The sequence below is a fragment of the Carex rostrata genome, chromosome 4 (genome assembly GCF_964058835.1).
Source record: "Carex rostrata chromosome 4, lpCarRost1.2, whole genome shotgun sequence".
Taxonomy (NCBI): Eukaryota; Viridiplantae; Streptophyta; class Magnoliopsida; order Poales; family Cyperaceae; genus Carex; species Carex rostrata.
Window position 1 is genome coordinate 14,230,952 of NC_135921.1, and position 69,203 is coordinate 14,300,154.

At 34.5% G+C, this 69,203-nt stretch overlaps 9 protein-coding genes across 17 annotated transcripts in view; 2 read left to right on the forward strand and 7 right to left on the reverse strand.

Annotated features, from left to right (window-relative positions):
- Positions 1-6,616: 6,616 nt before the first annotated feature.
- Positions 6,617-10,783, reverse strand: DIN10 (Raffinose synthase family protein). Its single transcript, XM_078301763.1, has 8 exons — positions 10,621-10,783; positions 10,472-10,523; positions 10,110-10,372; positions 8,285-9,367; positions 7,984-8,193; positions 7,756-7,890; positions 7,346-7,655; positions 6,617-7,241 (listed from the first exon to the last, which is right to left on the reverse strand). The coding sequence occupies exons 1-8, from the start codon at positions 10,743-10,745 to the stop codon at positions 6,867-6,869; spliced, it is 2,553 nt and encodes an 850-aa protein (XP_078157889.1). The 5' UTR covers positions 10,746-10,783; the 3' UTR covers positions 6,617-6,866.
- A 7,370-nt stretch (positions 10,784-18,153) lies between these two features.
- Positions 18,154-22,283, reverse strand: LOC144553550 (vacuolar protein sorting-associated protein 2 homolog 1-like). Of its 3 annotated transcripts, none has more exons than XM_078301767.1 (5): positions 21,953-22,283; positions 21,499-21,660; positions 20,344-20,474; positions 18,937-19,041; positions 18,154-18,840 (listed from the first exon to the last, which is right to left on the reverse strand). In XM_078301767.1, the coding sequence occupies exons 2-5, from the start codon at positions 21,533-21,535 to the stop codon at positions 18,442-18,444; spliced, it is 672 nt and encodes a 223-aa protein (XP_078157893.1). In that variant the 5' UTR covers positions 21,536-21,660; positions 21,953-22,283; the 3' UTR covers positions 18,154-18,441. The 3 variants fall into 3 exon arrangements, with proteins under 3 accessions (XP_078157893.1, XP_078157890.1, XP_078157892.1); XM_078301764.1 differs by having other exon boundaries at positions 21,499-21,665; XM_078301766.1 differs by having other exon boundaries at positions 21,499-21,694.
- Positions 22,284-26,955: 4,672 nt separating this feature from the next.
- LOC144553551 (uncharacterized) lies at positions 26,956-30,575 on the forward strand. Of its 2 annotated transcripts, XM_078301769.1 has the most exons (11): positions 26,956-27,251; positions 27,328-27,395; positions 27,481-27,542; positions 27,633-27,782; positions 27,871-28,047; positions 28,122-28,337; positions 28,627-29,465; positions 29,568-29,633; positions 29,720-29,789; positions 29,904-29,960; positions 30,090-30,575. In XM_078301769.1, exons 1-11 carry the CDS (start codon positions 27,061-27,063, stop codon positions 30,450-30,452), a joined length of 2,259 nt encoding a protein of 752 aa, XP_078157895.1. In that variant the 5' UTR covers positions 26,956-27,060; the 3' UTR covers positions 30,453-30,575. The 2 variants fall into 2 exon arrangements, with proteins under 2 accessions (XP_078157895.1, XP_078157894.1); XM_078301768.1 differs by having other exon boundaries at positions 29,904-30,575.
- Positions 30,576-31,842: 1,267 nt separating this feature from the next.
- On the reverse strand, positions 31,843-34,418 carry LOC144553552 (vesicle-associated membrane protein 711-like). Its single transcript, XM_078301770.1, has 4 exons — positions 34,013-34,418; positions 32,889-33,079; positions 32,638-32,801; positions 31,843-32,215 (listed from the first exon to the last, which is right to left on the reverse strand). Exons 1-4 carry the CDS (start codon positions 34,239-34,241, stop codon positions 32,128-32,130), a joined length of 672 nt encoding a protein of 223 aa, XP_078157896.1. The 5' UTR covers positions 34,242-34,418; the 3' UTR covers positions 31,843-32,127.
- A 5,305-nt stretch (positions 34,419-39,723) lies between these two features.
- Positions 39,724-41,327, reverse strand: LOC144553553 (Ubiquitin carboxyl-terminal hydrolase family protein). Its single transcript, XM_078301771.1, has one exon. The coding sequence runs from the start codon at positions 41,223-41,225 to the stop codon at positions 40,053-40,055; it is 1,173 nt and encodes a 390-aa protein (XP_078157897.1). The 5' UTR covers positions 41,226-41,327; the 3' UTR covers positions 39,724-40,052.
- A 6,501-nt stretch (positions 41,328-47,828) lies between these two features.
- LOC144553554 (uncharacterized) lies at positions 47,829-49,726 on the reverse strand. The gene is made up of 3 exons (XM_078301772.1): positions 49,198-49,726; positions 48,674-48,861; positions 47,829-48,563 (listed from the first exon to the last, which is right to left on the reverse strand). The coding sequence occupies exons 1-3, from the start codon at positions 49,634-49,636 to the stop codon at positions 48,048-48,050; spliced, it is 1,143 nt and encodes a 380-aa protein (XP_078157898.1). The 5' UTR covers positions 49,637-49,726; the 3' UTR covers positions 47,829-48,047.
- Positions 49,727-51,529: 1,803 nt separating this feature from the next.
- LOC144553555 (ENTH/ANTH/VHS superfamily protein) lies at positions 51,530-56,861 on the reverse strand. Of its 3 annotated transcripts, none has more exons than XM_078301776.1 (16): positions 56,663-56,861; positions 55,982-56,092; positions 55,604-55,673; positions 55,389-55,486; positions 54,911-55,052; positions 54,702-54,802; positions 54,498-54,581; positions 54,356-54,406; positions 54,119-54,184; positions 53,962-54,027; positions 53,784-53,864; positions 53,614-53,679; positions 53,328-53,525; positions 52,953-53,028; positions 52,747-52,865; positions 51,530-52,219 (listed from the first exon to the last, which is right to left on the reverse strand). In XM_078301776.1, exons 2-16 carry the CDS (start codon positions 56,078-56,080, stop codon positions 51,866-51,868), a joined length of 1,671 nt encoding a protein of 556 aa, XP_078157902.1. In that variant the 5' UTR covers positions 56,081-56,092; positions 56,663-56,861; the 3' UTR covers positions 51,530-51,865. The 3 variants fall into 3 exon arrangements, with proteins under 3 accessions (XP_078157902.1, XP_078157901.1, XP_078157899.1); XM_078301775.1 differs by having other exon boundaries at positions 56,559-56,674; XM_078301773.1 differs by having other exon boundaries at positions 56,510-56,667.
- A 4,204-nt stretch (positions 56,862-61,065) lies between these two features.
- On the forward strand, positions 61,066-63,173 carry LOC144553556 (cyclin-dependent kinase-activating kinase assembly factor-related / CDK-activating kinase assembly factor-like protein). 2 transcript variants are annotated; one of them, XM_078301777.1, is made up of 5 exons: positions 61,066-61,242; positions 61,357-61,430; positions 61,555-61,658; positions 62,169-62,237; positions 62,568-63,173. In XM_078301777.1, exons 1-5 carry the CDS (start codon positions 61,172-61,174, stop codon positions 62,811-62,813), a joined length of 564 nt encoding a protein of 187 aa, XP_078157903.1. In that variant the 5' UTR covers positions 61,066-61,171; the 3' UTR covers positions 62,814-63,173. The 2 variants fall into 2 exon arrangements, with proteins under 2 accessions (XP_078157903.1, XP_078157904.1); XM_078301778.1 differs by having other exon boundaries at positions 62,571-63,173.
- A 2,555-nt stretch (positions 63,174-65,728) lies between these two features.
- Positions 65,729-69,203, reverse strand: part of MAK10 (MAK10 homolog) — a 7,738-nt gene continuing 4,263 nt past the window's right edge. The window contains exons 9-17 of one of the 3 annotated variants that reach the window (XM_078301780.1): positions 69,188-69,203; positions 68,996-69,094; positions 68,196-68,252; positions 67,913-68,117; positions 67,347-67,468; positions 67,180-67,248; positions 66,817-66,915; positions 65,963-66,217; positions 65,729-65,884 (exon numbers count right to left, since the gene is read on the reverse strand). The exon at positions 69,188-69,203 is cut by the window's right edge and continues 119 nt beyond it. In XM_078301780.1, coding sequence (XP_078157906.1) covers positions 65,978-66,217; positions 66,817-66,915; positions 67,180-67,248; positions 67,347-67,468; positions 67,913-68,117; positions 68,196-68,252; positions 68,996-69,094; positions 69,188-69,203 — 907 coding nt within the window. In that variant the 3' untranslated portion in view covers positions 65,729-65,884; positions 65,963-65,977. Of the gene's footprint in view, positions 66,218-66,816; positions 66,916-67,179; positions 67,249-67,346; positions 67,469-67,912; positions 68,118-68,195; positions 68,253-68,995; positions 69,095-69,187 lie in introns of all 3 variants that reach the window. The other 2 variants (XR_013511391.1, XM_078301779.1) reach the window with 2 other exon arrangements.

Consider the following 69,203-nt stretch of genomic DNA (forward strand, 5'->3'; position numbering starts at 1 on the left):
CAGTATATTTCCAAAAAGATACGGCATGGCACGGCACAAAATAGCGCGCACGCGGTAAACACAGCACAGACATGTGTGTCGACATGGCACAAGCACTCCGGAACACACTGGGGCGCATCACGCGAGGCACGGGCACAGGTAGGCACGTCTCTGGCATGGGCAGGCCATGTGGCAGCGTCTGATTGGCTGAGGGGTGAAGTCACGGATTGAGCTTTCTCCACTCAATCTGAGCTGTCGATACAGATCCGATGGCTTAGATTAATTTATCTGAAAAAAATAATGCAAATTCTAGAAATGATTGCCAGTTAATTTATCTGGAAAGGCCTTAAGGTAAATTTAAAATTTGAGCGGGATAGCTGAGTCTTTCTGACAACTAAATTTCAGTGCTTGAACTGTATGTATGGACCTTTAGAAAGAAATTAATGAGGAAAGTAAATTAATTTCTTTATTTGTCTGTAATTCTAAATTAAGATCATACTGACTTCACAAATGCAATACTCTTCGGTCTCCATTTAAACAACTAGGTTCATGCTTTGAAATTTCAGTGCTTGAACTGTATGTATGATTTTGATTTATTAGTCTGAATGGTTCCCACTTCACACTGATGACAATTAAACATCCTCCTACAATTTCAGACAGTGAACATCAGTAGATGCAGTCTCACACGTTAGTTGCGATATAATATATTAACAATGCAATGGAAATTCATTATCAACACTATATCAAATTTTATGAGAAACATCAAACATACTCTAATAAAAAAAAATTATCTCAAATGTTCAAAAGAGTTTGCAAGGACGAACAGCTGCAATTTATAAGACAAAACAAATATGATTTAAAAGATTAAAAAGAATTGCAAATTGGCATGCCTCTGTAATACATTCTAAAGCATCTTAGGTGTAAAGTTAGATGATGACAAACAAGGAAAATATATAGAAATTAGGCACCACAAAAATCGAGTTGGGAAGGCATCTTGGCCTATTGAAATTGAAAATAAACCACAATTCAAGAAGAGCCTATACATGCATTCCCACAGCTATCTTGAACTCACACTAGTATCCTTTTGCAGATACAAGGTACAGTTCAAGAAAGCTGTGGAAAGGGATGAAAAGGATCAGTCACCTATCAATTCAATCTCTCTCTTTGAGACGGTTGCTTCCTCGAGAGGAGCGAGTCTTCTCTTATAGTACTAGCTAGCTCTGTTTGTCTTTAGGATTTAATCAATTAATGTGGACATGCACTGTAATAAACTGTGAACCTATTTAGGGGGCAGAATATATGACCCTTTTAATGCAAACGGTACGTCAATTAGTAAAAATATTTATGTGCATGATGCCAATTTGAATAAAGACAACATATTAAAACTTCAAAGTCTGTAACAATTTGGAAGATAGTTCTGCATGACTTATCTACAGAAAATAGACCAATTAGATATGTACTTTTTTTTAAATTAACAAATTGCAAATCCACTGTTCAGCCATGTAGCTCTAGTATTTCTTTAATTCACTATTAGATCCAGAGATACAGTTTTAATTTCACCGTCTATATACAGTTCCATGATTACCTGATACCAAATTTCTGCCAGTACAACCTATTGCAAGGGCCCCAGCAGCAGTGCCACCAAAGAGAGGTGTATATATATAATTCACCTATGGTAGGCACTATATGCTATTAAAATGATAATGTACTGGGTTAGTTAAGATATACAGTTGAACCATATTAACTTCTACAATGCATGTGATTAGGTAAATTCACAGATATCAACTTCTGAGGGTCTTCACGTTCTTGTCAGGAAACAATCAACAAAAGATACCAATTCTAATAGTCTAATCTGTTATCCAAAAACTAGATTTACCTGTAATGCTAGCTAGCTATTAAAAAGGGCACGTCAGCCTGTCCCTGCACCTTTTTACCAGGATAAAATCAAATCATTTTGAGTTCGTTTAATTTTTGGTGTAAGAAAAACTTGGCAACATGAAAACAAAAAACAGGAGGAAAGAGGCACAAGGGGTTGGAAATTAAATTTGAATTGTGAATATAAAAGAGGGAGGTTATATGATAAATTTTCTTTTATTAAAAAGGAGTATGAGAGTTTAGTTTACAATTAGCTGGCTTTATATTATTACTTTCTCAGACACATCATGTACTCTACAATCTATTTTACCAGTGTATTTTATACTCGTGTAATATCGGTGAGTGAATTCTAGATATATTATACATAGAAAAAAATACAAAACATTGAATAGTAGTAGCTTCTAGTGAATTCCGTATTACCGATCTTGCTAATGTCGGTTTAGTAATTACTTGAATAATATAGAAGGAGAAAATGGGCTTAAACCTGTTGGTGCTGTTGATTTCGACTATGTCGATCAATTCTCTGTTGCGTACAAACTTTCTTTTTGGACAGTATTTTTGTGAAGATGGCAGCGAGTTGTTGGTCAGTTGGACAAAATCTCAATTTTCACTTCATGTTGCTCAACCGCTTCTCGAATGTAGTGGTACTTGATCACAATGTGTTTGATCCTTTCATGACTTATCGGGTTTTCAATGATAATTACTATCACAATAGGACGTTTGGTTAAAGAGAATCGTGAAAGACATTGGAGACAAGCATCAAGAGCTTATAAAGAGAATCGTGGAAGACATTGGAGACAAGCAACAAGAACTGATAACAATCTATTGGAAAGAAGTAACAGAGCCGATAAAAAGAACCGTGAAAGACATTGGCAGTGGCAGATGGTAATACAAGGAAAATGGTGCTAAACCAGCTCTATAAACTGAAATTTTGTAAATTTGTCTATTGAATTTCTTAATTTTGGTATGCATCAATACTGTTCAACCCATTTATAAAATGAAATTACACCTACATTTGATATTTTAGTCACCCCAATCTCAATTTTCCAATTCCGCCCCTGGACATTGGATCAGACAAGAAACAAGAGCCGATAAAAAGAGAACCATAAAAGACATCGAAGGCACGATTTGGTCATAATTCCATTTTTGACGCTCAACGTGAAGTTGCGGACACTCAATTTCCGACTGCAATTTCACATTGCGGTCGTGTCAAAATTAAATTCAGACCAAATTGTGGTTATTTGATTTAACTTTTTTTTAAGATGGTAAAAGTAAAAAATTTCAGTAGCAACAAGAGCCAATAACAATATATTGTGATAGCAAGTCGGCAATAGCAATCAGTGAAAACCCGGTAAGTCATGAAAAAAAAAACACATTGCGATCAAGTACCATTACATTCGAGAAACAATCAAGCAACGGGAAGTGAAATTGAAATTGATGGCAACTCGATGTATTAGCTTCACTTATTCGTGAGAATAGACTTTTTGCAACACCCCGTTGAATTAGAAACAGGGCCTTGAGATCCTTCATTTGATCTTCTTTTTGCTCCGACATCAATGCTCTCATAATTAGCACCGTAAAATCTTTGTCAACAATATCCCACAAACTTTTCGAAAATAGCATCGTCCACATTTTGATTTTCCACATGTCGTAGTTCTCTCTCGTAAAGGAACCATAGACTGCATGTGCCATAGTTATATATGCTTATACCTGAAGGCATCAACTTAAGACGCTTCTTATACTTTCACGAACACTCTTTACTATTTTGTTAACTTCATTTTCTAACCTGTGCTCTGATATCAAATGTTGAAAATTAATTTTGAATTGTGAATGTACAGAAGGGAAGAGTTATATGATAAACTTTCTTTTATCAGTATTGAGTAGAAGAGTTTGATTTACAAGAATCTGATATTATCTCTTTCTCACGCATGCACATTATACATGAGCTCTACAATCTCTCTCTATATATTTATACTAATAGAATGTCGGTGAGTGAATTTTGTAGATTATACATGGTAATTTTAAGTGCGAAACATTTGAAAAGTAGTCTCCAGTGGATTCCTTGTTACCAACCTTGCTTATGTCAGTATAGTAATTACTTGAATAGTTTAGGAGGAGAAACTGGACTTGGCCTTTTGGTGCTGTTGATTTCAACATAAGGTAAGGTACTGGGAGGAATACATACATTTGTATGGCACAGTTGTTTTCTTCCTCTTTCAAGGAGTACATTTAAATGGTTTGGAGTTTATTATGTCTACACAAGGTACATAGTAGGACAAAATGGTGCTATCTCGTCCCCCGCATTTAATGGCCACGCTAGAGCTTAAAGTGAAGCACATTGAGAGCAGGTACTTCATCCTGCAATCATGAAAACAGAGAGATGTATGGGATTTAATTAGGAGTGTTTGAATACCTAAGATGTAAATACCAAATAAAAATCACAAAGATAACATATATCAATATACTCCTGCCTTCTCCAACAAAACAATATCCTAATATATAGTATTGCTATACCCAGAATATACTGGTACGTACTTGTGCATGTTATACTACTTTCTTTATTTTTTTCTTTTTTTACTTGACCCAACTACTTGGCTCAAATTCTTTGGATAGAAACTTAGAACAACGCCCAATACCAGACTAGACTATGGATGTACCAAGGGAAATTTATTTATCTATCAAACCATGTGAATATATATAATTGCATGACCGAAATCATAGAGTTTTTTTTGTTGTTGTTAATTTGAACTTTGAAGTCATAATATGCATTTCAAATTCAATATGCAATTTAGTTTCAAAGATATCTGGTACTCCACAGTGAATATACTGATCTAGACTTAATGACCTACATGATTTAATGCAATACAAATATATTACTGTACTATACACATGTCAAAACATTATTTGCCAGAAAGTTGCTGGATCTATTATCTATACACCACAAAAGGAGCTTAGACCAAAATAATTGACCACCAGATCAGTGTAGGCCCAAATTAAGTGTGTCTAGCCAAATTTTAATCAGGCGTCCTTTACTGGCTCCACCTTCACATGAACTCTGTTCTGGCAACACACTATTCATCTTTAAAGAAATACACATGACATAGTTGTCTCAATTATAACTCTTTGTCACCGTTCCCTTTTTCTTTCTGCTCTCTCCTCATACAACCCGACGAGCAAATGAAATCAAACTTTTATTCATGTACTTATGTCAGGCATAAGTGATATATGTATCTTTCTATTTGTTGGCTCATCATTATCCTTTCCTTTGTTATATATAGCGATATCACAGTACTGGTTACTGTCATGAAAAGGCTTTCAGTACCGCTCCGATAGAACATGATGCGTGGATTATCTGTGTATTAAAGCAACTATATTTACTGCTCATCCTTGTTTCAATTGTAGTAGTATTTCATTGTATGTACATACAAGTCGAGAAGAACTGCATACTTTTCTCCGCGTTTACAAAATCATATTTTCTCATGGAAATAGTAACATATATTCTCGCGAAATTGAATACAACAAAAATAAAACAATAATGCATTATTTTATTGCTCCGCAAGTAAATACGCACTTTATAAAGAGTAACGTATTTATTTAACTCAAATAGCTAAACAAATTAACAGAAATTAATAGAAGATTGGATAAGGGTTAATTGCAAGGTTGAAAGAAGCAACTTTTTTATTGCACCAGTGAGTTTCTGGATAAGTGCATGCGGCAAGATATGGATAACATAATGAAAGAGATTATGTTATGCCAGGAATTTGTCGTCACAAGCAACCAAAATAATGCAAAATTTTGCTCTGACAAAAATGTAGATAACAAAATGATACAGCATTGGGAGGGCCAACGTTGGGGCCAATTATGTCAGATTATTAAAAAAAAAAATTCTCATTGCTCTTGTCTTGTAATTGTTATTATTGAACTCCGCTCCGTAGCTGTGCATATAATATAATACTGCTCGTTTTGTAAATGATGAATAGCCCATGAAACTCGTCTTGGAGTCCAAATAAGCCTTGTTTACCCATTTATTGGGCTTTCCTTCTGTTTTATGAGGTTTTCTCTTGTTTAGAAAGCAGCAGATAAGAAATGAAAGAAGAATCAGTTTGTAATGTCACTAGCTCTCACACCATATTGTGAAGTGCAATGCCCAAACAAAAGGAGACCAAGAACAATTGGAGGCCATGAACAAATATATTTGCACTTGCTCTTATATTACTTCATCTAACTTCAGTTACTTCTCCTCAAAAATTTTAGAAGGGGGAATTTCATATATACCCCATAAAAAAAAACTCAAAAATATGTACTTTTTTTCTTTCTAAAATTCATAATATTATATTTAGTCTTTCAAATACCACTATGTATGTGTCAGACTTGGAGAAATGAATCATTTCTCTTCACAAAATGGTCAATTAGATCTTTTACACCCGTTACATATTTTTGGCTTACTTTTATTAAAGGAGAAACAAGAACTTCATACATTTAAAACGAGTTTTAATAGAAAAGCAACAATTTGAAATTTAGAAGGGTAAATATGATATTATAGATTTTAGTTTGGGAAATATATAATTTTTTCAACGTTTTTGAGATGTATATATGAATTTTTTTCAAATTAGAATACGAAAATAGTGGATGCTTTCCAAGATAATATTCATACATTTCACTAAAACTAGTGGTTTATATTCTGCATAATATTCCATTCTTTTTTGAAGACAGGACGAAAATTAACAAATATATAATAAAAAAAATAGTGAGCACCAAGCACTGAAAATAACAATGCTGTCTTATTTTAATAATTAATACCACCAATTATTGCATCCAAGGACAACTTGAGACACAAAATTAGATGACATTCAATAACTCAATCTAATCTTGTGTTAAAATAATAATATAACCCAATAGAATGAACCCTAATTCCACCCAACCAATATCATGCCACTAACCCTAATTGGCACATACACCAACCACCCCTAATGAATGCAATTTCAAATCCACCCAAAGAATTAGAAAACAAGTTAAATCTCAATGACTATTTTGTGAACTCTTTCCTTTGGCATACTCTCCAATTGTATAACCAGCAACCCATTTGATGAATCATAAGTGAACTCAACCTCGCTTGAACCCACCAGGCACCTCCTCGGCTTAGCCGAGGAGTACGAGCCCAATCTACCACAACCCTTCACCTCCATACAAACCATGCCAACTGCTTCGCTTCCGGCATTTTCTGTCATAGCAAGTGAAGATCCATTTTCTCTTGTAACTGAACTTGAATCAAGTTCTATCAATTGAACTCCATCGAGACAATGGTATGTGAGAAATTCAACTGCTCCTCCGCCATTATACATGTCTAACAAACCTAGAGGGGCAAATCTATAACTAGGAGCAAAATCCTGCAAGACCACAGTCAAAAGATATACAGGAGTTCATTTTAGCTCACAAAAATTATATGTTTTGTAAAATAGTGTAATTCCAAGTCGAGTTGCTATCAACAAACCTTAATGGGGGCAACAGTAAAGGTCGCATGCTCCAACACCTTTAGAGAGATGGGAATAGCTGCCTTCTTTGAAAGAACAAACAAGTCGCCATTACTATACCGGTACACAACACAATCTCCCTTCCAATCAGCATCGGTCGAGGCCTCTGATATGAGATGGACATCACTGCACTTAATTTCACCACAGAGCGCCTCGGTTCCTGTCTGGTGAAACACATTCTTCTTCTCCACATGACTCCATGCAGCTCCTTGGCAGTTATATACTCCAATTACGCCAGTATATTTGTTCATGTTCCATATCTTCAGCAAACTACATTGTCATATTGATTGAACTGTTTAGTACCCTGTGGGGAGGGATCTATGAAGCTAATTAATTGAGTTAAGCCTAGCCTTTACAACTTCAAGCATACCTCACACCATCACGAGCCGGGTCAGTAAAGAGGCAGTCTTTGGTTGGTCTTCCGGGAAAACGGGCACGAAGGATGGATCCATCAGGTAGGACTATTTTCTTCAAGAGCTCAAAGTTGTGCTTCCCAGGGGCATCACTAAGAAGATACAATCAACAAATCAATGCCTAATTTTAAATAAAACTCAACTAAAATAACAAATATAGTTTAAGCGAGTATTTAGGCAACTACCTGACGTAGATGGGCCCACCACTGATGGCACGGGCAGAGCCATGGTATTCAGCTGCTGGATGGAGAGAGTGAAACATATCCCAATCTGGAAGCATGAACTCTCCAAGAAACACACTGTTATATGCCACTGAGGCTATATGGATTGTATGAGAAACCGGGTCCCGCGGATAGAAATCATCTGATGCCCTTACCACAGCCGTTTGTTTTGAACTATAATTAAGACGACTTAATATTAATATGCAAGTAAATGACATGCACAATTCTAACAGGGAGGTAGGATTAAGGGTAAAAGAATACGTACCAATAAAGGGCATCGGTATTGTGGCTCATGCAAGCAATGATCCCATTATCGGGAAAGTTCTTCGCAACTGAGGCATCTAACCCCTGGTGATACTGTCTGGTAAGCCGCACTCGACCTCCTAGACCAGCTCCAAGTGTTTCTAATATGCATTGCACATCCACCTTCACCCCATCCACACCCGATTTTGCCAAATACGCATGCAACTCATTGTAGAACTTGTACACACTCTTCGGGTTGACCAAGCCAAGACCTTGCAAGGTAAGAACGTCAGTTTTCATAGCCGTATCATTTTCAGATACACCCGGTGAGATTTTTGGGTACTGCATCCGGGACCCGTAAGATTCCATCTCCTCTACTCCAGGTCGCACACCACCCCAGTACCCAGTAATTGCATGCCATACATACACATACTTCAACCCGTATTTCTCCTTAGCCGTCTTTACAATGTTCTCTATACCAACCCCTTGATCACCTTTGATTTGAAATTTGTTGTTCTCTTTTATTCCAGTGAGTCGCTGTACTGGGGTCGTCTCCACCTGTGGGTCAGGTGCAGTCAATTGCCACCCATCATCTATTATGACAAACCGAGGCGGGGTCCCGCCATCAGATAGGGAACGTAACCCAGCCTCAACACCCTCTTGGGTCACATCTACATAGAATGCATCCCAAGTGCACCAACCAAAATAATCGACAATACCAGGCAGTTTCTTCTCTGATCGAGTGCGGAAGGTTCTAAGGTGTGATTTAACAGCTGCGACAGCACCTGAAATTGCCTCGAATGGGTCAGATTTTTTGGCTGTGCCTACAAACAAGGCATGAGAAAATGAGGTCGAAAGAGTATCAACATCTCCACTTTCGATGCATAGTTCAAGGTCGTCGTTTGTGTTGCCTTGGAGAGAGGCACGAAATGGGCCCTCTACTAGGGGTAGAAAGACAGTATACAGCTCGTCTTCTTGATCAGAGGTTGGTTTGGATTCGAGTAAAAGGAACTGGGTCTCATGTGGGATTTCACGCCCTTTCGAGCCCATTTTTTGTGTCATCCACCATAGCTTGAATCGGAAACAGGCAAGGAATCTCACATCCCTGTAAAAAGAGATTAGCAGTACAGGTTAAGAAAGTATTGTATACGCTCTTATTTATTTGAAATAGGTTGAATTTCCACTGGTTATCTAAAAAACCAAACAATCAATAATCCATCAATGTGAATTTCCACAACTCAGAGCTTCAATTCAAATAATACAATACTAGAATTCCTAAAGCAATTCTAAACAAATTGCTTAGATCGAGTTAAGACACTTTGGTCCCTGTGATGTTTGATTAAAATTTGTTAAATATAATAGATCGCTGATTCACGTGAAAAATCAAACACATGCTCAACGCAAGTTAATAAGAGACAACTGGACATCTCCACTTCATGTTAGAAATTGAGAGAATCTGCCTTATGTTTTATTCCTAATTCAGAGAGCAACGGAATTATTTCTTCTGTTATTTTACAGCTATTCAGCTTTTGGCTTCTGATACAGCTCATAGGAGAATACAATGTAATAAGCTGAGCCTATTTAAAGGCATGTAAATCATCTCTGTGGAATATACAAAAACACAATTCAAAATACAAATTAGACTTCTAAAATCAAAACAGCGCCTTCTGATTTTACAAGTCAAATTGATTCAGTTTCATACCTGAATTAATTTGAACAATGTATGGTTAAACCGAGGTCTCCGAACAATGTATGGTTAAACCAAGGTCAATTGCCAGGAATTCAACAAAAAAATGTAATCTAATTGTGAATGGGATATACAAAAATGAAAGAATTTGGGTTCTTACGTTAGGTTCCCCAGGGGGATGATGTGGCGGCAGCTGGGGTCGTTGAACTCTGCACCGAGGAAGACGCCATCAACTGGGCCCGAGGTCACGGCTGAGCTGGAGTACACAGAATTTGGCACACCGGAGAGCAGAGTGCGACCCTTGACTTGGAGCTTTCCATGAGATATCTTAATTGAACTGGTGATCGTCATCTCCTCTTCTTTCCCTTCTTTTCTTACTCTATCCTCTCTTCGTTCGTCTGGCTTTTCTAATACTCCAAACTTCTACAAGCGCATGCAGAGAAATTATTGAATTTGATTAGAAAAAACTTGAATATTTTTCTACATAAGATGGATGAAAATAGGACCTGAATTTATGGTTACCTTGCTTGAAGGAATGGGAAGGCCACGATTGATCCGAGACGGCCGAGGGAAGCTATGTCAAATGAGAATGAAGAAATAATTAATGAGGGGAATTGAACTCTTTATAGAAGTTGCCTAAGAGAAGGGGGGGAAGAAGAAAGGGATGATACCAGGATAAATATGTATTACTCTTAGAAAATGGTGTTAGTGAACATGGAAGGCGAGAAGATAAGAGGAATGAATGGGAGGACAAGAGAAGGGAGGAGGTATTTATACATCTAGCTGAGCAGCTCATGGCGGTACCGGTGTAGCGGTATCTCTTTCTCTCTCTCTCTCTTAGCGTATGCTTATGTGGATTTTGTCTTCTTGTCGTTATCTAATAATAAAGCACAGAAGCAGGCGAAGGGATTGGCTGGAAGAGCCGACCCGCCTCGGTAACTTATAATAATTCGGAAGAGAGAGAGAACTAGAGAAGAGTTAATACTTAATATGGATTGTTTGAGACGGGTGGCTGACAAGAAATTTCAGTTACATTATATAGTTCGGTGCTCGCCACAGAGGATTTCTTTAGCCACTTGTTTTGAGTTTTGACAGAGATTTTGGGGTAATTGGTCTAAGCCGGGGCAACACCAAGTTCAGGCGAGGAGAGCGACTGGCCGGATGAGACTGGCACGATAGATTGGCGTAATAGATGTAGTCCTTGTCAACAGTCAAGAGAAGTGGCGGCGTATGGGAAAGCACTTCCAATTATTACTTCCGCCCACAAAAAAAAAAAAAAAGAATGAGGTTATGGTAATATGGATATTACACGGCGGCCGCACTGTAAATTCATATTTTAATTTTTAAATATAAGTTTAAAAAGTTGATTTCAACTGCTTATTATAATTTTTATATAAAAATATATTTATAGACCAAATTTTATATTTTTTTTAGATTATTTTTATTATTTCTTCAAATAGATAAAAATTCACTTGATTTGTAAATTCTGGACTATTTAAAAATAACAGCTTTCTACCTATTTAAAGAATAATAAAAATATTTTTAAAAATATAAAATTTCATCTACAAGTACAATTTGATATGAAGATTATGTTTGACGGTTTGGATCGACTATTTGAACTTTACAAATAGAAATATAAATCTATAGTACAGGTCAATTCGTATTTATCGTAGCAACAAAACCTCACTAAAAAAGAATGCGTATCCTCTGTATTAACTCAAAAGATAATCTAAGATAATCTTTTGAGTTAATGAATCTCAACCGTCTGATTTTAAACAGAGTCAATCCGATTTCTATCTATAAGTCCTTTAATATTAATGCAAATCTAGTCTGCACGAATCTTAAAACAAATTAGACGGTTGAGATTCATTAACTCAAAAGATTCCCCTTTGAGTTAATGCAGAGGATATGAATTCACTAAAAAACCACATTTTAGTTAAAATCCATAGTAAGGATTTCTTTTTATTTCAGTCCAAAGCATTAAATTTAGACCTATAAATTGTGTACGATTTTGTAGATTAGTGTGCAGCTTAGTTAGAATTGGATCCAAGAGAATAGAGTCAATTAATCTTTAGTTATTTTAAAAAAAAAATAGACATATATATAATTATCTATATTTTTTTTGAAAGAAGTGACTTAGCCACCGATTTTCATACAATATCCACTTAGTACCAATCGGATAAGATCAATACATCAACAAAATAAAACAGCACATATAAACTTACTACAACTTAGCATAACCAAAACAAAGTAATCAACAAATTAGTAACAAGCTATAACAACACCACAAACATCAGAGGTATGCCAATGTATAATTATCTATATAATATAGAATAAATTGTCATAAATACAGTAAATTTGATCCATGAAAATTTATATGATTTATACAACACCGGTAGCAGCAATATATGACTGAGCTAGTGGTTAAAGAAAAAAGACAAGCTAGGACTGATGACGGAGAGCGATGTTGGATATATATATACTTGGATCCTCGTCAGCCACTCAGCCTGTGCATGTGAAAACAGATTTGGTTGGCAAAAGGAAACAAAAATAATTCTATCCACTTCGTCGTTAAGCTACATTATTCAATGTACGTAACTGGAAAAGTAGCTCTCATTCAAAACTATATATTTTTATCCGTCCGCATGAAACGGAGGAATTTATATCCTCTGAGGTAACAGAATATTTCTGTTTGGATCACCGCCGTCCAATCGGAATTCTTCTACTTCAAAAGTCGCGCCGATGATGATTGGACGGTTGGGATTCAAACGAAAATATATTCCGTTATCTTAGGTGATACAAATTCGGTGGAGTCCGGATCTGGATCGGATTGTGGTCCAATCCAGCAGATGCCGAGGTACATACGGTTCGAAATACAAAACAGTACCAGTTGGAAGTAGATATATATTTTTAGGAATAATACTCTTCACAAAAATTACAATATATGAAATTTTCAAATAACTAATTACAGTATTAGTCAGTTAGGATACATAATGTTACAACATTGGTTATTGTACAAACTAACAGAAAAAAAAAAAAAAAAAAAATCAAAGTACATTAAATTTGTGTTAAATTCCATAACTGTTGTGGTTGATGGACGAAGGGTTTAAATTTGGCAGTCCATGCCAAGTTGCCAACACCACAACACGCCGGCTACAGTAATCTACCATCTACGGGGCAGCGGGATAGAGACCATCACCATCCACAATATATTTTTGGTGCTGCTCTGAATGATTGATATGTCCATCTGAACTCCTCTATCAAATGCCTCCATGTTTTTGTGCCTCCATCATGCCTCCATCTCCCTCCATCATTTTCAAAGTTCAAAGAGTCGATCCGAACCGCTCAACCTAACCTCCATACTAAAATATGTTTGGAGACCAAATTTTATATTTTTAGGAATTTTTTTACTATTTTTTTAGATAGGTACAAAATCAGTAAATCTGAACCATCTAAAAACAGTATTTTTGTACCTATCTAAAAAAATAGTAAAAAAATTCCTAAAAATATAAAATTTGGTCTCCAAACATATTTTAGTATGGAGGTTAGGTTGAGCGGTTCGGATCGACTGTTTGAACTTTGAAAATGATGAAGAGAGATGGAGGCATGATGGAGGCACAAAAACATGGAGGCATTTGAACCCTCCTCATATATATATATATATATATATGTGAGTTGTTATCCTTGCTTCTCTCGTCTGTCAGCGATGTCAAACACAAATGGAGGCATTGGAATGCCGCACAAGAACGACACACCAGGCGTGTCAGGGCTCTGCTGTCAGCTAATTGGGTGGGACCCGCCAACTCGCATACATCTTGGGATGTGTTTTTCACGCCAGGGAAATAATTAATACGGTCTTTGATTTTTTTATTCAAGAACGGAAACGACGAATTCGTATCCTCTGAGCTGAGATAACTCAAAAGAATCTCATAAATATTAAATATTAATTAAAGAATCTCACAATGGATTTCTTTCTAATTTCTAATTCAATGTGACCTATTTCATTTTAATTGTTGGAACGTGTAAACGTTCTTTAATTAAGACGATAGCAAAAAAAAAAACATCAGTTGTGTCTTTAAAAGCCGTCTCTGATAAATATAAAATTGGTTGGTTGAAGAATAATTCCGAAAATGGAATGAAAACCGTCTTTAATAAATGCAGAGTTTGTTGATAAAGAAAGTGCATTAATAAATGCTGGTTATAAAGATGAGGATTAATAATTGAGCTTTTAAATTCGTACTTCTGTGTTATATAACATAGAGATCGACTAACTATCTCTCATTCATTCTCCAATGATGGAGACCATAGGTTAAGTGGTGGGAGTTATGGGTAAAGTGGCGGGGACCAGCACAAAAAGACAAAAAAGTTATGACAATTAAAAACTAAAATAATATTTATTCACAAACAAAAATAAAACTAAAATAATATTTATTCATTATAATACATACAACAATTAAAAACTTAAGTAATATTTATTCACAAACAAAAACATCAATAAAGCTATATGTCAATAACTACAAATCAACAAAACTTATCCAAATTATATAGTTATTATCTATTTGTCAAATATGTAGCATCCAAAACTACAACATCATGAAAATACCCCTTTTTTTTAATTGAGCACGGTAAAGGTAAATATAATAGAACATAAATAGTTCATAAATCATAAGAATACTAGTCATATGTATATTAAATATTTTTACAAAAAAAAATAAGAGTCATAAAATATCCATAAATATATGGCAAAACGAAAAGTGAAATCTATAAAGGTACTTTTAATTAAAATTCAATATAATTGTATTTTTAATGTGATCATTGATGTCGTCGTGTACAGTACACGATCACATTCCAGAGACATTTGGGGTTGCAAACGAGTCTTAAATGAATCAAATATACTGAGGTTGCAGTTTAAAGGTACTTTTAATTAAAATTCAATATAATTGTATTTTTAATGTGATCATTGATGTCATCGTGTACAGTACACGATCACATTTCAGAGACATTTGGGGTTGCAAACGAGTCTTAAATGAATCAAATATACTGAGGTTGCGGTTTCAAATATACTGAATTGACCTTCAACTTTTACTTAAAAATAAAATATGATCATTGTAAGAATTTTTACAAAAATATAGAATAATCATTATTTTAGTAGATAATCATCTTTTAGTCTAGTGACAAATGCAATGTACTATGTATAGATTATGCTATGATTCTTTGAGATCGCAAGACCTGCAATTCCACATCCGCCTTTTTATTTATTTTGAGATTCGTGCAAAGAAAATAATTGCTTTTAAGATTTGTATATTCCACAAAATAGATGGTGAGATTTGAAATTGCATGGTCCCTGATATCCCAAAGATTCGCAGCAGATTTATTTACGTATAGAAGACCGCAAGTTCAAAATCCTGATGCGAAAATTCATTATTTATGTGGATATTAAATAGTTGAAAGATTTGATCTAATTCAACAAAAAGAATCACTATTTAGTGAGTTTTTAAATCTAACAATTCAATTAAAATTAGGGTTAATTTTCTATTTACCCTTCAAAACTTGTTTGGTTTCCTATTTACCCCTACACTCTTTATTATATCTAATATGTATCTCAACTCTTGTTTATATTTCTTATTTACCCCTAGAGTTAATTATATGTAGTTAAGTATTGTCAGAATTTCTATTTTCCCATTTTACCCTTATTCTTTTTTCTTAAACTTTTTTATACGGACAAAGAAAGAGAAAAATAAAAACTGAACTGCGATAATTTAATTGAAATACACACTGTATGTCTCCTATTTCACCCTTCGTTTCTAATAGATTCGAAACACGAAAATAATTTGACGAGGTTTAATTCATATATGAACTATATGCTTATCTACAAGTGGGATTCATTAGATATTTCAATCATGTATCTTTGAACACCTCTACTGGGTTGTGATTCAGCTACTTTTGATTTAACTCATGAAAAATGACGTTATAAAAATAAATTTTAAAATTATCAGATTAAGTCAAGTTTGACCTGTATAATTTTTTTTTTAAAATTCCGGCAGCAGCTTCCTTGGTGGTTGCATTGAACATAAATTCCGGCAGCACCAATTTCTATGACAGGTTTCTCTTTGTCGTACAAGTAAAACTCTCCTTCATAACCAGAATATATTTCTTTGTCACCATTGCCACTGTCAAGGTGTTCTTCATCACTGGTACTGTACAAGCTATGGTAACTCTCCTCACTATGACAATAATCAGATCCTTCTTCGTAGCTTACAACATCCCCACCTTCTTTATCATTCTGAGTACCACAAAAAACATTCCCTGTAGTTACATAAATCACTTCTTTCTCCTCTACATACATTTGAAGCATCATATGGTAACCAGTATCATCCTTTAGTTGAACAAATGACTGAGAATGTGAGTTCTTGTCAACAAAGCACAATGAGGGTATGATATTCTCTTCTCTTCTCAGTGATATATTCTGTTGATTTCTTCCATCAGTTCACAAAATTTATAGTTTATCGGATCCAGATAAAGTGTCCTTTGTCTACCAAGGCAATATTTTTGCTTGGTCCCTTTATTGATAGTTTTAAAGTATCCATCATACTTCACTTTTAGCTTGTAACCTCCAGGAGATTCATCCATGCTGTATGAGAATTTGATAATAAAAATAAGTGACTAATCAAAATCAAATACCAACAGAATTGAAGAAAGGATTCATTGAACTTAGCAATTTGCAGATTACCACAAGTACATCAATTTGTTTGTATCATTTTACTAGTAAATGAGATAATGAAAGGAACAATACAAAATCTTCTAGGGATGATACCTTAAATAAGCATCAACAGGTCGCTTCCCCTTTCTTCTAGGCTCTAATTTCTTAGGGTTAGCGTGTGTTTCATGCAAAGCGTTCTTGATTTCATTGCTTGTCGAATGATTACCTCCATCTGGTCTTGCAAGAGAGGCATTCGTCGTGTGAGAGATAATTTCAGGTGGAGGATTAATCACATACGAGGCGAAAGGATCAATGTCATCTATTTCCATGATAAAAATCTCATATACACTGTTGTAATATAGAAAAAATTTGAAGTTAAAATTAACTAGGCTAGATTAAAAACATGGTAGAAATGCTCCAGTTGTTTTTCATCATTTGTTAAATAATCCCTACTTTGTTTAAAATTAAAAGTTATCACTGGCTCTTCTCTCTTAAAAATAATAATAGTGTATGAATGAATGACAACAGAACTTTGAAGAGAATCTAATTTATCGAAGATACTGATTAATCAGGAAATAGAATGCATGAAAATGCACTTTCATGATTTCTGCTTATAACCGTGGGTAGATATCTTTTTTCCATCATCAATTTCTGACAATTCAGTACAAAATTAATTAAAAAAGTTACAAAATTGGTCAAATTAGTATTTGTCCGTAGACCTAGATAACACTAACCAACGAAACAAAATTGGTCAAATTTAAAGCAAAACCAAACTGTAATCAAAATTGGTATCAAATACTAGATAGTTCATTGCAAAATCTGAAATTGATGATAGAGACAATATCGATCATTGCAACCCAAGTAACGAAAATGAGACAAAAGATGATTCAAATGCTATCAGCGTAAAAGAGACCCAATTTTAGTGGGAATGAAAACAAAAGTAACAAAAAACCTTACCGATGTGCAAGCGTATGAAGAAAAGAGAGAACGGAGGCGTATGAAGCAAGAGAGAACAAAGTAGCGAGAGAAAAAAAATAAGAAGGAAAAAAAATAGAAACGCAGGAAAAGACAGGCTTATGAAGCAAGAGAGAACGAAGCAGCGGGAGAAAAAATAAGAAGGAAAGAAAAATTAGAAATGCGGGAAAAGACCGATCGACTTCTTGAAGGATATTTTTGTCTTTTATTATTTTAACCAAAGATTTAACCATGGTTAATATTAAAGTTATTATGTAATGGGCAAAAAGGAAAGAGTTTGAAGAGTTTAGAGGTAAATTAGATATATTCAAGTGTTGAGGGGTAAAAAGGAAATCAAACAAGTTTTGAAGGGTAAATAGAAAATTAACCCTTAAAATTATTATTACGTCAATATTTACGATTTATTTATAGCTGTCAACTGCAGAGAGAAAAAAAAAGATTAGAATGTCAAAAGAATCTCATAAATATCAATTAAAGATCATGACTTTAGATTGTTTGATTTATCAAGATCATCAGTATAGCAGAAGGATTATGTTTTAAAATCACAATAAAAAAAACCGCTCTGGTACATTCTACTCAAATATAAAATCTCTATAAATTTTGTTGAGATAATTAGTTTGGATACGGTAAGACCACTATCCGATCCGTATCCGACCGTTTACACCCTATTGCAGAAGCATCATAAAATCTCCCCACATCAGTCAAAAGGATACCCATGGCATCCATATATTTACAAGAAAGAGAAGGATATATATATTCTCTCAAGTTGAAATGCTATTATAATTGTCATAAAATAATTCTACAGGTGCGTGTGACACTACATCTTTCTCAGGTTGTCCAGCCGTGACTGTAGGTCGGCGTCAATTCCACTATCTGCACCTGATGCGCCTTCGGGTTGAGCAACCTTGCTTGCGGCTGCTGGTGTGCTGACAGCTGAGGTGGGGGCCTTGACGAGCTCAGAGTTGATGTCAATGCCAATCTCGTCAAGGACCTGGCTGACGAGCTCCTCAGTCTCCTCCTCCTCCTCGTCACCCTCGAGGGCGTCGTCAATAGCATCACCCATCATCTCACTCGTCATCTCCATGCGCTCGTTCTGCCTCTCAAACTCCATCATTATGCGCTGCAGTGCTGGCAGGTTCATCTGTCGGTTCATCTGCGACATCGCCTTTGTCACCCCCTTCATCGCCTCCCCCATCGCTTGCGTTGATTTCAGTGTCTATTAAATTATATGTAAAAGAATTTCATTTCCTTCTTTCAATAAAAAAAAATCAAGCTAAAAGATAGAAGGTGGTGCATGGTGGTGTGTGTGTACCTGCATTCTCAGAGACACTCCTTGGAGCTGTGACTTGAGTGCATAGAACTTTGTGATTTGATGTCTTGTGCGAATCAAGTCCTTTGCCATTACCTTAACTGCCCCCTACAAGGCCATAAATCAACGGAGAAATTTACAAGATTAAGCCAACTTGCAAGATAGATAGTTTACCTTTTGCATGAGGTACCAATTTTAGTTTGGTTAGTTTAATTTTGTTAAAGACTTTGTTAGCCGAAAGTAGGGTTTAGTTGAATTTCTAAACATGTCAGCAAAAACTAAATTAAAAAAAAAAAAAAAAAAAAACACAGAAATTTAAAAAAAAAAAAATTGTGAATAAGCCAGATGGCTTGTTATATATCAGGGAAAGCCTGAACAGTACAACTACAGTAAAAAAATAAAAAATTAAGCTGATTTGATTAACTCAGAAGGAAGAAAGGCTTGCTAGGTCTATTTCCTAACGAGTAATTTGGTGAAAATGTTGTATCTAATGTTAGAATATGAACTAATAACTCTATCCTTACATCCTAAATAAATCAACAAATAATAAGCCGCCACATAGTTTGATTTGGAGGTTCTGAAACAAGCACGGTTAAAATACTCTAGTAAATTGGTTTTGTACAAGGTGTTTAAAATGGTCTTTTACCAACGGCTGAAACCAAACATGCCAAAATGTAAAGGAACTGCAAAAGTAGAGATAGGTTAGGTACCCAAACAACATGGAATATTTTTTTACAAACCATCCTAAAAAATAAAAAATAAATCGGAAACCAGGTTTGCCTACCTTTTTTACAAAAACCATCAATACTGAAATCATTTTCAGTACCCACTTTTGATTCCGAAATTCAATTTCAGTATCCAACCTCTCTACCCGGTTCTCCTCTATTCCTCTTTGCCTTGAATTTCGGTATGAGGCTTTGAATTATGTCTCACACTCTCTCTCTCCAGACTTTAATTAAATAAACTTGGATTTTTTTTTAAAAAAGACTTCAATGCAATACCCAAATTCAAGGCAATTGGAAACTTTAGTTAAAAAAAGACTTCAATGCAATGTCAAACTTTGTTTTCGGTATGGAAAATTCAAACCAAAAATGAATTTCAGTATTGGCTTGGAAGAGTTGGAACGGATTGTATTGTGTGGCCATTTGTGCAAAGTTGTATACCGAAAATCATTTTCCATGATTTTCAGTATGAAAATTGGATACCGAATTTCATTTTCGGAATTGATGATTTTTGTAAAAAGTAAGCAATCAATCCGGTTTCCGATTTTTTTATTTTTTTATGACGGTTTATAAAAAAATTCAACAGCATGGGTCATATACAGACTGATATGCGCACTAAAATCAGAGACTAATCAAGATAGCAATGACCAATTAGAAAAGATTCCAAACTCTTAAGGAAATAAAATACCATTTGGCCTTGTTTAGCAGTTTTCTTGATCTCTGTTATAAGCTTTTTCTCTTGGGTTTGTAGTCCTGACCTCTCCCTTTCTAGTTCCCTAATGGACCTGTCTAACATCCTCTTATTCTCTCTTAGTAACTCTGCAGTGCAGCCAAGAAACAGAAAATGTGCTAAGTTTGTTACAAATCAAACCAAAAATAAAAAAAGCAAAGAAAAAAGAAAAAAAAAAGCTGCTGATATGGCTCAATAATGATGTTTGAAAACTCATCCTTAAATCTGTTGTTAAAACCTGATATTTGGTTTAATCACCTACACCAATTGTCTTTTATATATATATTAACATCAGTGCATGTCAGCATAAATGAACATTACATACCAGGACTTGCAAATTTGTAATAACTAAGGCATGAATAAAGATATCCAGTTTTCCAAAATACCAAAACGAATTGATTCATTAACCTAAATAGAACAGGTAGTTAAATAATCTCACAATAAATATTAAATAAGAATCAATAGATCAATCAACAGTAGGAAGGATAATATGTGACATTTAGCATTATTTTATTTAATAAAACTTACACTATCCAGCAGCCTACAAACAAATTCACAATAGTACATAGAATACAGCAGTAAACATCACCTCTCATAAAATTTGACACTGTTCAGGAGTCAATCTACATACTTACAATTGATGAATTTACAATAACTGTTATCTTACGTACTTGATAAACAATTCAGATTTGCATTAATAAAAAGGGAAAAGGAAAGAAAAATGCTCATTGAAGCATGCCAGTTGAGGTAATACCAATTTACTTCTGAAACCAATCAGATGCTAGTTGAGTAATCAATGACACATTAACACCGACTGAAGTAGGACAAAGTTATACCATACTACAATTAATGTAATCAAACAACCAATCCGATCACACAAGGAAGCATCTTGAAGCCTAACAACTCAATTAAGTTCCAAGAGTTGCTTTTCGTATTTTCTTTGAAGATCAATTTGTATGGTCTTATATATTCTTTAAAGGAGACTCATTCTGCTTATAAAAACCAGCGCGATGAATTACAGTATCCAGTATAAAAATAAAATGTAAAGAGGAAAGGGATCGAAACAATCAATCGGACTAGTAATTGAAAGAGATGGGTAAATTAAAGCATTACCAGCAGGGGTTTTCTTCTTGCCGAAGAGAAAACTCATCTTGAAATCTTTTCGAAACCTTTAAATTTGCAAAAATTTAAGAGATTGAATGGAGGAATCAATCGGATTCAAGCTCTCTGCTCTCCTTCTATTGTCTATCTGCTTTCCGTTCTTTTTCTTTGCCCCTTTCCTTTCCCCAAAAATTAAATCTGATCAGAACTAAATTTTGACAAGAGTTTCAATATAAGAGAATTCAATAGAGTTAAATTTCAATTGAATTTTTATAATCAAAATGGATAAATACATCACAAGAATTCATTCACAAGTAATAAATAAGTTCCCTCAATTTTCTCCTTATTTACTTCAGATGCCACAAAACTCTAATTTAGGGTTTCCTTCGGAGTGATGGAGAAGACAATAGAACAAAAATTGATATTACATTTCGACAATAACAGTAAAAAGTAGTAGATAACATACTTGATAGGAGGTAATTGAAACCAGTCGTCGCACTTTTTCAGCCTATCTTTCAACTCGTAACTAAAGCGAAGAAGATGAGGGTTAAGTTGACTTTTCACCAGCGCCAAATCAATTCTCGTCAAATACCTACGCTCCGCACGCGATTTCGTTGGACGATTTCAACGCTCCAAATCGCGACAAATCTTCTCTTCTCTCGTTTGCTTCTTCGTTCCGATCAGCCGAAGCTACGTCAATTCTCTTTCTGATTCGCGTTTTCCACTCCAGAGGAGCTTTCCGATATGGCAGGAAGAAGCAGCTTGGCTTGGGTTGAGATTCTGTGTAACTATTACCTCTGTGCCGCTTCCTGTGCCTGTGCGCCTTCTCTTCTCTTCTCTTCTCTTCTCTTTTCTATTCTTAATACGGGCTACGAACTGAATTCGAATTCTCTGAGATATCTCAAACTTTTGCGTTACTTCATGGAAAATATCAACCGTTTAAATGCGTTGTGCACGAATCTCAAAGCACAAATAATACTGACCCCTACATCACCCCCGAATAGGCACTAGACACGTCGGTCATGCAAAAGTTGAGATATCTCAGAGGATACGCACTCCTAGGAACTACGGACTGGATATGTGTATTCCCAAGTAACCTCCAAAGTTTTTTATTTGTAGTCCAAAATTTGGTGGGTTAACCTGCTAAAAAAAAATAATTAACCTGGATTAGATCCAGGTTCGGACACAATATTCCTGGAGCTCGACTAGGGCTGGCAAAAAAATTTGATGTTCGTGATTTGATTCGGGTTTGATTCGAGTTTAATTCGATTCGAATTGAAACGAACCAAATCAGGTTCGGTTCGAAATTAATTCAAACCAAACCCAAACCTAGCCTGGTTCGATCGAAATGGGTTTGATCATTTTTATGGTTCGAATCTCATAATAACATCGGCCGTCTATTTACCTGATGAAATTAAAATCCAAGATAAAGAGTCATAATTTAACTTAGCCGACACTCGCTCGCTCTCAAATCTCAATAACCTAGTTCTCTCTCCACCTCTCCCTAACTCACTCTCCCTCTAGCTCTAAAATCTAGCTGACGCTCTCGGCGACTGGCTGTCTCTCCGGCTGTCACTCCTCTCTCCGGCCTAGATGACTGTCTCTCCTCTCTCTTCGGTCGTCTCTCATAGTTCATATCAGGAAAGCCGTCTCTGATGTATTTTTTCATGAACAATTTTTCAACTTAAAAACACTCATTTAGTTTATACCGGTAAAAGGAAGCCATGTGAATTGTCCCGCGAGAAAAAATTAATGTATAAACTACCGGTATAACTAGGACTGCTAAAAAATAATTTAGTTCGTGATTCGATTCGGGTTCGATTCGAAAAATGTGTAGTTCGAAATGGGTTCAGTTTGAAATTAATTCAAACCAAACTCAAACCTAAGGTAAGTTCGGTTCGGTTCTGTTCGTTGCCACCCCTAAGCTCGACAGTGGATTCCTATTTCAACTACACTTGGTAATTTTCATCACAGATCGAATAAAATAATTTTTGTCAGTATTTTATGTTTCATTAAAAAATAAATTTCATTAAAATAATTTGGAGAAAATAATAAAAGAATAGTAAAAATGTTTATTATTTTTGTTCTATTTACAAGAATTAGTAATCCTTTGCATGAAATTAGACGAAAATTACAAGAATTGCAATAATATTACCTGAATTTGTCTTTTTAATTTCATGCTAAAGATTACTAATTCTAGTAAATGGGAAAAAAAAATAGACGTTTTTACTAAAGTCTTATAATTTTCGCCAAATCATTTTTGCTTGCTTTTACTTGTAAAAAGAAAAACAAAAAAAATAGAAGAAACATGTTAGCCTAGTGGGATTCACTATAAGGCATGCACTTCAAATTCATATCACATAAGTAAAATAATACCTTTTTTTTTTTCTGATCTGGACTGTTGATCATAATTCACACGAATATTAAAAGAGTTTCGTGCATTCAGATGGTCTGAATCTAAACAAAAATACCATGGACTCATGGACTCCGATTTTTTATTAATAAAAAATAAAAATTATCGCGAAAGGGGATCGTTTTGGTGGAAAATCAAAATCTAGGAAAAACGAGATGGTTTATCCCGTCCAGCTACAGTGTCTGAACGGGATAAATCATCCCGTCCCATTAATCTTGACCCTAATTAGTGATTTAACTTAAAAAATATATATCTTAGACATAATAGATTATCCCGTCCAGTACCGTAGCATTTTTTTAATATATTTTTTAATTCTCTTGAATGAAACCAAATCCAAAACAAAAAATGCTACAGTGCTAGATGGGATAATCTATCCCGTCCAAGATATTTTTTTCTTTTGCTTAGCGAGATTAGCAGAGCACTAATCTGAATGGGGTGGTTTATCTCGTCTGGACATTGAAGCTGGACGAATTCACATCCCCTCAGGTTACCTGACTGACTACAATTAAATCGGATGGTCCAAAATTAGAATTGTTAACTTGGCACGAATCTCAAAGCACAAATAATATTGCCTCCTCCATCATCCTGAACAGGCACCGGCTAATATAAAATCTAGGCCGTCCGTTTCAATTTTTTGAGTCAAGTACCTGGGAGGATACAGATCCGCAGCTCGACCATCTCATTTTTCCTATATTTCAATTTTTCAGTCAAACGATACTATTTCCCGATATTATTTTATTTTATTTTCGATTAATAAAAAAAATCGGCTCATGCACTTTTCTTGGTCTCCTTCCCTTCGCCTATTTCTCTCTCTCTCTCTCTCGTAACAAACCACTACCGTCTTCACCTCTCAAGTTGTAAGCTCGATCGTATTTTTATTTTTCCATTATTGTCTCTTCATTTTTTTACCGAATTTTCGTACTTGCTTAAAACCCTTGCGACATTACTGCAGCAATTTCAGTCCGATTCATGCATCTTTAATTTATTTGTTCAAAGTTCAAACTCATCCATCCAATCAAGAATATCAAGATTCTACCAACACTTTAGGAAAAATAAACTGTTGTCTATTACAAACCAAAAAACAGGTGTGGTACTTAACACACCTTAACCTAATGCTCAAAAGTAAAAGCTAAAGAATCCAACAGTAAGTCTGGCAAACATAACAAATTAAGTACCATATTACAACCAAAAGGTTACGGAAACTAATTAAAATAAGTGATATAGCTTAATTAGACAGCAGTGCTAGGAGCATCATCATCATCATCATCATCTTCAAAGCCAACTGGGGATCGATTATCTCTATTGCTTGTCTCTTAACCATATCTGATCAAACCTTACCAATAATTTAAATTATAAATATATAGAGCACTTACTAATCCAACAAGCCTTTTTTTTTAAAAAAAAATTTGTCTAAAAGTACAATAAATATAAAAAAAATTGTAATTACTATACAAATAATATGAACATCTACATTTCTGCAATTACAAAAAATATATTTCTCTATCAGTATTAAAATTATCATTTCTTACTGTGTCGACAAAATCAAAATTTCAAAAACGGAAGCATTCTTAAATTGATGTGATTAAATTTCTGATGTGATAAATAAATTCAATTTAATGTCATTCAAATAACAAAAATGCTATAAGAGCATCTACATCCCTAAAACTCAAAATAATTTCTAAATAACTGTTAACTACTTTTTAGAAATTATGGTCTTTAAAGTTTCTAACTCTCACATTCCTGAAACTCATTTTAGAGTTTCCATTAAACCACGTCAGCAACAAATTAAAAAGGAGAAACAATTTGAGCCAATCATTTAACCAACATAGAGTTTATAAACAGTTTCTTAATAAGAAACTTTCCTGCATAGTTTCTAAATAAGAAACTCTCCCACATCCCTGAAACTGGATTAGAAACTGCCACGTCAGATTAGAAACTCTAATAGTTTCAGGGATGTAGATGCTCTAACAGTGTTAAATTTATTGAATATATCATGACACGTATAGCAATTAATTGATATAATTATTCACATTAAACCGTCTCATTTTTTAATCAATGTTTTTGTGAATATTATTTCAATTTGCGTAATACTCGGTAAAATAAAGGCTCTGTACATCATAGAGAATAATGATCCGTTTATTTATTTTTTTAATTGTTTTTTTCATGTGGTTCGGCTGTTAGCCTAATTTTTTTGTTTTGGTTAATTAGCGAGCTGGACGTGTTAAGAATTTTGGATTACCAGGACGTTATGACTATAACGACCGCGGAACGATATAAACCATAATGATTTTTCTATATTTCAAAATTTCACGAATTCGTTTTCTATTATCAATAATTTTTAACTTTTTTCTATTAATAAAAAAATCGGCGTTTTAGTTTCTCCAATAACCAAGATTTTTTAATTAGCATCTCAATAATTCGAAATTAAACAACCACCACCTATATCTCCAAATTTCAATTCCTATCAGCCAGGCACCTCCAAAATGTGTACCAAATTAATTTTATTTTTTGGTGCGCACTTTCAAGAATCGCACCAAATTTTGTTTTATTTTAGTTATGTTTTGTCCTATTCTATTCTGCGTATAATTTGTAGTATAAAATGTTGATCAGACTATGTGTATAAATTGTAGTAATTTGTGCACCAACTTAGTACAAAACGTTGCTCATATTGTGTGTATAATCTGTTGTAGTATTTTTTAGTTCAAATTTAGTACAGATGTTTATTTGTTAAGCAAGTGTGTTTTATCTTCTACAATTTTACCATCAAATTTGATGTGTACATATAATTCTAAATATCACAGAACAAAATAGAATAAAACAGAAAAAATATTTAATCCAAAAGTTTCAAACACAACAGTATAGAACTAAAAAAAAAAAAAAATTGGTGTGCTTCCTGAGAATGCACAATAAAAATAAAAACACAAAAAATAATAATTTGATGCGCATCTCCAGCTGGTGCACCGAAAAATTTGATGCGTGAGTAGTAAGATTTGAAATTTGAAGTTTTGAGTGGTTTTTGTTTAATTTTAAATTATTGAGGTGCTAATTAAAAAAATTTCGACTCCAAAAAGCGCGCTGCTTTGAGAATTCTGGCGCGAAACGACACAGCCTCTCTTAATTCAGTTCGCCACGAAAACCCTAGGGGCTAGGAAGCTCTAGCAATGGCGGAGACGGTGCGCCTACAGATTGAAGAAATTAAGACCATGACCGATCGATCCCATGCGTACAGTCTCTTGCTCCATCTCCAGAGCCAATCCGCTAATGACGTGTCAGCTATGGAATCGCTCGCACTTTTCTCTCCTCCCCTCCTTGCTTCACTCCTCCGTGACTCTAACAGCCCTAATGAAGAGATGTAAGTACTTTCCTCTTCACCTGCACCTAAATTATTAATGGATTTATTTCTTTAAAACTTTCAATTTTTTAAGCAGTGCTGTGTTGGCTGTGAAGTGCCTTGGCTTCAATTTGTATCATCCTTCACTTGTTGCTACTCTCTCAGGTACCGAATCTTGTTTTATTTCGCACATATTTCTGATACTGTTGAATTTTCAGCCTAGTTAGTTATAATGATTGAATTTTTGTAGAAGAGGGGGCTCAGTCAGTGCTGGATTCTCTTGTGAATTTGGTTTTAGCTACTCGGATGAAGGTTAAGTAGCTTAATTGGAGTACAACTGTAATCTTCTTTTCTCTAATTTAACTGGAATTCTATCATTTATTGATGCAGTCTATTTTGTAGGCAATTTGCAACTTAGGAGTGTGGTGTCTATCAGTTCAGCAATTAAGTGCATCAGTTTTAAAACCAAGAGCACAATCTCTGATTCATGCGATTGCATATGCACTAGACAATCCATTCGGTTCTTTATCTGTAACACTTGAGGCAACACAGGTTATATGCTTAGCTAAATGTTGTCACACATGATCTTTGTGCAGAATATAAGAAAATAACATTATTGATTTTGAAAGTATTAATGCAGGCTGTGATAAAGCTGGCCAGTCAAATTCCCATTTGCACCAAAGACATGTCAGATATGTGGGCCCCGCCGATATACAAAAGGCTTCTAAGCACTGACAAGACCGAATGTGACATGGCAGACAGATCCCTCGTGAAGCTTTCTTCAGTTATTTCGCCTCCTTATATTACTCTTTCCAAGGTAACATTCATTTTTGCAAAGTTTGCTCTTGTTAGTTCCTGTGTTATAGTTTTACCAAAGTAACCTTGTTGTAGGAGGCGGCATCAGATCTCAACCAAAACTTGGTTGTGTGCATGAGGGACATGATTCATGATAACCAAAAGAAGGTTCAGGCAATAAAAGCATGGGGGTGGTTTATATATCTGCTCATTGTAGATGCTTCTAAAAACACTAGTTTAATCAACAAGATGCTGAAAATTCCGGAAAGTACATTTACTGATTCTGATCCACAAGTCCAGATCGCTACCATGGTAAGCTATTTATGTAAATTTTTCTCTCTTTTGAGGGGTTATTTGGTCAAAATAAAAGGTTTTTTTTATTTTGAGTAAGCTTCATTTGAATCAATCAACACAGTAAATTTTCTCTCTTTGCCTAAAGCAGCCCAGTTGAACTTCAATCAAGCCAGCTTGAGCATTAATTCTGAAATTATGGCTGGTTGTTTGAATTTTGCAATTTGCCCTATTGCTCCCTAGGTTCAATCGAGCCTCGTATTCTCCATTGTTTGACCAAAAGTATTTACTGTTAACTGCAATTCCACAGGTATCATGGAGACATTTGATTGATGCTCTTCAGCCTCAGATAACAAACTTTACAAACAACTTAATCCCCGAAACCATGCTTCATTCTTTCCTGAAAAAAATTAAGCTCGTTTTGGTCCCCTTAAAAGGCATCATGTCAAAGAAATGCAACTTAGCGGTTCAGTCTTGCTGTCTACGGACATGGCTCCACCTTATACATAAGCTGTGTCCTTTGCTGAACAGACCTTTAATTTTGGAGATTGCATTTGGATCCTTTTTAGAAGTCATTTTCTCTATTGGGCCTGACATGCCTCTATGGGCCTCTTCTGTAGACCTCTTTCATGGGTTTGTTCTGTCAAAGATCGAAAAAAGAGAGTCAAATATTGATGGTTGTATTATAAATTGGGTGCCTTGGGAAGTTAATGTCTTGGATTTTCATCTAAAGATGATTGGTTTAATTTTTAGTGTACAAAATCCAAAGAGTAAAGAGGCTGGCTTAAAAGTTTTCAGAACACTATTGCAGGGTATTCAAATTGAATTAAAAAGATCAGGCAGTTGTGTTGGGAGTATATTTAAGTTCCTCAGAGAGGTATCTGAATCTAAACGGTGCGATGATATATCATGGCTATGTCTAGAATTTGTCAGTTGCCTAAAGGCCAACCCAAATGATAGTTCAGAAATTCAATTTCTTGAAGGTCTTTGTGAATTTTTGTTAGGAGATATTGATGGTAACAATGTATATTTTACTGAAAAGCTCTCTTGTTTTGGTGAAATAACTACTATGATTATGGACAATGCTACAGTCTTTGAGCATAGTAAAGGGCTGTTCAGTATCAAAAATATCCTGAGGCTAGTAAGCAGGTATAACATTACATACATATAAAGTTTCATAAACTTATAATTTAAAAAATTTAAACACAAAGATGCTCTTTTTTTTTTTACTTCAATTTCTTATTTTGTAAGGTTCTTGAGATTGTCAGTTGCAGCTATGAATTCAAACCCACAACCCGAGCTAGGAATCATAAACAGGTACTTCATGTCATTATTGGTTTAATGTAACTTTGCTCTCTGTTCATGTTGGCATAAATATGCTATGGCTCATTTTTTAATCTCAGGGTTATTGCATGGCTTGCTAACCTAATTGGCGAGATTTCCTCGATGCAGGACATCATCCTTCTATTTGAGGTTTGTAACACGAATGGTTTTTTTTTTTTTGTTTAGATGAGAAACAAAATGAGACTGGCTTTTGGCAGTGTTCTTTTTGTTGAATTAAGAAATAATTATACTTTCTGTGCTTAGGTGATTGCTGATCCATTGACCCAATTGATGTCATCTTGTTCTATCCCGGATCATGAGGTGCATTATGCTTTCATTCAACAGTTAAAATATTTTTGGTCACGGATTTTAGACTGCCTGAACAGAAGCCAATCACCAATTTTCACCAACTCTTCCTTTCTCAAAAGCTATTCTTCTTTATTTGAAAAGGCCCTTGAACACCCGCATTCTCCCATCTCAAAGGCAACTGCTGAGTTTTTGAAATCAAACAAATCAAGGTCGGACAAGTTTTCCGAAGATGACACATTTGAAAAGTTTGATTTTTACTCAGAAAGGATTGGGGTGTCCGAGATGAATGAAAATAGGTTTGTGAATGTTTCTACGGGACTAAAAAGAAAGAAGCTCAAAATTACCAAGTATGTGGCAAAAGCCGAAGGCCATGATACATGCAAGAATTATGGACACCTTGTTGGTTCTTGCTCTAAGATACGAGTTGTTTTAGATAATGGAAAGGAGGGGAGAGAAATGAGAAGGCCAGAGCTAATATTGGAAATGCTTAAAAGGAAAAGATAGATGTTTTTAGTCATCATTTTTCACTACCTTTTTAGTTAAAATGTAATTACATGATTAAAAGGTTGCTTGTGCTACTTGTGTGAAACAAAAGGTGGTACTTAATGATGTCTTTTTCCCGAGTTATTGAGGGGAGTTTGTAGTCCAGTGTGTATGAAAAAAGAAAAAAGAGAACAAGATGAAGAATTCTTTACGCCAGGGGGCACTGATGTAGTTGTGTAAATATTAATTGTTTTTTTTTTTTTTCCATCAGATTATACTAAGACACTGATAACCTAGAAATCTATGCACACACTAATATGCATTTTCCTTTTAGCAACTGCATAACCATCAGTAGCCAAAAACAAGAATCAACTTTCAAAAATTGCATTGAAATTGGAATGGGGTTGAGTGGAAAAGCGAAGGGAAAAGGTGGGTTGATGGATGGAGGTGGAAGACGGAGAGAAATGGGGGAGAATTCGGACAATTGCATGTTTCCTGACAGACGATTCAGTAGGGTCATGGTTGTGGTCCGTGTGGAATGTGGATTAACATTTTTCCTATGGTTCCGTAGCCGTATGACCGTATCCAATATATATCGTATTACCGTAAACGATATTTATATCATATCGCTCGATACTCTTTATAGTTTTGAAAATTGTCATATCGTATTATATCTGATACAAATACGTATTCATGTAACATAAAATAAGATAGAGTAAGGAGTGAATTAATTTAGAAAAAAACTATTTTATTTTTTTATGTGTGAATTAACTTATTTCATATTTAATCCGCTTATAGGTATAATTTTCTAACATTTTATTTCAACAAATAGATTAATTTAAATCAAGATTTAAGTTATAAATATGAGAAATAAAATAGAGTAATCAACTTAATTTTCTTAAATTTAAATAACAATCAAACATAGCTAGAAAATTCGAATTCTGATTTCAATGGATGAATACAGTTGCGAGTCTGATTCAAAATTTTGCGGGCTCCCACCCTCTCTGTATATTGGTCCAAACGATATAAGCATCGAGCTGTTGTATGCCCAAATTTACGTTGTCTGCTTAAATGGAACAAGTTCTACGAGATTGGTATTTTTCCGTTATTGCTTAAATGTCTCCTCCTCAGCACTCACATGAGCTCATTTTTTAGTTTACATTTGACCACCACCAGATATTAATTTATCATCTCTATAGTCAATGTCAATGTTAATTTTAGTTACATCGCCTCTTTCTTTGCGTTTATTTCTTTTCCTTTCTAACAACACTGAATCATAAAATTTAGAAGAATCTCTACCTGAGCTTTCTTAAAATAAAGTACATCACTTTCATAAAGGAAAAACTACAAATATGAACTCCGTTATTACTCCAAGAAAAGCAAACATCCGATCCAAAATAAAAGGCACACATAATATGAACTATATACCAAATCACACAAAATCTGGCACTGGTATTTCCCTGTTATTGTACATTGCCACACAAAAGTTTCAGCCCAAGACACTTGCTAATTTGAATCCAGCATTTGCATCAAAAAAGCAACAAACCAAGCTCCACAAATGCAGAAACTGCCTTCTTGAAGCATAATAACAAATAAAACAAATATGCAGATCACTCGGTTGAAAAAGGCCATGTTCAACCATGAACGATCATACAGTAGTGTACATTACACTTGCATGACTGGGGCAACCATTTACCTAAATGCAAGATGGGAGTGTGAATCCATGGCACACAAATACAAGCACGATGTAAATTATTACCAAGAGAAGGAATATCAGCGCAACCCTGTAAAGCAAGAAGGTTGCCCATGTTAGTCCATAAATCACATTCAAACAGATGTGAGATGTTATTAAATATTAAATTACAAAACCATAAAGAGGCTCTGACCAGTATGACTTGGCACATTTCAGGTGATCCAAAATTGCAAGTTACAACCATATATAATTGAATTTTATCAGGTTCTGGTCAAGTTCCCTATATACTTCACAATCAGATTCAAAAATATCTGATGGATATGAATGACAAATTGTACTCTAAATTTATAATTTCTAGATCAGTATAACATCTTCAGTAGAACCCAACCTTCACAAGACTGCTAGGGTTTCATTTTCTATTAAGGTCGTGTCAATGTGCAGTTAGTTATACAAACCAGACAACGCCAAGATGTCATGTTCATATTTTGTATGGATCAAGAAAAGAGGACCTACGTTAGCTTAACATTTCTCCACCAAACAGTGTTTCTGAACCGACGAGCTTGTCTTTTGAAGCGCATCGTGGTTCCTTGCATGTTTGCTGTTTTGTCTGCCAGCACCTCCAGCCTCTCTCCTCTATCCAAGACTTTGTCAATATTCTCAATCATCACATTGCGTACCTACAATTTCAAATAGAATTACAATCAAGTTAAAAAAATATGAACTCTTAAAGACACATTGTAGATTTACATGTAATAAATAATTACCTGACTCATTTCACCTTTGATACGGTTCATTCTATCGGCATTGGGGTCATTAGAGAAGTAGTCCATCTGCTGGCTTAAAACCCTAGAAAATTCATCATTCATCCCATAAGCAAGTGCTGTGTGGCATGCACGACCATACGTCTTCACAAATCTGCTATGAATTTCTTCTAGAAAAGCAAAAGGAATACGTCCTGCAAATAGAAATTACAACATTAGCTCTAATGTCAAGTATATTCAGGTCACTAAGTCCTATGTTTGCAGCAAATTGACATTAGATCCTATGATACTAGGTTGCTAGAAAACCTTACAAGCCAACTGATACTGCATGCTTGAGGTACTACAATACAGTTATCACTTTGCACAGGTTAATTGAAAAATCATGACTCAAACAATACAAGTATGTGGTATTGCTTGTTATTTAAGGGCCGCACACAGTGTTCTATAAGCCTGCATTACTCCAGTTGCGGATAATCACGTCAATTAACCTTCTTGTGAAACAAAATCGCATTTATTGATCATAATCAGCCTTTCAAATTTAATGTTTCTACTAGCTAATATGTATCAGATGATGCATTGGATAGGTCAATGCTCAGTAAGCGAGGATTAAATATTTATTCAAAGTGGTTTAAGTCTGGTCAGCTTAACTCTGCTATTAGAAGCACATATTCCATAAAAACAGAACATGGAATACTATTTTGACAAATCCATTCATTGAAAGCAACAACAAAGCAAGTAGAAATCATTTCAACCATAACTTCATGAGGAAACTAAACAAGGCACTCAAATGCGTAATTTAGCCTTATGGAAGAATTACATTTATATTTTTCTGTTGATCTCTCTCAGATATCGGAAATAGGTTCATCTGTCCAGAATTTCTTCTGATTTGTAAATTCGAAACAGTACTGATATTTTAGCAACTTATAAATAATTCTCTTGATTTTTCATGACATCGGCCTCAGTTCTAAATCCGACTATGTAAACTTGCCTGGATTACCACAGGAAAATATCCGCATATTAAAACAATTCGACAATTCTCGCTCTTATAATAACACAAAATTGATCCAAATTGACCTACGCAAGTATACAATACGGAAAAGATAACAACATTGATAGCGAAATCGTACTTCCAGCAGTATCGTCAGCCATGCATAGAACGGTGATCCCATCGGTGCGCTTGGCGTGAAAGACATAGCGATCCTGGGAGTAAGAGAGGTGGCTGTCTCCGTCGCTGGAGGCCTGGCTAGCGATCTTTTCTAGAACCTTCCTGGCTATGATGCCAGTGTTCCCCTGCGTTGAGTTGTACTCCGCCAGCACCACCGTGCCCCTCGCCACCACAGAGTAAAGTATCGGCATCTCTCTCTCTCTCTCTCTCTCGATTTGATTTGATCTCCGATTGATTTGATTAGTTTCGGATGGAGGAGAGAGAAAAGGGAGAATTGATGTCAGCGACTCAGCGCAGCTTTCATTTCTTGTTGCCAGCAGACATGGTGGTTTTATTTCCTGCACGCGGTGTGTTTTTTGTCTTTTTGATCTACAGTATGACAAGTGGGGTCCATCGAGAACAAGTAATTGCTGTTTTCGTTATTGTTCTGGTTGTGCTTGATTTAGTGCAGGCATTCAATTAATTTGATAATTATGATAATCATACAAATAATTATTCAACTTTAAATATGCGACTAAAATTATACAAAGTATTCTGGACAGGAAGTATCAAGTATTCAAGTATGACTCGTCTATTTATATCTTAGTAAATATTTTTAACATCCTCTGAATTGATTATTTTTTTTGTATTAATTTCTAAACGTAAATAACTAGATGACAATAGAAATAAAAATAATAAAACCAAGAAAACACTTAATTAATCTCAGTAATGCAAATTAGGTCCCAATGAGGCCTTATTAGGGATGAATTTTTTTTCTCAAAAAAAAAAATAGATAAACTTTAGTAGAGATCGAATGATGGAAGGAGATATCTGCACTAATATTAATGAAATCCGTGCGGTATAGGCGTGAATCAGATTAATTTGAATTCTAATCGTACAGTCTGAAAATTAACTCAAACAGTACGTTAATACAAAGAATGCAGATTAGGTAGAATGAGCACACAGTTGAATCAAAATAATTTTGGTGTCTATTTAAAATATAGGACGTTCGTTTTAAGATTTCATACTGGTTAAAAAAAGATGCATATCTCATCCCTCAACAAATATGATGGAATTTGATCAAGTAATTAAAATTTTCTAATAGTTCAAATTTAAAGTATAACCAATTATGGTGTTTCTCCTGATCAGAGAAGCGATGATAAAGTGGTAATTTTGCTCTTCAATAAGATGTTATTAAAAGAATTAAGTGAATTTTTATTTGGAATGTTCTAACTAAGTTCGGAAAAAAAAAATATGGAAAGATTTAAGGTTTGATGGAATGTGAATAATCTTTAATTATAAAATTTTAGAAATCTTAATGGACATATAACCAATTCACCTTTGTATAGCCCTTGGTGTTATCAGCTATGGTCTTATGGGCATAGTGACAAATTAATTATCTGAATTCAAATCAGCGAGTTAAAAGTTCGCGATTTGTAAATAATTCGGATATCATTCGGAATGATTCAAAATTATCCTGATCAAAGATCTTAAAACCACAAATGAGCAAAAAAAAATAAAAGAACCCAAAAAAGAAATTTCGAAAAAAAAGTTCATGAATAGTTCGTAAAATTTATAAATTATTCGCGAATAGTATCGCCATCACACACAAAAAAAAAAACAATTATTCACAAATCTTGTGACTATACTTATGGGTATACTTTTGTTAGCTGGACAAGTTCTAACTTGTGAAAAAAAATAAGAGTTTGGTATTAAGATTTCCTTGATTCTACGCCTAAATTTGTCAATGCGCACAAAATCTGGCTTGGTCCATCGGGTTTCTAATCACCTTTTACACGGCAACGTTGCAGTCTTGCAGTAATGAAGAACCCGGTCTATAATGTTTTTAGGCCACAAAGTGTTGAGAAATTTAGATATATACCCCCATCATAACTTCATTATTTAAATATTTATCCATCAGATTCATTCATTTTATTTATATCCCCATTTTGTAGTTAAATCAATTTAAAACACTAATTAAAATTGATAAAAAAAAAAAATGACATTTTTATCCTTGCCCCTTCTTTCCCTTCGTCAATCACCAGTCCTCTCATTTCTCAGCATTAAGGTGGTGAACAATTTAGTCGTTTGAATGGAGAAAGGACACTCTCTTAACCCCTCTTCTCTCTCTCTCTTTTTGAAAAATTGACAGCAGCTGCCAACAAATAGATTAAATAAACAAGTATAAAAATTACAGCTGCAACCTCCTACCGTTGTTTACCAGTAGCAATACTGGTAAGAACAATACAGCTAAGTCAAATAAACACAAGTCCCTCAGGCTCATCTACGTGTGTGGTACCAAGTCACCACTGTTACAGCAGCTCAGAACCTAACTTGCCTCACTCAATAAAACAGATAAAAAAACAGAAGAAAAACATAAAGGGAAATACAACATAGCAAGATAAATATAACTATCTAATACATCATGTCTCCGCATAGACCTGTTAACCTCAATCCGGATCTGGCAGCAAGTTTGTCCCCATCATTCTTCTCATACCAGCCTTACAATATCGTACCACAACTTAAAGAGTCTTCCACAACTCTGTCAGTCAGCACATGTGAAGGTACCGTTCTTCTCGAGAAAACTGTTTCATTTCTTCGCTTGCAAATGTGCCAGCAAACACACAAAAAAGTTGCTTTCCATATTTCATAGCAATTTTTACCTCTGGACCTAGTCTGGCTGAGTGAGTTGAGCCAGATTTCTTCAATTGAGGCTGCTGGTTGCATGATTCTGAAACCAATCCTGACAGCCACCTCACACCATACTTCAACAGCAACCGGGCATAGAAAAATGAGGTGCAATGCGGATTCAGAAGGACAATTCTCTCTCTCTCTCTCTCTCTCTCTCCATCTAGTTTTTGTTATTCTGATTTTGAGTTTACTAATGTACACGGCTTAACTTTTTAGTCGAAATAGACTAGTTTGAATGAAATACCTATGAAGCCTTTTGCTGATTCTTATTATAGACAGCAGATTAATTAGTTGATGAAACATAACTTGACGTATTATTTGACATATGATTAAGTTCGAAATTGGTTCTAATTACCATGTTTTATTGCATTTTATTTATCATTTCATTTAATTTTAGTTAATGTTAGTCAAGACACAAGATACTGCGCAAGTTGTTAATTATTGCAGAATTGGAGCATGAAACAGCGCGATTTACATGTGCACAAAAGATCAAGAATATCAAGCCAAATGAAGAAACAAATGGATCTATAATATCTTGGCTATCACTGCCAATTAATGTATTTCATTTGGCTGCCGCATCAAATCTTACCAATTAAATATATTTGGCTGGCGCATATTTTTTTACCAATTCAATTGCCAATTAAAGCATGAAATAGAGCCAATTATTTGATTCAGTAGAATAAAGGTTAATTTGATTGGCTAGTGCATCACGTGAGCATTTATTTTCTTACCAAAGTTCATTTAGGAAAAATCAAGGATATATACTCGCCTCTGGACAGAAATGGGGGATCTTGATTTGAGCAATTTTTATTTTTCGTTACTTGGAATTTTGGGGATTTCGGCTAGAAACAAGAAAATTGAAAGGAGCCAAAGGAGATTGGGGTCAGAAGCAAAAATCGAAGGAAGAGAACTGCACTTGATTAAGGGAGCCCTTACTTTTCTCTTTTTCTTTTGTTTTTCTGATTTTAATGGAATCAAGTATGACTTGTGTTTGTGTTGAAAGTATGCTTGGCTAAACATTTTATCTAGGGATATGGGAGTAACTTGATACTTTTGTTATGTTAATTTAATTGTTTGAATTTTATTTGTGGTTGTGATATTGATTTATTTATGAATGCTTGCTTGGTTTGTTTAATTATTTCTTATTTTATTAAGGGATCCGCTAATAATAAATTGAGACCGAAAGGAGCAATTTATATTAGAAGTACTTTTTAAAATAGCGATAGTTTATAATCCATCCTGCATTCTGTCTGGAATTCAGGCTGAGGTTCTGGAATTTAGTCTGCATTAGTTTATAATTCATCCTGCATTTAGTTAATTCATTCAGCATTTTTATAATTCAGTTTATAACAAAAATCATTCAATATTTGCTTGTCTAGATTATTGAAAACCGGTAAACCAGTACTTACAATACCTCTCTGTGGTTCGATACCCAAATTACTAAGCGATAAGGTCGTACGCTTGCGACCAAATTGTATTGGAATTAGGGATTAAATTGTTAAGCTACCAAAATCACATCATTAGTCTACATATATTTGCTTGATTTAGCTTTGATATGAAAAGTACCAACAATTTGGTCTTTCTAATCAATCCAACTTGCCTAAAATTATGTTTATATCCAAACAATTCTATTATTGAAAATAACATTACTCAATTATAAGAAATTTGAATTACTATGACATTGTAAACAACCTCATCATTAGAAAACAGCAAAGACAAATAAATAAAGAAATTCTATAGGGAAAAACAGAATAGTACAAAGAAATTTACTAATATTAGAGAAAGGCAAGTGGAGCAAGAGCATGTATTGTGATCACCACAGCAGAGGCCAATACCTGTCACATTATCTGGTACTGTACCAACGGTACCAGCTGCGAAACCATTACCAGTAGAATTGGGGTGCAAAGCTGAGAAGAGATATGGTTAAGGTTGGACTGGTACGTGTTGTTGTTCGTATAGTTACCTGTACTGGTACTTTTACCCACAAACACAATAGAAGTATTCAATGGAATGTGGCGGATCAACTGTATTGCCTGGTACAAGGAGGTAAAATATGAGCAGAAAGAGAAAAATTAAGAACATCAGAGTGGACATAGTGTGTTTATTTTTATTTTGGTTCTAAAATCTAGATGTAGAGAGAGATAACTGAGAAGGGTTAAAATAGTGTTCTTTCTCCACAAAAATGTCATATTATTTTTTTTTATCAGTGTTAGTTAGTGTTTTTAATTGATTAAATTACAAGATGGGGATATAAGTAAAATGAATGAGTTTGAATGGGGAAATAACTAAATTTAAAGTTTTAATGGGTAAATATCTAAATGACGAAGTTATGATGGGCATATATCTAAATTTCTCTAAAGTGTTAATCAAATTATAGGAAAGATCAACGAGTCAGATTGGTGTACAGGTAGGACTCACTGAACAAAACAAATGAAAGATCAATGAGCTGTCCCAAAATTGCATGAAAGCTGTGCAATTAGAAATTAATATATTATGGATTGATGGTGTTATCCATTGACTAATGACCACGTTTTCATATTCATCTGCAGCTGTTTTGCAAATTTTGTGTAAACTTCTCACCCGGAGCACCAATGTTTTTTTCAAATTTTTGTGTTTAAAATCAGAAGAAAAATGATTTGAAAGATTAGACCTTCATCTTTCTCTCAACAAAAACAACAAAAAAAATGATTTGCTCGAGCAAGCCAACCCAAATTGTCCGAAAATTCCAGATTTTTTATTTCTTAATTCCATCAAAATATGTCGATAAGGTTTCACCTTAAGAAAAGTTTCTCAATGCCTTTTGTTCTTTTTAAACCTTGGATTTTTCCTCTACTATCCGCACTGCATTTTCTATCTCGCACAATCAAGGAAGCACCATCTAAAGGCTTTCTATTATCCACACTATGATCCCGAAGTCAATTTCCTGCAAAACCACTTCATATGAAAATGTAAGAAAGCAGAGATCATATAGAACTTGTGAGTTGTGACAAACAGACAGTGTAGTTACCTTCAGAAACAGTTTTATTGCTTAAAGTTGAAGTGCAATCCAAGAGACAACACAACCATTTAGATTACCTAATACTTTTTCCCTAAATAAACACACATCTTTTCTTAAAAATGCAATAACTAAGTGGTTTGTTATTTGCTTCACCCTGGCAAAATTCCTAAATCTCAAAATTTTGTTCTAACTAATGCGGGTTGCATTTCTCATCCAGAGACTTACAGGAAAACTTAATACCGAACAACCACTCCAGCTAAAACAAATTCAATCCAGCAATATTTTCACAAACTCACTAAGAAAAAATTGGCAAAAACTGTCCTCAAGCAATTTTCTAATCTTCCTCATCTTCTTCGTCCTCCTCTTCTCCATCCGAAATGTCCAATTCATAATTCTCCACATCATCATCACCATCATCATGATCATTCACATCGTCATCATCTAACACCAGTTTTGTCAAATCCCTGTCTCGGTAAAGCACTCGAGTGCGCATCACACGATTCACCTTATCCCTCAAACTTGCCAATGGATGCGGTTCAACCAGCTTCCCCCTCTCGTATCCCTCTCTTAGCACAACTGTTGTGGTCTTGCACTTGAGTGAAAAATAAAATATCCCAGGATACCTTGTAAAAATCCTAGTGAATTTATGCGGCAACACAAGCTCTTCTCTGAGCTTCCTTATGTAATTCCTCTTTGTTTTCTTGTGAATTGTAAGGCTGAGTAACTCATGGAGCACAGCAACAACTCTCTTCTCCATTAGATCACTCTCTGGGTCAATTCCAGTTGGATCAGCATAAGGAGATATGTAAGGCAACCTGTGAAACTCATCCATCCATGTCTTGACAGTATTCATGCTTCCATAGCCACGTGGGAACCGCATAGGGAATGCAAGTGGGGCTCCCAGAGAAGAAGGCGGTTTCTTCAAATCACGGTATGAAGGGGACTCCAAGTGTCTTCTCTGGAGATATGAAATGGCGAGATCAGTCGGGTAGTTCATAAGAGACATCACTGTATCACTGCTATGCTCTCTCCGTGAAATGCTGAATAAATTTGGGTGGAGGGAAGGAAAGGTAGATGTGAAATCATGAGGCAGACCAAGGTCGAAACGGAGTGGAAAGAGAGCAGACAGGGGGAGAGAGCGTGATTGACAGAGCATCAATAACCGTGCGAGGCGGAGGTGTGAATCGGATGTGGCGGCAGTGGAGGAAAGGCGGGAGAGGACAAGAGAGCCGGGATCAGAGAGAGAGAAGCAGTTGACGGAAGGAAACCTGGGATGAGGTGATTCGACAAAGAGATTTGGGAAACGGCGAAGGAAGCGGAGAACTGGAATGGTAAGGCCGAGGGTTTTCTGGAATTGGGAGAGATTGCGGGCTTGGATAGGGGAGCTTGCCGTGGTGTGGCGGCCGATGTATTCTAAAAGGAGACAGCATGCCTTGGTGTCGGTGTCTCGGTCGATGATGTGGTCCAGACTTCGGTTCTTTACCCACTTCAGTCGGACCTTCTTCATTTTTATTGGTGGCGATGAGGGTGGTGGTGGTGGTGCCTAAGAGGTTTTTTTTTTTTTTAGCTGATTAGGCATCCAGCCTGTGAAGCGGTTGTTTGCAATGTTCCTATGACCATAAGAAATTCAATTTAATATGAATAGCTATTTTTTTTAGCTGATTAGTATCAGATGAAGTCTATCATGTTGATCATATTTTCACTTACAAAGTGCGGAGGGGAAGAAGAGCAAGCACATTAATGGAGCCAGTAAACTGATTATTCTGAAAGTACCTGAGAGTGGTGGCGCGTGAGAGAGAGTGAGAGAGGGGAGGGTGGCAAGATGAGGGGAAAGAAGAAATCGCCAAGTTTCTTTGAACCGAATCGATCGATCGGACAAATCCAAGCTGTTCAACGGATCGTTCAAATTAGGCCCAATTTCATAAATATCAACCGATCTGAACCGAGTTTTGGGCCATGTTCAGATATAAATTCGTTCATTATTTGTTTATATTTCTTGCCAACATTTAGAAAAGATAAAACAGTGATCAGGATGCAACTGTCCAAACTGTAATTTTTTTTGCAATTTTAAGTTTTTTTTAATTAAACATAAAATGTTATTATTTTTTATTGAAATATTAGAAATATTTTATATAGATGGAATACTGTATAATTTGATTTATTAGAAAGACTGCGATAAATAACCTAAATCAACATTTTTCAGGCTGTATTTTTTGCGGCTCTAAGAAACATTTAAATATTTTTTGTGTTAAATCTGAGTTATTAATTCCGGTTCAAAAATTATTTCTAAGTAAATACATAAAATATTATAATTCTTCTATTTTCAAAAAAACAAAAAGTTTATCTGACAAAACGCTGATAAAATTTTCATTGAAAAACTTTTTCTCACAAATTTTTTTATTTTCTCGATCGATAAATTTTATAAGTTTTAGGATTTTGTAGGACTAATTTTGGACTGCAGAGATAGGCAAAATAAATTATTTATAAGTTTGGATTTTATTTTTAATATCTAAATATCTGAATTTAAAATTCAATAGTAGACAAGTGTCTATTCCTGCTGATGTGGCTTTACCACTACTTATGTTATCAAATTAGTGTAATAATATAGTACGAACATCGTGGTTGATAGTATTTTTATGTAAAAATAACATTGTTTCGCTCATAGAGAAGTATTGTTATTATTGACGTTTCACCGCTATTATAATACTATCAGTAACAATATTTCACCATAAGTATAAAAATATCAATGATTATTTATAACAACTTCTATTGAAAAAAAAAGAGAGGTTGTTTTGTGCTAAGTAAAATGATGTTATTGAAAACATTTCAATTCTAAAATAACTATGTCAATGATATATAATAACGTCTTAATCTAAAGCAAAACACGTTTTTGTGCTTATGTAAACAAATATCATTGATAGCATTTCGCTTATATATAGAGAAACGATATCAATAATATATAAGAGGAGGGTTCAAATGTCTTCATCATGCCTTCATTTTTAAAAATTTAAATAACTCAAAGTTTAGAACTTAAACGTCAAAATAACGTTAGATGTGACATATGTTATTTTCTCTATTTTTCCATGAAAAATTATCACATTTTGATTTTGCTTTTATGTAAATCAATAAGTTAAAAAATCAACGTCTAGAAATTATCCACATTAGTATACATTTTTATAAGCTCAGGATGACAACCAAATCAAAGTTGAAATGCCATAAATTTTTACATGTGCATAGATAAAATGATGTAGTTCATATCCAATGGTTTTATTTCAAATTTTAAGATTTAAATTTTGAGTTATTAAAGTTTTTAAAAATGGAGGTATGATGGAGGCACAAAAAATGAAGGCATTTGAACCATCGTCAATATATAACAATTTTACTCTAATACAAACATTACTTAGAAAAATTGAAATAATATATTTTTTGGTGTTGAGGTAAAATATTATCATTAACAGCGTTTTACTTCGAGAAAAAACGTTGTTCGTCTCTTTAAAAAAAATATTGTCAATGAAAATACTTTTATTATGTTTCGGAAATTTGCAGTGATCTCATAATTTTAAATTTATTTTTTCTAATTGCTACAGAAAAATAACATCGGAATAGGCGTTGTTTTTTTATTTGTTTTGCTGGATGCACTGGACTGTTAGCTCCGAGATTTTTATTTTTATCCAAAAATTAAATGATTTTATTATAAATAACCACGTTTTTCGAAAATTTTTATTTCTACCCAAACCGCATATATTCTGTGCGGCCCGAATTAAAAATTCGGACCGTATAGAATATATGCGGTCCGAAAAAAAAAATTTTGTTTTTTTTTTTTGGATTTAAAAATTCGGACCGCCTAGAATATTTGCGGTCCGAAAATTTAAATTTTTTTTTTTTTTTTTTTTTTGCTTTTTTCAAATGGCCTAGGCAATTTTTGAGTGATAATATCTCACGATCTGTTTAGAGATTTTAGATGAAACTTCACAGTCTTGTTCTACGATGTCAAGACTACATGTCGGTCAATTTTCATAAATTTTGAAGATGTTTTCCTATGTTAACCAATGATGCAAAGTTGGACTCAGAAGCACTCCTTTAGCAGTTCGGGCAATTTTTGAGTGATGATATCTCACGATCTGTTCAAAGATTTTAAATAAAATTTCACAGACTTGTTCTACGATGTCAAGACTACATGTCGGTCAATTTTCATGAATTTTGAAAATGGTTTCCTATGTTAACCAGAGATGCAAAGTTTGACTCAGAAGCACTGCTTTAGCAGTTCGGGCAATTTTTGAGTGATGATGTCTCACGATCTGTTCAGAGATTTTAAATAAAACTTCACAGACTTGTTCTACGATATCAATACTACATGTCGGTCAATTTTCATGAATTTCGACACGTAGTCTTGACATCGTAGAACAAGTCTGTGAAGTTTTATTTAAAATCTCTCAACAGATCGTGAGACATCATCACTTAAAAATTGTCCGAACTGCTAAAGGAGTGTTTCTGAGTCCAACTTTGCATCTCTGGTTAACATAGGAAACCATTTTTAAAATTCATGAAAATTGACCGACCCGTAGTCTTGACATCGTATAACAAGTCTGTGAAGTTTTATTTAAAATCTCTCAACAGATCGTGAGATATCATCACTCAAAAATTGCCCGAACTGCTAAAGGAGTGCTTCTGAGTCCAACTTTGCATCTCTGGTTAACATAGGAAACCATTTTCAAAATTTATGAAAATTGACATACATGTATTCTTGACATCGTAGAATAAGTCTGTGAAATTTTATTTAAAATCTCTGAACAGATCGTGAGATATCATCACTCAAAAATTGCCCGAACTGCTAAAGGAGTGCTTCTGAGTCCAACTTTGCATCCCTGGTTAACATAGGAAAACATCTTCAAAATTCATGAAAATTGACCGACATGTAGTCTTGACATCGTAGAACAAGACTGTGAAGTTTCATCCAAAATCTCTAAACAGATCGTGAGATATTATCACTCAAAAATTGCCTAGGCCATTTGAAAAAAGCAAAAAAAAAAAAAATTAAAATTTCGGACCGCAAATATTCTAGGCGGTCCGAATTTTTAAATCCAAAAAAAAAAAAAAAAAAATTTCGGACCGCATATATTCTATACGGTCCGAATTTTTAATTCGGGCCGCACAAAATATATGCGGTTTGGGTAGAAATAAAAATTTTCGAAAAACGTGGTTATTTATAATAAAATTATTTATTTTTTGGGTAAAAATAAAAATCTCGGCTGTTAGCTCATGGCCATGCCAGCCTGGAAAAAAAAAATTAGATTCTAGAACTCTAGTTTTCCGAAAATTTTGTTTATATCTAAAAAAAGAGGAGGGATCAAGTTACAACAAGTATTTTTTACATTTTGAAAGTCCAAATCGTCGATCCAAACCGTTAGATGTGATCTCTACAATAAAATGTGCTTGGAGACCAAATTTTATATTTTTTGGAATTTTTTTACTATTTATTAAGATGGGTACAAAATTCAATAGTATGAATTTGACTATTTTTTGTACCCATCTTAATAAATAGTAAAAAAAATCCAAAAAATGTAAAAATTGGTCTCCAAGCACATTTTATTGAAGAGATCACATCTAACGGTTTGGATCGACGATTTGGACTTTCAAAATGTAAAAAATGCTTGTTATAACTCAAAAATTGTTGTAACTTGATCCCTCCTCCTAAAAAAATTCAAAATTTTCAATTCTACAATCCATTTGCAAAAAATTTGAAATCTGCTGAATCCGCAAAATAATTTTCAAAATCTAAGCTTGACTTTCCGGAAAATTATTTGACTTTCCATAAAATTATTTATCGGATTTAGGATTTTCTGATTTTTTTATTTAATTAAATAAAAAATGTTACGATTTTTTTTTATTGAAATATTACAAATATTTTTATATTTCTTTGAAACTAAATGGAATACTATATAATTGAATATATTAAAAAGATTGTGTCAAATATCCAGATCAATATTTTTTAGCACGAATTTTTTGTGGCTGAAAGAAAAATTAAAATATTTCTTTGAGTGTTGCTGAAAAATAAAATAAAATTATTTTAGATCTAAGTTATTGATCCTGGTTTAAAAGTTACTTCTTAGTAAAGTTCAAATTCTAAGATACTCCATCTAATTTAAAAAAAAAAAAATGATCTGCCATCATTTCGGCTCTGTCGAAATGTCAAATCAATGTTTTTTTTTTATCAAAATAAGATCCAGTATCTTAGAATTTGAATGTACTAGAAGGACAACGATAATTTCTTTTTTTTACTCAAACGTGACTTGTGGACCGGGGTCAATAACTCAGATCCAAACTTTTTTTTAACTTTTTCTAGTAACACAAAAAAATATTTTAATTTTTCTTACAGTCGCAATAAATCTGGCTGAAAAATGTTGATCCGGGTTATTTGTCACACTCTTTCTAATAAATTCAATTATACAGTATTACATCTATTTTCAAAGAAATATACAAATATTTCTAATATTTCAATACAAAAAATAAATAAATCATCACAACTTCTATTTAATTAAAATATGAAAACCAGAAATCCTAAATCTGGTAAATAATTTTCCGAAAATAGAATTCTTAAATTCGGAAAATTATTTTGTGGATTCAGGGTTGGATTTGTGAAATAATTTTCCGGATTGGCATGGACACAATTTTTTTTGCAAATGGGGGTGTAGATTTGTAAATTTTATATTTTTTTTAGATATTAATAAAAATTTCGGCTAATTTTTTTATTGCTTTATAATCGCTGATTGAAAATATTGAGGCAGCATAAATGGCCTCATGGGTGACCTAATGTATGCTCTCATCAGGAGAAAAAAATTGAGGCTCATGATATTATCAGAAGGCATTTAATTTAAGCAATAATGAATAATTCAATAGGTTATTTACAAAAAAATAATAAAATAAAATAAAGAGAAATGTTCTGGTACCCCGAGCTCGTCCCCGAACTGGTTTAACTGGGTTTAACTGTCCGCTAATAACGAAAATTTGTTAATTTGCCATTAATTAACGCATCGATGTTTTAACGCATTGCTATTTTACATTGATTGCTTTAAATGTTAGCTTTGCACGGTTTTGTCTTGCGCTTTAATTTCGTGGACAATCTGTTAGGAGGAGTTGTAATCACTAATCCCCGAGCTAGTCCCGCAGCTTATTAACAGTCATGTAATCATTAATTAACTACTTACTTGAACGTAGTTTAAAGTACAATTTAAACCCAGTTAGCTCGAGGACGCGATGGGGGATTGGTTCTAATTTTAATTATGCAAATTAACAGCTTTTGATATTTAATAACTAAAAATACAGTCTCCATTTTGAACAAGTAATCCATTAAATAAAGATTTTTCAATGTTTGTAAACACAGGTTTATATGTTTGTAACGCATATTTTTTAATTTTTGTAAACACATGTTTATATGCTTTAAAATGTGTTTGTAAACACAGGTTTATATGCACAAATTTTTATTGTTTTGTTTATGTTATTTTCTTGCCAGTATATATTGGTTTACTTGTTTTACACACAGGTTTATATGCTTTAAAATATGTTTGAAGAATAAAGAAAAATTGATACTATTATTGCGCTGTATGAAGTAAAACCTAATCTTTTTGTCGCCGATATTCTAAAAGGTTGGAGGACACGCACGGATACTTTGTTTGGGATACAATTATCAGCTTCCTAAAATAAAATCCTATTCAGGTTAGATGCATTTCGATTGACTTGCGCCAGAAACTCAGAAATGTAAAATGGACAAGTCTCAATGGTCTTGATAATATTCAGTCTTTGAAAGCCTTTTCCATGTAAAGTCATATAATTTGACAAAGCCGTGTTTTTAAATAAAGGAATTACACATGTTGCTATCTTCATACATTGATAATAATGTACGAATTTTCATGTAATTTAAATGCCATTATATTCCATTAAATATACATATCATAACTCCTACATTTCACAAATGTACAAGTTAATTTTGATGGTTGCCAATATTATCAAATTAATTCTTTGTTAATGAAAAATGAATTCAACTCCAAAAGAAAAACAGACAAATCCTAATTCTTTCTGCCTCTCAAACAGAAAATAAACAAAGAGACGAGTGTACTTCATTTTACTTATTATTATACATAACCTTTCTTCCATAATATATATAAAAGGTCTATCACAATTCCAGCCAGAGCATTGCACCATTAGACTATATAATTTACAGGTAATTAACAACATGGGAGCGAGAACAAACGAAAAAACGAAGAAACAAAAAAACAAAAAATGAAACGGGAGTTGAAGAAGTGAACTACTATTCTTGTGTCATTCTCACACCTCAACTATCAAGCATTTCAAACTCGGATTCTTCACTAGATTTCCAATCAATTGAAGAATGTTTTCTCCTGGTGTTGTCCTGTTTAACCGAAGAACTCATAGAGGCAGCATTTCTCCCATCTGACAAGAGCGAGTCCATGTACTGATCCAGAAGCAATATATTTGTCACATGGCCTCTTTCTACATCGCTAGAAGACAGATCATCAGTGTTAGCTCGACCATGCCTCCTGCTACTTCCTTCACGAGTAGAATTATAATAATCCACGTCAGATGGGACCTCAGACCACTGGTCCATGCTCAGCTCAGAATGGGTCTTCGCAAAGGTCCACTGGTTTTCTATGCTCCGTTCTGACCTTGTTTTGGCAAAGCTACATACCATCGAAGATTGGCTGTTATTTTCACGGTGAATGCTCCGTTCAGTTTCATTTGTTACTACTGTGATCTCCTTCTCAGATGAATCTGAAGAGTTTGGTCTGATTTCGATCCCCCTCAGCATGGCACGCATAGAGTCCACAATCTGTCACCAAAACAAAACTTTGCTTGAATAACATCTGCCATTTAAAAATCTATCTACACTCAACACCTGGGGGGGGGGGGGGGGGTAAGACCGTAATACCGTAATATTACCTGTTGAGTTGATAATAACTCTGAATCATGTTCATTAAGCTTTGGATGCAACAGTGCAAAGTAGATCTTATAGAATGAACCTTCTGTCATCGAATCGGGGCAAAGTCTAGCCCGTAGAGCAGCCAATTCTGGAGCAAGTCTTTCCATGGATGCCACATGATCTTTCTGAGTATTTGTCATATTGAAACCTGTAAAATCAGTAATTGAAATTACAATAGCACAAATGCAATGCAATAAATATGTTTTGAGAAACAAATTCTGATTAAACAACATGTAGCAGAGGTGTCTAGTTCAATATTGAATAATCAAAGGTTAAACAAGACCAATTCTACTTCAATATTTGAGATTTAAAAGTATTGAAATATGGATTGAGATGCTTCAGTACCAGTAGATCAGTCAGAAGAATACATTATTCATAGATCATGTACAATTAAGCAATTATACAGTTCATACTATTACTATCCCAAATTGCTCAGAATACAGAATTCCCAATAAAATGTTTACTGAAATAAAGCGAAGTTTACCATCTCTGGTAGGGACAGGGAATTCAACCCACGAATCAGGACACCCTGCAAGTACCGCTACAAACTCCACAAGATCATCTGAGACACCAACAGCATCCCTTGGTGGAGACAGAGATTGAGGATTTGTCAGACTCAGAAACGCCGCAGTCTCAGTCGGGCTCTCTGGTGGGACCCGAAGTGAGACAGAAAAGCGCGACAATCCACCTCTGAGGGCACCACCGAGCTCAGCTAGGTCAGAGAGGATACCTGAGAGGATAGGCGGGGAAGGAGGAAGCGGCGATGGAGAGCGGCGGCGGGGATGGGAGAGGGAGAGGCGTGGTGTATGGGGAGGTGAGTCGGTGTGGGTAGGGGCCAGAAGAGGGAAGAAGCAAGCGATGTCGAGGAGGTGTCTACCGAGTTCTGAGAGATCGTCGCGCACGCCGCGAAGACCTCTAGCCATGTCTCAATTCTGATTAGGGTTTGGATGACTGGGAAAGGAAAGGAAGGGAAGGGAAGGGAGAGAAAGGGGAGAAAGGGGAGTTGTTCGTCGAGTTCAGTGTAGGAAACTTTTTATGTGCCCTGTTGACTTTAACCGTGTGCATTAAGTTAAGGCAATGTTACTCGGATATAGCAATTAGCAATTATAACTTACAAGTTCTAAAAATACTCTGCTAATTCCAAATTGGATGTTCTGGCATTTTATTACAACCCAAAAATAGAAAAATAGCATCTTCAAATTTATCAATCATTTTAGATAATATTTTTACGGAAGAAAAAATAATTCTCTTACGTTTTAAAAATATTAATATATTAGACGGACAGTTAAACTTGATCTATCATAGATTTATTTACAATAATGAATTTATCATTTCTTTTTATTTCACGGATCATTTTATATATATATATATATATATATATTTCTTTTTCAATTTCTATTCGTTACATTGATAACTACACTGATAAGGGAACAGAAATCCTAAAAGTGAGTTCGCAGTTGCTAGAATCAATTGGGATTCGAGATAGCGACAGGAAGGTTCGGTCTTCTTATTTATAATTAAGCACGCCTCCATTAATTTTTTTTTTTTTTTTTTTGAAAAACTGGTAGTAGCTATCAAGGTTTGTAAGGGGGAATCGAACTCTCGATCTTTGAATATAACAACTCTAGGGCATTTTTCTAGCCAGTTGTGCTATCTCCCCTTTCTCGCCTCCATTAATCATTTAAATTGCTTTTAGACGTCCCATTTACAGAACCTCCCGCCCCAAGTAGGGGTGAAAACGGATCAGATACAGAATTGATGGTGGTAATGGTAAGAATTACGGATCCGATATTTATTAAAAATATCAAAATTTATAATATTTATCTAATTATACAGTGATGAATAACATAATTTTGTTTATAATATATATTAAATTATATAGTATATATCTACTATTTTGATTGGAATAATTGAAACATAAAATTGTATCAGCATCTGTATTTATATGAGTGTTTAGACATTAGATATTTATATCTAATTTTTTTCGAATATAGTTCGGATATTATCCTCTTTGTTTTCACTCCTACTCTAAAGTTCTAAATTATTCCTTTTAATAAATTGATCTAAAAGGAGCAAATTTTACAAATACAGAGATAAAAGATGTTTTTTCTCACTTGTAAATTATATGATATTTTCTTAAGTAAAAAGTTGAAGGTTAAGTCACTCAACTATTTAATACATATGTTATTATAATAAAAGGATTTGTTTTCCATTCGGATTTATCAAATAAAATTATGATATTTTCAAACAAATTATTAATTCAATGATCTTACAAAATTAATAAGTTCCCGAATTCTTATAGTTGAAATTGTGAATGTGACGTTAATGTTTACAATTAATTACAAGTGGATAGAGATGCTGTCAATGTATCGAGGTCGGGGATGTATTCAAGTAAGGTTATGTTTGTGGTGAGATGCTCAGTGACGATATGCAGCACAGCACAGCACAGCACAGCACAAGGGATGGATAGCTGCTTCTAATTAGACATGATTCTACCAACTAATGCTTAATGCTCTGGCTTTTTAGGTGATTGAGACAGGTACAGGTACATGGTGATTTGATGTAGTGCAACACTTTCCGTCTATCTGGTCGGCTTTTAGCGAAGGAAAAAAATGTGATAGCCTGATAGGATTAATATGACACATGATCAAAAATATTTTTCACATAAAATATCATAACAAAGAGTGATAGAGGGCGGTCCCGTAATGTGTATTGTGTGGTCATGCTCATGATGTGATCAGACATGATTAATTTAACCGGTTGTATTCAATTGATTCTTAATACAACTATTTCTCAATACAATTCACAGAATGAAATGAACAAAATGTGAATGAGGCATTCTTATTGATTATGTTCAGAAAAGAATAATCAAATCTCACCAAAGTTCCACACGTTTTAACAACACTTGGGAACTGAACACAAAATACATACCGATATGATACAACAAGAAACTAATAACAGAAGAAACAAAAACAATATGCATCCCTTCCTACACTATTAGACCTTACCTGACCCACGTACTATATTTCAAATCTTTATCACACACTTCACATTTCGAAATATGTCCAGGGCCGACCTGGCAGTGCCCCAGAGAAGGCACAACAAAAAATCAGGATCCCTATTATCTCACTTGAAACAATTCTTATTGACATCTATATCAACCCCGTGTACCCGGTACCTGAATGAACGGGCATTCCATAAGGATTAACTGGGGTAGGTGTGTACGCGTTCCCAAACGGGTTCAGACCCGCTTGTTGCTGGGGTGCTGCCATCAGCATCTGTTGTTGTAGCATGAATGCTTGTTGCTGCTGAGCCATGGCAGCTAGTTGGACATTATGAGGGGCTGCAACAGCATTGGACGCATAAAATGGATCATAGGTTGGAGGTTGCATGGCTGTGCCTGCCATGGGACCCATTTCCCAGGGGTTGTAGCTCGTTGTTTGGTTTGCACGTCTGTGGGCCTCATCATATAGACTGTCTAGGGTAAGCATATCCAGACCACCAGCCTATTATTCAATTAATTTTTTCAAGTCATGACAACGATTAATATAAGGTGTAGTAGTGTTATTTATCATATGCAGAAATTAGGGATGGGCTAAACTGCTTTGGGAAGTAAAACACCTGTTTTATTTCCCATCCATCTTCTGTGATTCAAGGTGCAAACAGTCAATCCGAACTTTTCAACATGATCTCCATAATCAAATGTGCTTGGAGACCAAATTTTACATTTTGTGGAAATTTTTGTTACTATTTTTTTAGACAGGTAGAAATCACTGTTTTTAAGAAAATTCTGGACCATAAAAAAACATTGATTTTGTACCTATAAAAAAAATAGTAAAAAAAAATGTAAAATTTGGTCTCCAAACACATTTTAATATGAAGATCATGTTGAATGGTTCAGAACTTCGAATCGACTCTTTGGACCTTGAAATCACAAAATATGGGCAGAAAGTAAAAGAAGGGCTTTACTTCCCAAAGCACCGTAGACCGTAGTCCATCTCTGGAAATTATATATCTGAAAAAAAAAGCATACCAATTTACTCGAAGCCACAGCACTTTCATTAGAACTTGATGCTGTAACAAGTGCCAACTCCCAGCCAGTACTTCCATCAGAGGTGAACCGACCAGCTGGAGTAACAGTAGATGCACCATCTGCAATATTTTACCAATGAATTAATGCAAATTGTCCTTTTTACTCAAATGGAATTGTGTATATATTGTTATGCTAATCTAACTTACCAAGAGGTACAATGGCCAGTGCTAGAGCATTTCTGTTCTCCAACTCGGTTGCAGCAGGGCTGGGTTCATTCATGCCCTAACAAAACAGTAGAACAGTTAGTTCAAGCTAATAACACCAATTACCAAATATTGCGTTACCAAGCAATCACCATCAGTAATCCAAAAAGGCACTGCTTATCCCTGAATTGAGCATTTATACCTCAATCAGTTGGGTTGCCAAAATCCATAGCAGCAAAACAAACACACAATTAAATCCCAAAAAATTTAATCTCACATAATAAATCCTCAATTTGCCTAACTAAGCAACAGTGTCCCAGGTCTTGATATGAATTTATTTTTCACACATTTAATCTTTCAGGGGTGATTGAAATATACCAGTAAATCTGTAGGCTCCACTTTTGGAGGTTCTTCTTTGACTGGTTCGGGTTCAGGTTCAGGCTCAGGTTTAAGTTCAGGTTCAGGTTCAGGTTCTGGGACGGGAGGTGGGGACTGCTCTGTGACCTTCTCTTGCACATCAGAATCTGATTTCTTGTACTCTATTGCAAGTACAACAGTTGTTTTCTCGCCATTTCCCTACAAAGTTAAAAGATTTATCAATTATTTCTTGACAAATGTTTCTAAAAAATGTTTATCATAGAAGGAAAGTTATTGCTTTTATTACCAGACTGCGAACAGTTGGAGCATCCTTCACGTATTCCTCCATTGTTGCAAGAAATGATGCCGGAGGCTGTAAATTTTTTTAAATGAGCATGAGCACAAGTTTACCATGCATGACTGGAAACAGTTGCAAAGTCAAAAATAAGAGAGAGAAACTATAAGACTTGAAATAACCTGCTCAATTTTTAGGAAATTCTCTCTACGCCCAATATGAACATTTTTGCACACTTCATAAAATTCAGAAAGCTTCTCTGCCTTTAATCCAAAAAAAAAAAAAAAAATACTATCAGTAAACCTATATATAAATAGCAACATTTTCAAGCCAATAAAAACTTTTAAAACTAATATGTACCTGTTTGTTAGCTCTTCTATAAATGTCTAGCGCCCTAATGGCGTCATTCCTTTGCATCTCAAAAAACTGTTTTAATACAATATTACAAAACCTTTAGCAAATAAAATCTATTGACAATTAGAAAATTTGAAGCAACTCGGTATGTTAAAAAAAGTACCTTGTCAACCAAATTGATTGTGCCATCACTAATTGCAGTGTATATCTTCACACTTTCCAGAGCAACCTGCCAAAACAAACATATGATTAAATTTTGAAAAAATGTTTTAGGCTAAAACAAATGTACTAAATAAAAGCAGATGAAAAATAAGAAAACCATTATCAAGATTGGACCGATACTTTCTTACAATTAGAGAACTCTTAAATGTAAAAAAAGGATGAAAAAAAAAGAACTCACCATTGTAAGTGCATGCTGAATTAAAACATTGTAGGATGCTGCTCCTTGCGGCTAAATATATAAAAAGAAACATAAATAACATTCACGATTTTACAGCTTTCTGTGCAATTTTCAAAAATATAGTTAATAAATAGACATTTACAATGCAATTAAGTAAGCGATATTGAAGTTGCTGCAGGGCTGGCAATTGATTAAGTAGCTCCATCGTGTCAAGATCCTTTGTTCTCTGCAAAACACACATACACACAAAAATTATAAGAAAAAGAAGTACAGATGATAAATTCAAAACATATTGATGGTTACAGTACCAAAATCAGAAACTGAAAACATAATTTAGATCACATACCGGTGGATCAGTCTCGAAATCATACTTGAGCACGCGAAAACATTCAAGTCTCTCCTCTAAGAACAATGCATAGCACCTAGCCCATGCAGAGTAGTCCCAAGCTGAATTAACATAAAGAAAGAATCAAAATTAGCCCAATATAAGAGACCAGTAATAATTGTTCATAAGCTCCAAATTAGTACTCAATTGATAAATTTTAGCACAAGTACCTTCGGCACTTGAGTCATCCTTGAAATGGGCCATATTGAGCATTTGACTCTGAGATCTACCATAATTGAGAAGTTCTTCGTGAAAAGTATGATCCACCTCTCTCAGAGCACGGTGAATCACAATCAAGGTTTTCAAGGCCACCTGGAATAGTCAAATTTGTTAAATTAGATAAGAGAAGCATTGTTATCAATAAATAATAACAAAAAGCATTGCACTTATTGTCAATTTCAACTTCTATCCTGAGTAAACAAAAAAATATATTTCTATTTTAAGAAAGCTCCTCCTTAGTGAAATTTCAGTCAGATCATGGTCTTAAGAGGGAAACTTTTCATGCGTGCATAATTCTATCAACAATTTGAAAACAACTCAACTAAAGAGACCATGTATGGTCAAATTTAATGCGGTAAAAAGATAAATTAGCCCAAAAGTGCTTTTTAATTATTTGTTTGCTTATTGTTTGAAGTAATAAAATTGTACCGCCCAATTGCGAGTCTTGGCAAGGCGCCTAGCTAGTGCATGGATACAGTAAGCCACATCAGCCCTGGGTCTTGAGGCTGAGATTGCATCAAATATAGCTGGAAAAGAAAAAGATATGAAAATTAAGCAAAAAAGATTGCCAAGAATACAAGAAAGGAGGGGAAATTAACATTAATTGGGTACATATTTGGTACTGTATGACAGATGGGACCCACCTCTGATGTACTTCTCTCTTGCGGGATGTTGTTTATGGTTTGTGGCCTTCACAACTGCAATATCCAATTCCTGAAAATAGAAAGACCAAGATGTCTCACTTCAAAAAGAAATCAACAAGACAATCTAAATAATTATGGACAGATTGACAAAATCAAGTATAATCCCATAGAAAATTAGGAAATCTCACATTCCCCTTCAGAACCTGAAAGTGTTTATGTGGGCATTACCAAAGATGCAAGGAGAGAGGACATTGTGCATGAGATTTTATGCTTTTTATTTCCCAGGGATTATGATATTTGATGCTTTTCATTGAGCAAGCATGGTATATGTGCCTTAAAGAACTAACATGCAATTTATTTCTTGCCTTATTTATTTACCTTGTAATCACTGTTAACTTTTGCCAAAGTAACTGTAGTAGAATCCTTGATAGCCCCAATATATTTTCTCAAGGTCGGCTCAGAATTGCCTCCGGCCATTTTGTTACTTAACTGCATGAAAAGAATGATTTAAGAAGACAATTAGATGATTTTGTAATTTTTATATATTTATATATAAACAAGATATAGAAAAACAGCCAAATAAAATCTCTACATAATTAACTTTATCAAAGAAGTAAAGACCTAATACCAAATATCATTTGATATATTTATCTGAAATAATTTATTTCTATAAAATTGGAGTTTGACCATTTCCAGTTCAATTTTGAAACTAGGCCAGATCTAACTAATATTATTAAATCTACAGGCTTAGTTCATACAAATTCATGAAAGAACTAACAACTAAAGAAGATGTATATACAGCAACAATAATTCTAGCTATGTTAACCATTGAAATTGACCAAGTCAACCCAAACCCCAAAAATCTATCAAAAAAAGGGTAGAAAGAAATTAACAAGAACAACATACCCAATTCGGTAAAAGACTTGGGATTCAATATTCAAGCTCAAGAACTCACCAGGAACAACGCAATTAAAGCCAGGGCGACAAAATTAAGAACAAAAATTAACTAGTATAACAAGAAAAAAAGCTAGAGAAAGAGAGAAGAAGGGATTGTATTACAGGCTGAGATTTAATTTCACAGAGAGAAGGCTTTTTATTCTCCTCCAGTCGCTGTCAGTGACCAACCCGGCCAATGGAGAAGACAGCGACAAAAGAACTAGAAAGAGGTATTCAAGATTTCAAGTTGTAAGAACTTGGAATAGCAGCGGAATTGGAATTATTGGGAAGGCATGGAGAATAAGCACTTTTTTTTCTTCACTATAATCTATCACCTACGGTACCTAACGTTTTGAGTTTATAATATGACCGTCCGATCTTTTAGCACGAATATTAAAGGAACTTCTTGCATTCCACCTCGATTCAGATTTAAACTCAAATTTAAAATTACCTCAGAGAAACCTCACTCTTGTTTCTACGCCTGCCTGTAGTCGGTGACTTGAATAATATAATAAACAATATTCTCTTAAAAGACTGTTAGAGGGAAGACTTTTTCGTCCAGTTTTTAAAATTTGAAGCAATGTTTGACGACCTCTGCGTTTTTATTCTAGATTTCTAGATCTTGAATTTTATTTGCATTGGAGCATTTATTTTCTTTTCCTGATGACTAACTGACTCTTTGAAAAATCTTTCCTAATTGTCAAATATGACTTTGCCATTAATCTAGATTAAGGGACGTTGATCTGTTTTCCAACTAATAATTTTATATCTATAAAAATTAGGGGAATTTCGTGTATGTCCCTCAAATTCTTAAAATTACATACTTTCTCTTCTAAAATTCATAAAATCATATTTATCATTTGAAATTTTTAAAAACTTGCAAATTTAACTAATTTTTTTTATTTTTTTATTAAACTCGTTTTAAATTTATAAAGTACTTAATTTAACCATTTTTAAAATTCAAAATATGTAGCATGTATAAAAGATCTAGTTGGTCAGTTTGTGAGGGAAAACAGTTCATTCTCTACTTTCAATGCATACACGGTGACATTTAAGTATACATTTGTGTGTACATCGTAAGTAGGAAAATGAATCATTGGTCCACAAAAAAAAGTTAATTGGAATAGTAAACATTTCTTACACATGCTATATGTTTTTATTATCCGTTAATAAAGAATAAAATAAAGTTTTGATTAATTTAAAATGAGTTTTAATAATAGTATTAGTAACCATCTCGTCTAAGAACATTAATATGTTTTCTAAGTTTCCTACTAATAACTAAAAAAATTATAAAATAAAATACCAAATTGAGAAAACTAAAAGTTGAAGGGCCTAACAAAAACTATCCGCAACAATGAAACTTGACAATTATTTACACTAACTAACTACTGGATGAGAAGTCTTAGCTGTCAGAGGTCAGGAGTCAGCACTCAGCAGGGTAAATTAAATTAAATTAAATTAAATTAAGTGTACCTGTACAATTCTGTCCTTTTGCAGTCCACTTGATATTTAAAAAAAAATTCATTTTACTTGTGTGATATTTTAATTGTGAGAGTTGAATATACACCTTTATACTAAAAAAGGGAAAAAAATGTATTTTTTATTTATTTATAATATTGTGAAAAAGAGGAGGGTTAAATGCATTATATCTTTCATATCTCATTATAGCTCATATTATTATTTTTTTTTCAAAGTCTAAACAGTCGATTCAAACCGTTCAACATGTGCTTGAAGATCAAATTTTACATTATGTTTAGAATTTTTTTTTTACTATTTTCTTAGATAAGTACAAAATTACTATTTATGATTCAGAGTGATTTAGTACCTATCTAAGAAAATAGTAAAAAAATTCTAAACATAATGTAAAATTTGGTCTCCAAACATATTTTATTATGGAGATCATATTAAACGGTTCAGTTCGACTGTTTGGATTTTCAAAACAGAAATAAAAAAATACGAAGCATAATTACTTGATAAGGCGTGGAAGACACGAGATATTTAATTCATCACTTTAAAAAAAAAAATTAAAAAAGTAAATGCGGAGATAATTTTGGTTAGAAAAAATAGAAGACCGTCTAGAAGTAGAATCATTTGTGAGTAAAACCGTTTGTGTTGCATTATGAGATTTGGGATGGTGATGGATTGACCGATTTGCAGAAAACAGAAGGAAAATCCCAAAAAAATATATCACATGCTGCCTCATCTATCGCTATTTGCCACGCTGGACATGAATTATTAACATGTTAATATTATGAGTTATGACCATGCACTACAATCACACACATAATATATATAGCTGCACTAAAGTCTAAAGGTTAATTCTTGAACATTAATTACCATATCCATTCGTAATATTTGACCCACATCCATTTCATTATATTTGGCTAAAGTTATGACAACAACAATGATATTAATATATGAAACTTTCATTCATAGAATTCATGATTGACGAATTTCAATTAGGTATGGTAATTAATTGATAAGATCAAGTTATTATATTTAAACCGTCTAATGTAAATCTGTACGAAAAATTAGTCTCGTCAACATTGCATATCATGAACTGTTGAATTTAGACCCGAACTCTGATCGGACGATCCGGATTGAAGCTTAAATTTGAGTTACCTCAGAGTACCCGGACTCGCACATCATGAACTGTTGAAGAATAAAAATGTAAATGTGTGGACAGAATTATAGAAAGCTTTTCCGGATAAAGGTTCAAGGCTTCGAATCACATAATACATCTCTTGCTGACAAGTCAACGCACCAATGCTGATTGCTCACGAGTGAACACAGTAAGAAGTGGGCCCAGCCCCACCACAGCCGACAAATTTGAAACATACTCCCCGAATCCGTATCCTCTCAGGTATTGCACAGATATTGCAGAGGATCACTTTACGGTTTGAGATTAAATCTCAATCAGCTTGGGATTCGGGTCACTGTAGGGGCTGTATTTTTGGGCTTTGAGATTCGTGCCAAGTTAAAAATTACGGTTCAGATCTAGTAATTGTAAAAGATTCCCTTATCAGGTATTGGAGAGAATGTGAATTCCCCTTTTAGTGCGGTCGGTCATTTTTTTTTTTTTTTCGGTGATGCGTTCCAACTTTCCATTCTACAAACTACAATCTAAATTCTGAAGTCAGTGGAATGGATCAATTCATTATTCGCTGTTCAATGTTTATTGGACATCAAGATGCATGGGCCATGGGGGTGAAAAAGAGAGTACCACCACCAGTACATGACATGTACTTCAGAAAAAAAAAAAAACAATTAAATTATGAAGCCAGCTGTTTGTAATTGTACAAGACCAACTTGCGGTTGGCCATGATTTTTTTTTCTTTTTTGCGTTCAACATCCTCTTCAATTGTTTACCTCCACTTCCTGCACACGGTATCATTTCTTCAAAAGTTATATGAAATCTCATAACCCACAGACGGTTTGTAAATGATTTTGTCTTTTCTCTCTTTTTTTTGTGAGAGAGACGGTGTTGCCGTGTTGGTTTATATGACAAATTTTGCTTGTTGTTAAAAGAACTCGAATTGAAAATACCTGCCTGCCTTGATATATGGAACCGAATCTCCTGTGTCCTTCTAAGCAGAAAAATATTGTCCATATGCGAAACTAGTATTATGTCCGTACATTGCAACAGACTGGAGCAGATTTAGAATTTTATCAGAGGAGATCAAAAAAATATCGAATCAAATTTAAACCCAGTAATAAAATTTAGCTGACTCCTACCTAAACTGTCAAATATGAAAACTTCCACCTATAATCAATCATAATAAACCACCTATAACAGACTTTTTTGGTATCAAATTAATTAGTTATTTTTACAAAATAAACAACAAATTAGTCCTAGAACTTTCAATATTGATTCTTCCATTAACCTTGACATTAATTATTTTATCAGATGCATCCCATCGCAGTAGTAGTACTTCGGTAGGTCTTGTTCAGTCATAAAATAATTAATTATTTTCATTTATCAAAGATACAAGAGTAACAGAATCAGTCATAAATTAATAACAAATAAAAGTTGGAATTAACTTAATTCAGTCATAAATTAATAACAAATAAAAGTTGGAATTAACTTAATTTGTTCTTTTTCGAAATTTCAAAAATCAACACTATTAGCTAGTGTTGCTAGAATTAAACTTCGAAGAGTGTAGTTCAAAGCAAATACAAATTTTAAGACTAACCCAGTATTTAAAAGAAAAATTAAGGACTAAATTTTAAGTTCAACGGATTCGTATCCTCTCAGGTATCGTAGAGGATTACTCCCACTTTACGGTTTGAGATTAAATCTCCGGTTTGAGATTCGGACTAGTAATCTAACATAGGGGGAGTATTATTGGGATTTGAAATTCGTGCCAAGTTAAAAAGAACGGTACAGATCTACTAACTATAAAAGATTCCCTTATCAAGGGATGGAGAGGATGTGAATTCCATGAGACTATAACCCTAGATAATTTTTTTAAGCTCTTTAACCGGATTCCATACCCATGATTCCATAATAACCCACAACCCGCTAGTGTTAGCTCTTTCTCTCTATCGACGGACGGAGGGAGACCGTGTGAGAGCGGTGAAAGCCGGGCCTCAGTCGGAGCGAGTCCCACAACACAAGAGAAAGAGAAAGAGATGGTGGCGGCGTCTGGAGGCAACCAAGCCTGGACCAGAGAGATCAACATCCGCCGTCGGATCGCCAACATGTCAGTCAGTATAGTATAGTATAGTATAGTATAACCTAACCTAACCCCCTCTCTCTCTCTCGCTCTCTGATAAAAGGAGATGATTGATAGGATTTCATGATTGTTTATTCTCAGATATAATAAGAGAGAAGACGATTTCTCATCCCTCAGAGACTACAATGATTACCTTGAAGAAGTTGAGGACATGAGTAACTCCTTTTCCTTTGCCTGTATTTCAATTTCCTCAAATTACCATGGTGTACCATACCTATACCCCAACTTTCAATAATACTACTTTGTTTATGTTGACCTAGTACTTGTTTTAATCTGAAGCTTGCCGCCTAATTGATGGAATTGATGCGGCCTTAATAGAAGCTAAGATTGCTAAGTACCAACAAGAGAATGCTGAGCAAATTACGAACAACCGAGCTCGTAAGGTATATTACATAAGCAATATTCATTTAAAGAAACTTGATATATTTCCTCAATGTCTCATTTTTTGTCACTGTGAATGGTTTCTGTCTTTGTCATTTGTGGCGCCTCTTATTCCAAACAAGTATATGCTGTGATTTCCAGTTTCATGTATACTGGTAAGGACTTTAGACTGGGGAGTAAGGATTATTATATAAATCAGTTTGGTGCTTACATCCACTATCTGTATACATTAATTTATAGTTTGACCCTGATATGTACTGGCTTGATTTTCTAACTACATTCCTACTGTTGATTTACCAGGATAGGTTGGCTCATAATCCATTGTTCCAACCCCCTTTTAATTGTTAAGTCTCTAAGTATTTGTCATTGAACTAGTTTGTTTGGTAATTCCTGGTTCCGGCAGAATTGAAATTGCATGTGTGCGCTTGATGTTTGTATTACCTTTTTTCTTAAATTCATTTTGCTTTTTCAATTATCCTTGTAGTGGTGATATAACTAACATTGCAATGTAGGCTGAAGAATTAGCAGCTGCACTAAAAGCATGCAAGGCTAACGCCACTCAAGCTGATCCTATGGATTTGGTGAGTTACTGTAGCAATGCATTTTTCCCTTTCTTCATTTCCTCACTGTTAGTTATAAGAGTATTCTTGTGTACTGTTAATTTGATATGTTCATAGCAATTTATACACTATATAGTTGTAGGTTTCATTATGTGTCAAATTAGGTCTATAACAGTACTAGCAGTACATGCTAGTTCTGTACAGGACTGATGGGTACTGTACTGGTATTATGCCTCTGGTATGATAAATTTGTAAATGCACATATGCTTATGTCCTATTTTAGGATGAATTTTTTTAAGATAATCAAATAAAGCGCACATTCCACATTGGAGATCTAAAGCTTGCCTATAGCAGGGTGCTGGTCAAGGTTCTCAAGGAATGGCTCTACAAGGTCAGTATGCACCAGCTGGTGGGCCCATGCAACCCCGTCCAATGGGAATGGGCCAACAACCAATGCCTCTGGGAGCCCCGCATGATTCGCGCCTTGTGCAAGATGATGAAGAGACAAAGAGGCTCCGTGCTAGAGCTGGTGGTTGGACCCCAGAATTGAGCAAGAAAAGAGCCCTTGAGGAAGCCTTTAGCAGCATTTGGATTTGAATTCTGAATGGAAAAGATGGTCTAAAGGAAATGTTTTTGAAGGGTAGATTGGAAGAGCGACAACAATACCGGGTAATTATGATAGAGTTAGCAATGTTGCACAAAAATGATACTTGGATGGAGTGCCTTTGTAGTCATTATGCAGATGTGGGTGAGATATAACCTGTTAATTCCATGTAGGTGCTATATGCTAATATCATATCATGTAAGGGGGCACTTTGAATATTTTGTTTTTTTTGTAGGATTTTGACAAAAAAAAAAATATTCAGAAAGATCTTTTTGAAGAGAATTTGTTAAGGGATGATGTTCAGTTTCAATATTTGTCTATACGCTATCAATTGAAAGTATTGTTGATGAATATATGATGGATATCTTTGTTTAGTTAATGAGACACGACACTCTAAATGGTGCATTCAGGTCCAAAGTACACTGCTTAGAGATGCAGGCATAACCCTTTAAATGGTACAGGTCCAAAGTACACTACCTAGAGATGCACTATGGAAATAGCAACCTGGTGATCCATATACAATTTAGAATAACATTTTGATGATTCAAAAGGAACCTTCTATGGGGTTTGGCTAGCGGTGAAACCTCGATAGGGTAATCGAGAACAAAAGTTGGTTGTACAAGTGTAGGCTCAACAACTACTTCAAAAACCTGAAAATGATTGAAATAAATCCAAATTTAAAAACTAAGCAAGTTCATTTCCATCAGCTAACATGCATATTTAAAGTCCACAGATTTGAACTGGCAAAACAAGCATTGCAACAGATCACATGAGTATAGTACAAGGTGACTGGTAAAAACAAAAGTGCGATGCGAAGCTGTATACAGTTTCAGTACCAGGTATATATGCTATGGTCAATCAAAGTTGAAGTATCCATTTCCCTTTTAATTCAAAAAAGTTCCAAGTTATCTCAAAAAGCTTACTATGCTTGAGGTCTTCTATCATCAGGCCAGAAAAGAGATTCTGTTTGCAAACATAATAAAACCAATAACTACAAGCTTATAACAATATAAACGAACAGAAAATAAACATTAATTCTTATCTGGCCATATATAGGGTGACATTGGTATCTCACTATTTGTCTTAGGTTGATCGAATCTGTTATCTCTAGTGCCAATATTTCTGTGAATTTCAATAAATTTCTAGAAAAGACTGATAAATTCCCCCAAAATTTCTGTGAATTATTGAGAATCAAATTGGCCCGGTTAGTAGTTCTTGCTGTTGATAGTTAGATATTGTTTCTTAGCAAAGTTACTAGTAAAAAACTCAATACACAATTAAGTTCTAAATAGAAAGGAAGTTGTTTGGTTACAAATAATTAGAACTTAAGTAGAAATCGAGCCTACACACCAGTACCAGAGGAATTTAGATAAAAAAAAAAAAAAAAAGGAGAGAGGACAGTCAAAGTAATACCTCGGAAGAAACTGGTGCACGCGGTTGTAGGCACACCATTACTAGTAGTCTAGAACCAGGGGACAGCATTGAGCCAACTCCGGCCTCTCAGGAGGCGAAATTTATAAGCAAAATGTCATTCGCTATTGACCCGAGGTGAATCATTGAGCCTGTCGATGCATCATCTCTTGTATGGCAATTTAGTCATTGCTCATTGTTGATTAGGCTTACTCCTCAGCCCCATTGGATGCGGAGCTACTGCTAGGGTCAAAAGAAGGTTTATCATCACGTATTCATGTGCATAATTTTATTCATGCGGAGTTATATTTACTTGTCAAGTGACATTGTTAATTTTAATGACAATATATTTGTGCGTTGGATCAGCCGGTCTGTTTATTTCTCTTTTAGAGTTCATTGATATTAGTGTATTCATGAGAACTTTTGATTTTTTTTTTTTTTTTTTATCAAAACATTAAGATATTTTATTTCTCTACAAAAAGTAAGCATATACAGAATGCACAATAATGTTATCAAATACACAATGCAAAAAACATATACAGTTCTTAAAATCCATAAGAGAAGAAAAAATCCAATTCATCTTTTGAGCATATTTCTAACAAAAGCTCTAACCATTGTATTAATTGTCACCTTATCAGGCTTACACCTTTTCTTTTCCATCATATCCAAAACCCCTTGCATCTCCCCCAAGCAACTAACTCTTGTATACGCATCAACCAAACAATTAAAAAACGCTGTGTCCAACAACACATCTGAATTCTCAATCAATTTGATGACAGCCTTTATCATCTCCTTATCCCCTGCTCTCCCATAATCCCCGACTAGCAAACAAAGCGTCACACAATTTGGCTTAATTCTCTCTGATTTCATTAGAAGAAAGATGTATCAATACCTTGCTGGTAAGAGGCCTCAAGAATCCTTGCTTCTGGATTGTGATTTTTTTCCTTTTGTCTTTTTGGGCACTGTTTACATTTTACTTTATCTGTATTTCCACCAGCATTTGTAATAATCATAATATGAGCATAAACAAACATTAGTCCTCCTCGACTACTTATGCTTTGCTCCAACAAACACACGAATTCTTTTGTATATGTTTTCATTAAGCAAAGCAGCTGGAATGTACCTAGGCAGTAGCAAGATGTGGCGCCCAATCGACAATCGGAGGGGAGGTTTGACTTGTAATGTTGATTTTGCTTTTGTGAAATTTCCGTGGAGAAGAAAACGTGAGTGATGGAACGGAAAGAGGGAAGTTTGCGTTGGAAGGGGGACAGAGAGAGAGAGAGCGAATTGATCTCTCCAAAGCACCGCGGAAGGCCCAAGAAAGAGAGAAATGGCTTTGGGCCATTGAAGCAAACCACACCTGAATAAAATGGGGGCGTTTCCTTTTTTTTTTATCATAATGGGGACCTGGCACACCTGCTACTGTTACCCTTTTAATGGTTTATAAGCCATATCAGATGCATATGATGTCCAATATAAAACTACGCATAAACTAAAATTTGCAGGAGCTTATCAAGTACAGTTTTCAATTCAAACTACAATGTAGTACAATAATCTCAACCTACCACTTAAACTACATTTACAGAATTAAAAAATTGCAACCTAAACAAAATTTGCTCATATGACTAAAAAAACAATATAAATGAAATCTCATCTGGTATACAAGTACAACAATTACTCTTGGGTATCTGGCTACCCACCTCCCAAATGAGACTTCTATTCCTATCCCTACTTTGAGAACTATGAATCATAACCGTTTGACCACCACAACAGCAAAATGTGGGTGATGCATCAACTCGAGTGAAACTCGGAGAGACGGGTCACTGGCCCCAAGTTGATTAATTACATTTAGGGCTATCCTGTTGCGCTCCGCCACTTTTTCTATCTGGCGTATTTCTAACAACTTTTCGGGCACATCTGCAAAACTACCTTTAAGGGATGTGATGATCCTTTGAATCTCCTTGAAATAATCACACCTTACTACATCCTGAAACGACATCTTTGTTAGATTGTTTCACAGGACAGGACAAGGAATGATTGTGAGCGAAGAGATGCTCTTTGGCTATTAGTTATATCTAAGCAAGGATTTTTTTCTGATTTAAAAAAGTGAGCATGTAAAGTAATTTTTTGAAATTTGAGCAGGACGTTGACAATTGGCACCGTGCATAGATTTTACTCGAAGCTGGCAATTGACAGACACTCACTTTTTCATGAATCTCAGTTCATGAACCCCAGCATCCTTCTTAGATAACAAAATATGACGATAACTCCATATCTGTCTGATTTTTCTTTATCCTATCTCTGCAAGAAAGCTGCCCAATAGCTCTTTGCTATCACTCTATTTCTTGTTTTGCAGGATTTACAAGAAATTAATCCTGTCACTAAAAACATACTTTTGTACTAGTCAAAGTACAACTCTGTAGCTATTTACTTTATAATCTATTTTAGTAATAATTATTCTTTTAGAGATTTTTTTAATACTCACAGACATAACCACTTGTATAATCTGTAGCTCTATACTCGGTACCTATTTAATTATATAATCTCTTTTAGTAATTGTAGTTTGAAGGATCTTTTAATACTTACAGAAACTCGTGCCAGGTGTGTTGATTCATGGAAACTAGAGAAGGAAATCTGTTCAGGAATATGCGCTCTTAGGAGGAGCTCAAAATGTTGTATAAATCTCTGCAAAGGAAAATCGGCACATGAATTATAAGATTTAGAAAAGAGCCTCAAGTTGGGCTTCCATGAGGCCCCTAAACTTTATTCTTTTGCAACTGGATCCATAAACTTCTCGTCTGGTTGTCTATTAAAAAGGAAGAATGCTTATGTGCTTTGTAGGTTCTAATGAAGTTGAGGAACTAACGAGAGTTAATTTAGTTTAAATTGTTTCAAAGTAGTCATTATAATTTCCTTAGAAACTAGAAGAAAAAAAAAGTTTATAATAACCTCGTGCTCACTGTTGAAAGTATTTGGCATTTTGAACACATTGCCTTCATTGCGAAGAGCGGCTAGGACCTAAAAAAAGTAAACAAAGAAAATAATGTTTATGAATTTTCCGGGTTGCATTCTGGAGGCAGCCTTAATATCGTTTATGAGCAAAAGCTAAAGAATACCATTGCCAATCCTTCACAAAGATAAACATAGCACTGGAGTAACAAACAAGAAGGTGAAAAAATGGCATCCCTTGAATGATCCTTCACATGATTATCCCTTTTCTTTTTCCCTTTTTGCCGTGCTTAAAAATAGCAAAAAAAAGTGTGTCCAAATATTCCATTAGACAATCTATGAATAAAAGTAGAAATCATTAAATTATAACTCTAATATAGGATCATCCGGATTATTTGAATTATATGCTCTTTAAGAAAATGGCACTATTTCACAAAGAGCAGCCACTGGCCAATATTTCCCCAAGCAACAAATTGAACTAGAGTAAGGCAGATTTGCATGTCTAGTTCCAATTTCATAAAAACTAGTTTGTAAATTATTTGGATCGTTTTATATGAGAAATAGGGGGCAATATGCACATTTTAATTTATTATATATTTGTTTCGGATTGCAATAGTTGGAGCTGTGTACTTGTATTTGTAAATAGTTTAAATTACCGGAGGTGCAATTAGCAAAAAGAACTAACGAAAAAGCCAACACAACGGGATATACTCATAGATTGATAGATACTAACTTGTGTCAATGTTTGCAATGGAGCGCAGTTGGGTCTTTTCCAAGAGATGGACAAAAACCACAGACATATACCAGTAGACCATGCAATACTCGCCAGGTGAGTACAGCTCCAGTTCGAACCCTAACTGGAGGAAACGAGATGCAATCCAGTATGTCTGTTCCTGAGCCCACAAAAAGAGACGTTTTGACACTTTCGCATGTAGACCCTGCAAAATAGTTTTTATTGGAGGTGCATATCCATATTTGAAGATGATAAAATAATAAGAATGCCAAATGACTGTAACCTCATCTGTCAAAGAATTTTGTGTTTCTCCAAACTCTCTGTTGTATGCCAGCTCCAACTACAGATAGCAGAAAGTTAAGTTTCTCACATAAACAGTATCAGAGTTTAAGAAAGATAATGAGAATGAGTAAAGCTACCATGTTTAGTTGAGGCCTAAGCCATGGAATAAGGGGTTTAGGCCTCAGTTATTCCACCAAAAGAGCAATAAATAGGCTCGCCTAACTAGGCGTAAGCCTAAAGTTAAGCTGGCCTAAACTAAACCACCTCCCAGGTGCCTTAATTTTGTGTTGCGTCCTCAGACTATTTGCAAATTTTACCTCTTTAGACCTCAACCAAGAATGAATAATTTAGGTCAGAATAACCAATTTATGTCTCCTTATTTTAGTCCTCAACCAAATATCATAATTATGGATTAAGCTCACTGATGGAGTTCATAATCTTAAATCTCAAAATCTGTCAGATCGGTTTTAAATGATGAGTTCAAACTGTTGATCTTGATAGCTTTGCCATTTTAATATTTTTTTGTTTGTTTTGTATAAGATCAACATATTGAGGAACAAATCATTTGTGTGTTCATTTCTCGACAAATTTCAACATCTTGATCTTTAAAAAAAATGAGCTCAAAAAATGAAAACACTTGGCTCATCAAGTAGATGGAGATCAGCAGTTTTAATTCCTCATTTGAAACCAATCTGGCAGTCTTTTGAATTAGACTCACAAACCCTCCGTGTGTTTAAGTTCATAATAGCTTCACTCAAGGATGACAAAGTAAAATATAGTAGCCCAATGGAGGCCCTAAACCTGTATAGAAACAACGCTCCAATCCTGCAAAGTTTTTCCAAGCTTGCGTCGTTGCCATGCAATATTTGTGCATAGTATTTTGAGCAATACCATCAAAAGCTGCGTACAAAGACATAAAATAATTTTATCAAGAAAAAGAAAGACAATTGTACTCCCAACTAAAATGTACTATTTTCATAACACAATTCTTACTTGACCTAGCTGCACG

Bases quoted from the DNA above. Each gene is read 5' to 3' on its own strand.
- DIN10 (XM_078301763.1), bottom strand. From the start codon at position 10,745: ATGAGCTGCTCAGCTAGATGTATAAATACCTCCTCCCTTCTCTTGTCC. The intron at 8,194-8,284 runs GTACGTATTCTT...TCTTAATTATAG, and splicing joins AATACCGATGCCCTTTATTG to TTCAAAACAAACGGCTGTGG. The intron at 7,242-7,345 runs GTTTGTTGATAG...GTGGTCTTGCAG, and splicing joins TTACTGTTGCCCCCATTAAG to GATTTTGCTCCTAGTTATAG.
- LOC144553550 (XM_078301767.1), bottom strand. From the start codon at position 21,535: ATGAGTTTTCTCTTCGGCAAGAAGAAAACCCCTGCTG. The intron at 20,475-21,498 runs GTAATGCTTTAA...GCTGCACTGCAG, and splicing joins CAAGAAGAAAACCCCTGCTG to AGTTACTAAGAGAGAATAAG. The intron at 19,042-20,343 runs GTATTTTATTTC...ATGGCCTTGTAG, and splicing joins CTGCTAAACAAGGCCAAATG to GGGGCAGTTAAGGTAATGGC.
- LOC144553551 (XM_078301768.1), top strand. From the start codon at position 27,061: ATGGCGGAGACGGTGCGCCTACAGATTGAAGAAATTAAGACCATGACC. The intron at 27,396-27,480 runs GTACCGAATCTT...GAATTTTTGTAG, and splicing joins ACTTGTTGCTACTCTCTCAG to AAGAGGGGGCTCAGTCAGTG. The intron at 29,790-29,903 runs GTTTGTAACACG...TTCTGTGCTTAG, and splicing joins ACATCATCCTTCTATTTGAG to GTGATTGCTGATCCATTGAC.
- LOC144553552 (XM_078301770.1), bottom strand. From the start codon at position 34,241: ATGCCGATACTTTACTCTGTGGTGGCGAGGGGCACGGTGGTGCTGGCG. The intron at 32,802-32,888 runs GTAATTATTTAT...TTGAAATTGTAG, and splicing joins TCAAAGGTGAAATGAGTCAG to GTACGCAATGTGATGATTGA. The intron at 32,216-32,637 runs GTAGGTCCTCTT...CTTGCTTTACAG, and splicing joins TGGAGAAATGTTAAGCTAAC to GGTTGCGCTGATATTCCTTC.
- LOC144553553 (XM_078301771.1), bottom strand. From the start codon at position 41,225: ATGAAGAAGGTCCGACTGAAGTGGGTAAAGAACCGAAGTCTGGACCAC.
- LOC144553554 (XM_078301772.1), bottom strand. From the start codon at position 49,636: ATGGCTAGAGGTCTTCGCGGCGTGCGCGACGATCTCTCAGAACTCGGT. The intron at 48,862-49,197 runs GTAAACTTCGCT...CTGATTTTACAG, and splicing joins CCCTGTCCCTACCAGAGATG to GTTTCAATATGACAAATACT. The intron at 48,564-48,673 runs GTAATATTACGG...TTTTGGTGACAG, and splicing joins AGTTATTATCAACTCAACAG to ATTGTGGACTCTATGCGTGC.
- LOC144553555 (XM_078301776.1), bottom strand. From the start codon at position 56,080: ATGGCCGGAGGCAATTCTGAGCCGACCTTGAGAAAATATATTGGGGCT. The intron at 54,803-54,910 runs GTACTTGTGCTA...ATGTTAATTCAG, and splicing joins GGATGACTCAAGTGCCGAAG to CTTGGGACTACTCTGCATGG. The intron at 54,028-54,118 runs GTACTTTTTTTA...GTATTAAAACAG, and splicing joins CAATCAATTTGGTTGACAAG to TTTTTTGAGATGCAAAGGAA.
- LOC144553556 (XM_078301777.1), top strand. From the start codon at position 61,172: ATGGTGGCGGCGTCTGGAGGCAACCAAGCCTGGACCAGAGAGATCAAC. The intron at 61,243-61,356 runs GTCAGTCAGTAT...GTTTATTCTCAG, and splicing joins CGCCGTCGGATCGCCAACAT to ATATAATAAGAGAGAAGACG. The intron at 61,431-61,554 runs GTAACTCCTTTT...TTTAATCTGAAG, and splicing joins TGAAGAAGTTGAGGACATGA to CTTGCCGCCTAATTGATGGA.